The following is a 72,089-nucleotide window of genomic DNA, read 5'->3' on the forward strand; positions in this document are numbered from 1 at the left end:
GAAAGTTTACAGTTGCTGACCAGAGACAGCAGTCACCTGCAACAGATCACGAACACGAATCAAGCGCCACCGCCGCCACCACCACCAGAGCCCAAGCAGAAAGAACAAGAACCAGCTCAAGTACCGAAAGTAGCCCACCTCTCTTCTGGGAGTGTTCAATCTCCCCTCCCCCAAAAGGGGAGGTCCTTTAAAAAGCTGCCTTCATAATCTCAGGGTGGGCCAAGTGTGGCCCCTCCCAAATGAGTTAGCTAAAAACAGGAATATTAATCTTTACCCCAAATAATTTTTACCACATTCCCCCCTTTGTTTCTTTGGAAAACCCATATTTGTTTGTTCAATGAAACAGCTAAAAATACCAGAATATAATACCCTATGCTAGCAAACAATATAGAAAAGGGAGAGAGAAAAGTTTTGTCCTGAGTGGCGGTCCCTCATGAACTGACACTTTGACATTAGTCTTGCAGAGGGAGGGCCTCTGCAGAGAGTACATGTTACAGATGGTGTATATAATAACAGAAGGAAAAAACAACAAAATAGAACTGTTCATTTAAAGTCTCTGAGCTCTTGTCTTCTTGGAGTGGTAAGATGTCACCAGGAGAAAACTGGACTCTGGTTTGGAAAAGTGGACTCACTTCTTTAGCTGTTGAACTGCTGGATTTTTACTAATCCTTAGCATAGCATTGTCAATGATCAAATTAATACATTCCATTACAATGCCAAGGTTGAAAATCTGGGTAACTGGGAGAAAGAAGGTTTCTGAAACAGAAACAGAGAAGTTCAAAAAAGGTGGATTTGGGAACAAGGTCAGGAGTTCAGTTTTAGACATGTTGAATGTAAAAAGCTTATTAGAACAAGTTTGAAATGTGCAATAGGCAGTTGGTAATGTGAGAGAGGAGCTAAGGAGAGAAATGTAAGTGTGGATATGTCCATCTTGGAGTCATACGTACGCACAGAGGAACTTATTAAACCTGTATTCTAAATTCTGGTTATTTCTCTAGTGATTTAAGAAGATTCAGACATTGTTTTTTTGCTTGTTTTTTGAAGACCTCCCTGGTATCTTATACTAAAGAGCCTCTGCAAAAGTGCTGAGGATCCATAATGTGACTAACTATTGTTTTGGGGTTTTTTTGAAGAATCAGCCATGTCTATGGTAACCTTTGGGTAACTATGTGGTGTAATGGATAAAGAGCTGGGTCTGGAGTCAAGAAGATTTGTCTTCCTGAGTTCAAATCTGGCCCCAGACACTCACTAGCTGAGCTTGCGCAAGTCACAAGTCCTGTTTGCCTCAGTTTCCTCATCTATAAAATGAGCAAGAGAAGGAAATGGCAAGTATCTTTGCCAAGAAAATTGCAAATGGAGTAACAGAGTTGGGCATGACTGAAAATGATTGAACAAAAACAGACAAAAGTGGTAGCCTTTGTAAAACAAGCTTGCCAGCCCTGGGGTCAGTTATGATAGGAGGTCATCTGACAACTGAGTCAGTCTCTGGTAGTAGAGAAGAAAGCCAGCTATGGTGGAATAACCTAGCTCTTGAAAGGGAATCACTCTTCACTTTTTCCCTTGCTCCTCTTCTCAAATCAAATGGCAGGTGGGGGAATGATGGGTGGAATGAGGAAAGGGTAGGGTATTTTTTCTCTAGTCAATGGTATCTTGCAGCAGAACAACTTATTTGTAAATAAGTAAACATTGGGAGGAAGAGATCATTCAAAAATATCTTTATAGAATTCTGCAATCAAAAATGTTTGGAGTCTGCCAATCTGGAAAGAGAATCTAGACTTATTCTGTTTTGCCCTGGGGGATTTCAAGCAATGGATGGACCTTGCAATGATGTAAATTGAGTTTGCTCTAATGAAGGGCTGCCCCATATCAGGACCTATTCAGAAGTAGCCTACATTTACTCAGGAGATGGTGGATTACCCATCATCCTTAAGGGGAAGGTAGATGACTTATATTTTGTCCTTTGAGCTATCTTCCAATACTGGGATTCTAAGTTTCTGTGATTCTATTATCTAACTTCATGAGTTGCAGAGGTTCCTTCATTTATATGAGTTCTTTTTTCCTGTCTTCACATTTTCTTTCTACATTATTTGAGCAAATTTAGAGAGATCCCAGATTTCCAAGAAGAGACTAGCTTGTTTAATATTAATGTTGACAGGCCAGATATTGGGGAACTATCAGACATTAGAAAGAAAGACCTCTGATTATTTTTCAAATTGAAAAAGATTGTTTTGTTCCTATTCATGGAGTTCAGAAATGCCCAGGCTAATTTAGTTCAAACTTGCCATCAGAAGAATCATGTTTATGTTGAAATAATCCATGGAAGGTCTATGCTATGAAAGGGGAATTGTGATTGCTCAGAGGGGAGTAGGCTGGTGCTGTCATAGAGTGAACTTCATTCTGCAGTTATAGTTTTCCAGCATGACTTTGATAATGGAGTACATGTAACACTAAAATGGCAAATTTGTTTATAGAACTAGTCTCTGACCTAAACATAGTTTAAGGGTAAATTAGACAAAAAGTGCTTCTTGTTAGCAATATACAATGTTCCAGTGGTTCTATGATCTCCTTGATGTAGGCTTTCCTTAAAGTGATCCATATAGCAACCCAAAGAGCCCTGGGCTATTCTGTTTAACTATTCTTTGTGTCCATCAGTTCTCTCCTGAGTGTACACCCAACAGCCTAGGGTCCTTTCTTCATTTCTCTTGACATCCTGATACCAAGGGAGTCCATACAGGTGGCTATTTGTCAGTTATCCCTCCCTCTGCCACAAGACCCTCCATAGTAGTTGTTTTTTTTTCCTCATACATTTTGTAAAATACAATGATCCTTATACCTCATAGTCTTATTGTCATAGAAATAGGAGTTATGTAAATGATCATTTATCTTTTTTTGTTTATTTTTTCAGTTTGATAGTATTTTATCTTTTTCCAGATACATATAAAGATTGTTTTCAATATTTTTTGTAAGATTTTGAGTTTCAATGGCCAAAGGATTATAGGACCATGCATACTCTTTGACCTAGTAATACCACTACTAAGTCAGTACCCAAAAAGAGATAAAAAACAAAAAGGTGAATTCAAAATTGAGGAGATGCTCATCAATTGGGGAATGGCTGGACAAACTGTGGGATGAGATGATGATGGAACACTATTGTGCTATGAGAAATAATGAGCAAGATGCTATCAGAAAAACATGGAAAGACTTCATGAGATGATGCAAAGTGTAATGTACTGTATACATTATAATAGCAATATTGTAAGATGACCACCTGTGAACAACTTAGCTATTTTCAGGAATACAATGAACCAAGACAACTCTGAAGGACTTATGAAAAATGCAGTCCATTTCAAGAGAAATGACTGATTGTGTCTGAATACAGATTGAAGTGTATTTTTTTAGTTTCTTTTTCTTGTTTTTTTTTTGTCTGTTTTCTTTCACAACCTGACTAATGTGGAAGTGTTTTGCATGACTACACATTTATAACATATTGAATTGCTTGAGTTCTTAAGGGGGGAAAGGGAGGGAAGAAGAGAATTTGGAATACAAAGTTTTAAAAATCTATGTTAAATTGTTTTTACATGTAATATGGGAAAAATTAAATTCTAAATAAATGGGGGAAAAGATTTTGTGTTTCATATTTTTTCTCCTTCCCTCCCTTCCTTTCCCCCTCCCCAAGAGAGCAATCAATTTGATATAAATTATATAAATACAATCATGTTATACATATTTCTGTATTAATCATGGATAACAAGCATTTATGAAGCACCTCTTATGCTATGCTCTGGAGAAATAAAGACAAAATTTAAAAGGTCCCTCCCTTCAAGGAGCTTTCCCCAAATGATTAATCATTTGAAAATGTGTTAATATCTCACATTTGTATAACAATACTGTGAGGTAAAAAAAGAGATATTTCCATTTTTTTCAAATGGGGGAACTAAGGCAGGGGGATTCAATGACTTGCTCAGGGTTTCAGAACTGGGATTTTAAATCAGGTCTTCTGACTCTAATCTAGTTTTCTTTCCCCTATACCAAACATGGATGTCTATCATGATGGCATTTTAAATGACTTGTTATATGTTTTATGTGATTCACTTCAACTGGATTAGTATGACTAAGTGATATTTAGTCTATGAACAATTTCTGAAATACAGCTTGAGATTGTCTTGAATTTGAACTTAAACTAGCTTGAAGATCATAATGGTCAAAGAGAGTAGGTGTCATTATTTAGAGAGGACAACACCAAGGATTTATAATATTCATAAATCGTATTTAAATAGGAAGTTATTGCTGACAAAAATGTTTTATACACATTATCTCCTTTGAGGCTCATAATACATTTGTGATGTGCAAATATTGTTACCACCATTTTTATACGTTAGGAAATTGAGTCCTGGAAAAGTGAAATGATTTGCTGTGGATAAAATAAGCTAGAAAGCAACAGAGCTAATACTCAGATTTTTATCTTCAAACTCCAGATCTCCCACACCCTAGCTTCCTCAAACCAGATGTGTCAATGGAACCTACCTTCAATATGAACACCCAGAATGTCGACTACAAATCATACCATCTGGGTAAGCCATTTGTTTCTCAGGTAAAGTTGGAAGAATGCACATGCTACTCATTTGAAGCTCATTTCCAGGTGTCCTATTTTCTGAGAAGAATAGGGGGATGATGTAGGGGGAGGTAGGTTTGGATTGATCGGAATGTAAATTTATTTTTATTGAAGCTAGTAAAAGGAGGTCGACCACTTAGCTCCTATCAGCTACAGTCCCAAATCCCACACTATTCTGTTTTACTGATTCCATGACCAGATCTAATTTTGGTACAAATAAAATCACCCTTAGATTGATGGAATTGGATCTTCCAAGAAAATCCTTCTTATATAAATCATAGTATTACAGAATCTTAGACTTGAAATGACCTCTGGAATCACCTGGGCAGGAATCCTTTCTATAGGATTGCCAGAAATCATTCATCTAGGCTCTGCATGAAGACCTCCCAGGATGAAGACCCCACTACTTACAAAGGCAATCAGTCCATTCTTGAGAATAGTACTAATTATTAGGAAAATCTTCCTTATGTTGAGCTAAAATCTGCCTCCCTATTTCCACTCATTGTTCTCAGTTCTCCTGTTCAGGAGTCAAGTACAATCCTTCTAAACAAGTCTAATCTATCTAACCACCAAAGGATAATGCATTTAAAGTGGAAAGGGACCTCAAAGCCATTTAGTCTAATCTCTTCTTTAACACATAAGAAAATAGGTCCAGGGACATTAAATAACTTTTTCAAAATCACACCAAGAATAAGTAGGAAAACACCATTTGAATCTCAACTTCAGAACCTATATTCTTTCCACTCTACCACACAATGATAACTCATCAGATATGTGATAACAAAAAAATCACATTCTCTCTCATCCCCAACTCAAACTTTTTTTACATTAGATTAAACATCACCAGTTCTTTCAACTGATGATCATATATTGTGGTTTTGAATCTCCTAAGGGAAGTAGCATACTATATTGGAAGAATCATGAGTTTCAGGATAAAATAAATCCACATAAATCTTCAACATTTCAGTATATTAACAATAACAAAAAAGCAAGAAGGGCTAAAAGGAGAAATTCTATTTAAAATAAGTGCAGAACATATAAAATATTTGGCAACCTATCTGCCAAGACACACAAAGGAGCTATACAAATACAACTGCAAAACACTCTTTACAGAAATAAAGACATACATAAATAACTGGAGAAATATTAATTGTTCAAGGCTAGGCCAAGCCAATATAATAAAAATGGAAATACCACCAAAATTAAGTTTTTTATTCAGTACCATACCAATCAAACTACCAAAGGATTAGTTTTTAGAACTAGGGAAAAATAATGAAATTCATCTGGAGGAACAAAAGGTTAAGAATCTCAAGGGAAATAATGAAAAAAAAACTGGTTAGGAATGGGGTCTATCAGTACCAGATCTTAACCTATCATACAAAGAAGAAATAATCAGAAAGATTTCATATCCAGTTAAGAAATAAAGAAGTTAATTAGTAGGACAAATTAGACAAGCAATATATTGAAGCAAATGCACAAAGAAGTCCAAAGACCGCAGATACTGGGCTAAAACCTCACTGACAAAACTGTTGGGAAAATTGGGAAAGTTAGGAAGTTACTAAATACAGATCAGCATCCCACACCATATACAATGATTAGTTCCAAATGGATGCATAACTTAGCTTTTAAGAGTGACATCATAAACAAATAAGAGGAGCAAGAAGAAGTTACCTTTCAGTTTTGTGGCTAGGGAGAGGGTTAATGACCAACTAAGGGACAGAAAGTATCAAAGAAAATAAAATGGACAATTTTGATTGCACAGTTAAAAGTTTTTGCACAAACAAAATCAATTAAGCTAAAATTAGAAGTGAATTAGTTAACTTGTCCGGGAAGGGGGGGGAGGGCGCAGGATCTTTGCAGTGAATTTCCCTGATAATGTTCTCATTTCCAAGATACATAGGGAAGTGATGCAGATTTATAAGAATATAAAAATAAGAGTCATTCCCAATAAAGAAATGGTCAAAGGATATGAACAAATTTCTAAAGAATAAATGAAAACATTCAACAACCATATGAAAAAATGCTCCCAATAACTTAAATAATTAGAGAAATATAAATGAAAGGAACTCCAAAATTCCACCTCACACGCATCAGGAGGGGATATGGGAAAACATACCCTGTTAGTATAGCTGTGCATTTGTCTAGCTTTTCTGTAAAGGAATTAGGAACCATCCCTTAATAATCACTAAACTATTTATGCTTTTAGACCTAGAAATACCTCTACTAGGTTTATGTCACCAAGAAATCAAAGAAAGAGGAAAATGATTCATATATACAAAAATATTTATGGCAATTCTCATTTGGGGTACCAAAGAACTGAAAACTAAAGGGGTACCTAACAGTTGGAGAATAGCTGCATAAATTATTGTTATTAATGTAATATATTAATATTATGCTATAAGAATATATACACATATATGTACGTGTACATGTTTTTACAATGGTTTTGTTTTTCTTTTCTTTTTTTAAATAATAGATGGGAGGGAGAGAAAATAAATGCTTGTCAACTTTAAAAAAAAAAGAAGAGTACTGGTTTTGGAGTCAGAGGACCTGAATTTGAATCCTAGCTTTGATGCTTATTACTTGTATAAATCTGGCAAATTATTTTTTCTACTCTGTGCCTCAGTTTCCTCTTCTGTAAAATGAGAAGGTTGGACTAGATAGTCTCTGAGATCTCCACTAGTTCTAAAATCTGTGATTCTATGAGTCTCATCATTATAAGCTAACACCATAAAGATGTTTTGAAAACATTTCATTTCTCACAACAGCCCTGTGGGGAAGATTGTATTCATATTATTGTCCCTGTTTTACAGATAAGCAAATATGCCAGAAGAGATTAAATTCCAACAGCCACAAGGTCAGTAAATGACAGATTAAAGATTCCACCCCAGAGGTCCCCTGATTCCTAATCCAGAATTCTTTTCCCTACTTCTCATGGTGAAACAGCTCACACATTAATTAGAAGCCATTCATCTCAGTCACCCCACTTTGGGCATGTTGCAGGTGACCAATAAATACATCTCCTAAAAAGAAACTCCCAGGACTCAATGGCACCTTCCATGTGTGAGTTGTTTGATACAACGTACAGTGGGGCTATCTTCTTCCCTCTCTCTGGATACCATAATTCTTTTTGTTTAGCCTACAATCATACTGGTTCTTTGGGCCATCTCTTTCCAGATGGGAACTTGGAGGCTGCTTTTATGCTGAGCCTATTTCCAATATTTGAACAAAATTAGGAGGTCGTTGAATCTGGGATTCCTGATGGGCAATCAAAAGGCCTGAGGGAGTCCTCCCATAGATGATTATTTCTAATGCATTTTCATGATCCTGCTATATAGAGGTAGCCCCAACAGTCTGAAAAGAAAACCCAGTGGAAATGTGCTAGATGGCTTCCCATGGGGTGCTCTGAGTAAAGTTTATCTTGGAAAGATCCACCTCAAATAGGTCCTTTCCTGAGTTTTGATTGTATTAGAATGTTGTGTTTATGATGCTGTAGATAAGGCTGAGATGGTATAGCCATTCTAAGGCCCTTTCTTTTTTTATTACTATGGCACTAAAAAGCATTTTCCTTTAGGACTGAAATCTGGCTTTTATAATTTCAGCCTGAGAGTGCCAATCTAATCCTTCATTTGGAATGTGCTTCCCTTCCTCAAGTGAGAAGCCCTTCCTGGTGGCAGGGATTTTAGTTGAAAATCTCAGTTCTCTCCTTGAAGTCAGTTCCATTTGTCTTATTTCACTTTATTAAGCATGACCCAACACCTCATCCATTTGGGCTTTTCTCATTTCCCTAGTCAAAACAATAACACCAATGAATTAAAAAAGGAAATATAAAACAAACCTTTAACAATTCTTTATGAGACATACACAAACATAATTAACTGTGGTCTAATGGAAGAAATGCTGATGTTGGAGTCAGGGGAGAGACTTGAGTTCAAATCCTGCCTGCTACTTTCTACATGGGTAATCATCGGCTTAACCTCTCCTGACCTCGGTTCCTATTGGCTATGTAACCAGAACCGCTGGTACCTTCCAAGGGGCCTAAGTCAGCATGAGCTGTGGCTTTGCTGAGGGAGTGAGGCGATTACTTCAGTAATGGGCTTCAGGTAATAGAACTGTTCTGCAAGGTGAAGGCAATGGGGCCTTCCCTCCCTGAGGCCATATTGGCCTCCAAGACAAGTTGGGTTTGGGGCCTTTTTGTTTATTCTTTTCCCTTCATGGTGCACAGAGTGGAGTTTCCAAACTGGGCTGGCAGTGGAAGCAGGATCTAGGAGTCTAAGAATGAAGACCAGGTAGTGTAGCCAGCCCAGTATTGATGCCCTGAGGAGCATGTCAGGACTTCAGCCTTGCAGAATTCTGAGCAGATCCATTTTTGGAACTGAACTTTGTGGGATCATTGCTTTGTAAGGACTGAGCTAAATCATGAGCCTAATCCTGCCCAGAGATTGAGGTGTCATGGGGGTGGGGAGAGTATGCTCCTGTGTGTGCTGGAGCCAGATGGGCTTTTGAGAGCCAATTGTTAAATTTCCAGTGTCTAGAGAGAGGGGAGGAGATAGTCATGACATGCATTGCCTCTGACAGATGACATCTGGATTAGATCTGGAGATCAGATCACATCTGGAGGGTGGTGTGGAGTCTTGAGCACTGCCTTTTAGGGGAGGTATTATTGGTCACCTGGAACAGGTCCAAAGAAGGGTAACTGGGGTGAACAGCTCATGTGGTCTTCCACATAGAGTATAAGTTCCTCGAGGACAGGGACATTCATTTCTGTCTTTGGGTCTCTAGTGCCTTGCATAGTGGGTCCTTAATAAGGGCTTGCTGATTGATTGATTAATTCAAGGCTCAATTCAGGTACCACCTCTTTCTATCTTCATCCACCCAAGTACTGGTGATACTTTCCTTCCTTTCCTCTCAATTAAATCCAACCCAATTCAATAAATGTTCATTAACTTCCCATAATGGCTGAGTCTTGAAAGAAAATGAGGGCTCTTCTTGAAAAGAGAATAAATTCTAGGCATATGGGAGGCCTTGTGCAAATTCTTACAGGTGACCAATGGAATGCCAGGTTTGAGGGGTAGCTAGAAGACCAGTTAGACTAGAATGAAAGTATGTGTAAGGGCATAATATATGAAGTGAGGCTGGCCAGGTAACTCTTTGACCTCTCCCACAATATCTCATTCTAATTCTGGGATGCTTTTTTATTCACATCACAGGACTTTTTGACTACTGCGTTGAGTCCTCACCGCCTATGTCCCCCATTCCAGGAGCCCAGTTCCAGGATCCCATTTCCATTTAACTGCTTAACACTGATGGAAATGCACAAAGGGATGTTTACTTCACTGAAAGAACAAAAATATGTATATAAACATTGTCATTCTGGTGTTTCCAATGCCTAGCTCAAGGTACTACACATAGTATGTACTTGCTATAAGGACACCTGGACCATGTTATAATATACCCTTAAATCTACCCTTAGGAGCACTAGGCTCTTCCATCCACCCTGTATCTAAACCTTCCTGTATGCATGCATGAATGTATATGTGTATATACATGTGTATATATCATTTGTATATATGCATATATACATGTATCTGCAAACATGCATACATGCATATAGAGGCAGAGAAATGATAGAGATGATGAGATGAGAGAGAGAAAGAGAGAGATAGAGGTAGAGATAGAGATATATGGTCTCCTCCAATTAGAATGTGAGCTCCTTGACTAGGGGCTGTTTTGGTTCCTCAGTGCTTATCACAAACAAGCCTTGGCACATAGAAAACATTTTAAAGTACTGATTCATTTCATTCATTCATTCATTCATTCATTCATTCATTCATTCATTCATTCATAGTAGAGATAATGTTTGTTGTTATAAAACTAAATTCAGTATAAAAGCTTGGGAACCATGCCCAGAATAGATTTCTCAGGGTATGTGAGGACATTTCTAGGATTGTCCCTGGACTATCCTTTGAAATTGTAGCTTAAGGATTCAAAGTGTTTGCACATGTATTTGCCAGATGCCTCTTAGGGAATGGATAAGCTGGAGCCAAGATGTTTTCCCCCCACTCAAATCAGTAGATTGAGCTGCATTGTTCTGGCCACTCTTCCGAGAAAGGATTGGGATGATGAGGGTCAGACCTGAACTCTTTCCACACCATCCCCGTTCCCAGATAAGAACTCAGGATTTGGGGTACTGAACAATAGGATGTGTGGCTGACTGAACAAATGGAAACAACTTTACTTGAGAGACAGATGAGACACAGAGAGCGAGACAGAGAGCGAGACAGAGAGCGAGACAGAGAGCGAGACAGAGAGCGAGACAGAGAGCGAGACAGAGAGCGAGACAGAGAGCGAGACAGAGAGCGAGACAGAGAGCGAGACAGAGAGCGAGACAGAGAGCGAGACAGACGGAGACAGAGAGAATATTTAATAAAGATTTGAAAGCATATGGACTTTCAGGGACTTTATAGTTCAGTATTAATGTATCAAAAATGACCTGTATTGGGAGCAGCTAGGTGGCGTAGTGGATAAAGCACCAGCCCTGGATTCAGGAGCACCTGAGTTCAAATCTGGCCTCTGACACTTGACACTCTCTGGCTGTGTGACCCTGGGCAAGTCCCTTAACCCTCATTGCCCCACAAAAAAAAAAGAAAATGACCAGTATAGACTGAAGGTATAATTCTCAGTGATATTCCCCAAATATGCCAGATGAGAACAGAATTCATTTCTGTAAACAGAGCCATAATCAGGAATTTTCAGTGCCTGGGGTAAAACCCACAAACCATGACTGGAGCAAGGTGCATGAAGGGCATCCTGAGCTGGGAAGGTGGTTCCCCCTGCCTGTGATAGGGAAGCAAGGATGCCTGTATAAGGCTGCCCCCTGGAAGTGGAAGCAGCAGCCAAGCCCACTCCAGGTGCTACCTATTTTATCTTCTTCTGGCTAGCTTGGTGCTCAGCCCTACCTCTTCTATACTGCAGAAGGACTTCTATTGCCGGCAGCATCCCTCATTGCTACAAAATTCAGAACCTAAAGAATGAGTGCCAGTCCCCCTACCTCAATTTCAGCTCTGCCTATAACAGAGACAGAGCTAGATTATCAATCGTAACTCCTGGGGGGACTAGGATGAGAGAGAGACAGAGAGAGAGAGAGAGAGAGAGAGAGAGAGAGAGAGAGAGAGAGAGAGAAGCCATGTAGAGCTGTGAGAGTCCCTTCTCCCGGTCCCCTGCTACCAGGAAGTTAGTTAGAGAAGAGAAAAACTGTTCCCTCTCCATCTTCCAAAAGAGAGAGTGCTAAGGCCATCTGAGCAGTGACTGAAGCCTTGCCCACTTCTGCTCTGTCGGGACCTTCTTCCTGCTCCTGTTCCCATAGATAGCTCAGGGGAGCTTACCCTTTTTAGTGTCTTGGACTCCTTTTTCAGTGTGGGGAAGCCTTCTCAAATCATGTTTTAAGTTCATAAAATACATAGGAGTAGGAGCAGCTAGGTGGTGCAGTGGATAGAGCACTGGCCCTGGAGTCAGGAGGACCTGAGTTCAAATCTGGCCTTAGACACTCAACACTTACTAGCTGGGTGACCCTAGACAAGTCACTTAACCCCAATTGCCTCACCAAAAAAATAAATAAAATAAAATACAAAGGAACCCAATTATACTAAAATATAATTAGCAAAATATTAAAACAATAAGGCCTTGGACTTCAGATAAGGAAGCCCTTGCCTGTTCCTTGGACTTGAAAACAACCCCTTTCTCCACTTAAAGTTGTATGTCAGCTTTAAGTGCCAATGATGGTGATGCCCCCTGCATTGGGAAGAAATCAGCTTTGAATCAAGCAACAGAAAGCTATAAGTCACATGATTCAGTGGTACCCCACTTTCCTAAGATCTACAGTTCTAAATGGAATGGGGGAGGGGCCCAAGGGGGGGGTGGGCTGGAGCCAGCTCCTACTGGCTCAGAGAACTGATTGTTCAATTCTCGATTTATTTATTTATTTAAAGTGTTGTGTTCCAAATTCTATCCCTCTCTCATTTCCTCCCTCCCTCCCTACCCTCCTCCTTCCCTGAGGTGGTGAGCAATCAGATGTAGGTTATACATGTGCAATTATGTAAAACATTGCCATAATGACTGTTCAGTTTTCAGTGTGACTATTTACATCTCAGAAAAGTTCAAATTAAGGCTTGATTTATTATTTTCTTGATTACTGAAATTTAATAAAACAATGGAGAAAATGTTAGTAATTATATTAAAATTAGGGGCAGCTAGGTGGCACAGTGGATAAAGTACTGGCCCTAGATTCAGGAAGACCTGAGTTCAAATGCGGCCTCAGACACTTGACACTAGCTGTGTGACCTTGGGCAAGTCACTTAATCCTCATTGCTACACACACACACACACACAAAAAGGAAAAAAAATAAATGTGTATCATATCTATTTTTTCTAATAATTATTATTAAATATTTACCAGCACATCCTGAAGGGGCAAATGATCATACCCCTCAACCCTTCTAATTATATAATTGATAATCACTGTACCACCTAGGATAACCAAGAAAGGTAGACTTCTAATATAAGTACTATGCCTTTTAAGAGACTGCATTGACTTACAAAGGCTGGGGTAACCCATTTTGATGAGAATAAATGAAAATCTTGTTCACTTGTTGGAGAAAAGCTTAATGGTCCAATAACTTGATGCTTTAGTAGTTTATTGAGAAAGCTCCTTGCTTGCTTCACTCAAATAATACATGTGTTGACTTGGAAAATTGCTGCCCCCATTTTTACCCCCTTATAGATTTTGTTTTCCTTCCTATTTGGTCTTTATTCAGAGCAACATAAAAACAAAACCCTGCAATTGGAAAAGACCCTTGAGGAAAATCAGGGACAAAAGGTTACATGCTCTTTGTTATTCCTACTGGCACTGATGGAGGTTCAAGCAGGGTCAATATTAACCGCCTCTGTGGCGCCCAAGAAAAGACCAATGAGTCTCTTTGGGGGGGGAGATCTGAGGATATCTCTGATGGGAAAACCACAGGCCATCTGTGGTCAAAGGCAATGTGATGTACTGAACTGGAATGAATACTCAATTTGGAGATCAATAAGCTGGGTTCATAGCCCAACTGGGCCACTAACTACCTGTATGACCTTAGGCAAACCATTTACACTTCCTGGGTTTTATTTTTTCATGTATTAAAAATAATTCAGAAGAGAGTTTAACTGGATGATCCCTAAGAGCATTTCTAGCCCTGGATCTAGGATTGATAATTTCAGATGATCCAAAATGTTCCCATGCAATCTCAGGCTTGCTCAATGGCTCTAATTACCATATGTGAGCCCCCATATCTTATATAGCTGAGCCACTCCATTTAGGGACCAGTTACTCCAGGATTCTGAGAGGCAGGGGTTATGATGGCCAGTTCCAGTCATAATTCCAGTAAGAAAGATGGAAGCACTAAGACCAGAGCAAGCAAGCAATCCTGCCAGGTGAAGACACTGGCCATTTTCCCAATAAAATAGCAACAGTGTTCTTGAGTTTACTCTTGCTCTTGGATTTTCAGAAAGCCAAGAATATCTGGATTGGCTGGGCCAGAGCTGTTCCTTTAGAGTTACCTATGACTCTTCCTCTCCCTCTTCTCTCACATCCAGTCAATTGCCAAATTCTATTCATTGTACCTCCATGAAACCTCTGTCTCTCCTTTTTTTCTTTTCCTTCCTCTTCACTCACACTGACAGTATTCTGGTCCAAACCTTCATCTTCTCTCACCTAGATTACTAGCCTCCTAGCTGGTCTCCCTGCCTTTAGTCTGTCCCTCCATCACCAATCTATCCTATACTCAATTGCCAAAATTATCTTGCTATGGAATAGTTCTGACACTTCCCTGTCCAGAAATCTTCAGTGGTTTCTTTTTTGACTCTAGAATAAAATACAAACAACATATTTCAATGGATAAAGAATTGGACTAAGAGCCTGGGTTCAAATCCTGACTCAGACACTTACTATACTAGCTCTGTGGCCCTGAGCAACTCACTTAACCATTGAGACTGTTTCCTCATCATTAACAATGAAGGAGTTGTACTTGATGGCCTGTATGGGCCCTTCTGGTTCTAAAATGATAATCCTTCACTTCACATATGAAAAATTTCCAGATGCAGATTGCCTTTCTAGCCCCATTGCTTTTATACATTCTAGCTCATTGTACTTCCTAGGAATCCCCTGATCTTTATATGCCACCTCTTGCCTCTGTGCATTTGTTTGGCTGGCTCATACACCTGGAATTCATTCCCTCTACATCCTTGACTTTCTAGAATCACCATCTTCCTTTAAGTCTCAGATCAAGTGCTATCTCTTTTCTGTTGTTTCCAGAACCCACCCCAGTTGAAAGTGGCCTCTTCTGGAGGCAGCTAGGTGGCACAGTTGATAAAGCACTGGCTCTGGATCCAGAAGGACCTGAGTTCAAAGCCTCAGACACTTGACACTTACTAGCTGTGTGACCCTGGGCAAGTCACTTAACACTCATTGCCCTGCAAAACAAAAACAAACAAGTGTCCTCTTCCTCCCCAAATGTCCCTCTCTCCCACAGCCCCTTGATCTCCTCACCTCTTATGATCTTCTGCTCACACTGGGGTGTTCATATGGTAGACATGATCATCATTTGAAACTGCCCTAACCCCAACATCTGAGAGATCTGGAGATTTGCTCTCCAACCACAGTCTCTTTGCAGTTTCATCTATCCCATACTCTCATTCCTCCTGATCTCGGTACGCCCTCACACTCTTGTTCTCTTAGTACATTACCCCCATTTTGGCTTCACTTTCTAAAACCACCATTTTATGGAGGAAGAAAATTGAGCATAGACAGATTAAGTAGTTGCCCTAAGGTAACATGGTTCATGACTGAGGCAGGACAAGCACCATCTACAGACTCTGGTTCAGTGCTTTGTAAATGGTTATCTAGCTTTATGACTGCCAATGAAGGTACCAGACCAACTCCACTGGAAGCCATTCTCCTTTTGAACCCAAATCTGCCTCTCTGCAGCCTCTGCCCATTGCTTCAGTTCTGCCTTCCAAGACCAGACAGCACAGGTCTAAAGTCCTTTCTCATGACAGTCCTTCAAAAGCTTGAATGATCAAGTTCAACTATCATGTTCCCCTAAGTCAAGGGTTCTGAATCTGTGCTCTGTGAACTTTTTTTTTTGGTGAGGCAGCCGGGGTCACACAGCTAGCAAGTGTCAAGTGTCTGGGGTCGGATTTGAACTCAGGTCCTCCTGAATCCAGGGTCAGTGCTCCATCCATTGCACCACCCAGCTGCCCCTGTGAACTTTTTAAAAAAGTAATAACTATGGTTTGATATCACTGGTGTCCTTTCTATTCTTGGGTATTTTGTTTATGCGTTTAAAATATTGTTCTGAGAAAGGGTCTTTAGGCTTCACAAGACACTGTCCAAGGTTGTCCATGATACAAGAAAAAGTCAAGAGCCCCTGCCTCAAATCTTCTTCCCAGGTTAAACATCCTCCATTCCTTGAAATAAATTAGCCTTGTAGCAAATTCCCTCACCATCCCAACTGTCCTCCTCTGAACACACTCAAGTTTATTAATGTTCTTTCTACAGTGTGGCTCCTTGATCTGAATACGGCACTTCATGCAGGGTCTAAACATAAAGAACTCAACAAAACAAACGCCTCCTTATTCATGAGCATTATGTGATTATCCCCAAATTATAGTCATGGAAGCTAAGGCTTAGAGAATTATAACCATCACTAAGGATAGGAATGGGACCCAAGACTAGGGCTCCGTTCCCAACAACACAGCTGCCTCTTTGGAAATTTCACTCTTCAGGGAACGCCACAACCCTATTACATATTTTTAATGACCAAGCCTCTCCTGCTCCAATAGAAAATAATGGCCCTGATGGAGAGAAGTATTCATAATTGAGCATCTCAACTATCCACTCCTCATGCTCTTGGACAACAACTGGGAAAGTCCTAACTCTAGGCTTAGACATCCTAAATGTAAACCTCAGGGAACCATGGAGGGCCCATAAACATGGAGGTAACTGCTCTTGTGTGGCTTCTGCACCAGTGGTTACTCCCTCAGAAGATGCTATGAGAGATGATAAACTGAATGATCTTAGAAAGACATGGAAAGACTTGCACAAAGTAATGATGAGTGAAATGGGCAGAACCAAGAGAATATTGTGTACAGGACAGGGACAGCACTATTGTTTTAAGAACAACTTTGAGCAAATAAGTTCTCTTGACTATTATAAATACCCAAATTAACACTATGTGTCTTTATACATGAAGAAAGATGCTCTCTTCATCCAGAGAAAGAAGTGATAAACAGAAGTATGTAAGAATAATTTTACATATGTGTGTATGTACATATATATGCATAAATGTATGTGTGTGTATACACACATATACAAACATATACCTACTTGCATCTAATGGTGGCAGGGTGGGGGGAGGAGAGGACGGAAGAAAGAAAAGAAGTGTACATGATAACCATTGTATGGTGTGTTTTTTTTAAATAACAAGTTATTCATAGTAGATTTGCAGTTTCATTTGCAATCATCTTTTTATTATGCTATGTTATGGAAATACTTGGTTTATTTCTTAAATTAAAAATAAAATAAACATTTTCAAAAGAAAATGGCTAAATAGAAGTTCCCTTTTTCATAGCCCTTGGGGCTGAACCTCAGTTCAGGATCACAGAATCATAGTTTTGAAGATTGAGGAACTCAATGACTTGAGGGGATAGCTGAGGAAAATATTACCAATAGTTTTCTTTAGGTCTGGAAAGGAAGATAAATATTTCACTGATTTTTCCCAGATGATCAGGAATCCAACATATACTCCTGTCCTCAGGGAATTTGGGAAATTAAGGGGGAAGAGCAAAAAGAAAGCTGATTGGTGGGCGAAGCAAAATATCAAGACAACCCACTGGATTTGAGTTCAGAAAACCTTATTTCAAGTCCCTGATCTGTCTGTGCTACCTTTAGTAAGTCCCTTCCCCTCTATAGGCATCAGTTTCCTCATCCATAAAAAGAAGAGGTTGGCTAAGCTTATCTTTAAGGTCTCATCCATTTTAAACCTGTGGCATTGCTTTTTGGTGGTTTGTTTTTTTTTTCGTTTTTAGTGAGGCAATTGGGGTTAAGTGACTTGTCCAGGGTCACACAGCTAGTAGTAAGTGTTAAGTGTCTGAGGCCGGATTTGAACTCGGGTACTTCTGAATCCAGGGTCAGTGCTTTATCAACTGTGCCACCTGGCTGCCCCTGTGGCATTGCTTTTTTCTTTCTCTCTTGTTGTTTCTTCGGTTCTTTTCATCCTGTCTTACTCCTTCTCTTTCCTTCTTCCCTTCTTCCCTCCCAGCTGACATTTTTTCTCTTTCCTTCCTTCTTTGTTTTCCTCCTTCCTTTCTTTTTTCTTCCTCCATCCTTCTCTTCCTTCCTTCCTTCCTTTGTTCCTCCCTCCCTTTGTTCTTCCCTCCCTTCCTTCATTCATTCTTCATTCCTCCTTCACTCCTTCCCTCCCTTTCTTCCTTCTTCCTTCCTCCCTCCCTCCATCCATCCACCCCTCTTTCCCTCCATCTCTTTCTTTCCATCTTCCTTTCTCTTTCCCCAAAACAAAACACTGGGAAAATTGATGATTCATCCACATGCAGGTATTGTATAAGTAATTATAAGACTCATTCCTTAAACTCAGAATGAAATTCAATTCCTACTTTCAGCTGGATCTTGTTTTTAAAATGCCAGCTCAGTCTCTCACTTTACTCCATGTGTGATCCACCAGATGAAATTCAAATATGTATTAAAAAGGTTTCAAAGGCATATTTAAAAGCCCTCACCATATAGTAGCCCCATTACCCAGCCTGTTAACACTTTGAAAATTACTAATTCCATCATCTTCTTAGACTACATTTTAAACCCTCTGATAATTTGTTTTTTCAGAGGTGTTGGAATCTTTCGGGCAGTCATTCCCACTGGCAAGCGGAGAATCTGGAAAGAAATCTCATTTGTAATTCCCTCATGCGAGGAGTTTGGGTGATCGTGAAATGCTTTCATCAGAGCTTGTGTTTTCATTGCTGCTTGTTTGAAGGATAATCACTGTTAGAATATTTAATTACCCAAAAGGCATTTCTAAAAGCTCAAACTACATAGGAGTTAATTAAGGAAGTTACAAGAAGGGGGAGGTGGCACATTGGGTAAAGAAGAATGGAGTGTGCTGGAAGAGAAAGAGACATATGGAAATTCCTTTCCAAGTTTGACAGTCATCCAATCAGCAAAGATGTATTGAGCATCTATGATGCATAACGTATTGTGCAGGACGTCAAAGGAGGTACAAACATAAAGATGCTTACGAGATGAAACAGACACAAATAACAGCCCGATATTTCAGGGATCTGTGATTTTGTCCATGTGAGCATGGACACAGAACTCTCCTGACACAGAACACAGCCCCTCCATGACTTACTGAATGTTCTTTGAGAGTTGCTATAGCCAAAAAGCACATTACCCTGAACCCGCCATGGTAACAAGCTTCTTCTGAACTTAGCTAAACTGGTCCTCAGACAACAGACATACAGAACTTTTTCTGAAACTTTGACAGCTTAGTAACTCCTGTCAGGGGATAATGAAAAGAACAAGACAAATACATAGATGAGTTGTAAACCATAAGGAGATAGTGTGGGATTTTGGAACAAGGCTCTGGTCCGATGATTTGAATTCGGATTCTACCTCTGATGCATATCAAGTTACATAAGTCCCTGGGCCTCAGTTTGGTCGTCTGTAAAGTGAAGGGTTTGAACAAAGTGCTCCTGGCCCCTGAGGTCTCTTTTAGCTCAAGACAATCATAGGGTAGTGGAAAAAGTGGCATTTAGATGTTGGCTGAGATAGTGGGGCCATTTCAGATACATAGAATACAATGTGTTCAAAGGTATAGATAGGAAAAATCCAGACTCTCAGTTAAAAGGATAGCAAATTATTTCATTTGGAGTGGTGTGTGTGTGTGTGTGTGTGTGTGTGTGTGTGTGTGTGTGTGTGTGTGTGTGTGTGAGAGAGAGAGAGAGAGAGAGAGAGAGAGAGAGAGAGAGAGAGAGAGAGAGAGAGAGAGAGAGAGATAGAGTTTCTTAGACAAGAGGCCACCATTGATGAAGATTTTCAGGCAAGAAACTAAAATGATCAAAGCTGTGCTTTAGGAAAATTACTCTGAGAACAAGCAGGACGAAGGATGATGGTGAGGCAACTGCAATCAATATTCCAGGTAAGAGGAGATGAGGGTCTGAACTTGGGTGGTGGCAATGTCAATGACAAAGGAGACAAAGGATGGAAGGAATATAGCAATTGAGTCTATAGAATTTGGTGACTGAATATGAGGTATAAGGGAACTGAATAAAAAATGATTCCAAAGTTTTGAGCCTTGGTAATTGGGAGCACAGGACACATAATAGATGAAAAATAGATGTGTGTTGATTGATTGATTGATGATAGAGCCATTAAGAAAAGGTTTGGGCGGGGGGAGCTGATGATTTCAGTTAAGAACTTGTTGAGTTCATGGTACTGGCAAACCATTCCAGTGGAAATGTCCACTAGGCAATTGGAAATTTATATCTGGAGCTAGAGAGAATGGTTAGGGCTGGGATTTGAATTTCACAGTCATCCTTATTGAGGTCATAGTTAAAGATATGGGGGAGAAAGTCAAAGGAGAGAATGGAGAGTGAAAAGAGAAAGGAGCTAACAACTACATGTTAAAGAAGAAGATGGAGAAGGAGCCAACAAAAATGAGAGAGGAAGGAAACAGTCTGAAAGTTAGAAAGAAAACCAGAAAAGCATGTCACAGAAATCAAGAGAAGAGAGAATATGAAGAAGGGCACTAGTTTCAAATCATTTGACTTTGCCTGTGAGAGAGGATAATTTTCCAAGTCTGAATGAAGGAAAGCAGGGAGCTAATTGATGAAAGCCATAGGTCACAAGTCATATCTACAGCTAGAAATGACCATATAGAACATATAATCCAACATCCTCATTTTACAATACGGAAATGGAGCCTTCATTATCCCTGTGGTATCTCCTATGGGAATAGAGGGTGGAAGTGGAGGTGGGAGGGAAAGGAGAGAGTTGGGGGTTTGGGTTTTTTTCTTTTTGTTTTTCTTTTTGAAAGTTTTTTTTAAAGAATTTTTGCCAATAATCCCTTCAGGGAAATATGCAGCAGTTTACAATAACAAGACAAAAGGTTTCAAAGTTAAAAAGTCTTAAGGCTTAACTCTGACCTTCTCGACTTTAATCCTAGGTTTTAATCCTTCCTAATTTTCCCTCTCTTGTCTGACTGACTGAACCCTATCTTCCAGATCTTGTTCATGGAGTGAGAGATGCCAGGGTTGGGAGAAAGGTCAAACTTGAGATTTTCTAGCTCAGCTAAATATATGAATGAAGGAAGGCATTAGACCATTCTGTAAGAACTCATATTCATCCCCTTGATACAGGGACCATTTGATGCCCGTCAATTCCCTCCACTCCAACTACAGAGACAAAGACGATTTTCAATCAGGATTTCTTTAGGCCTTTTATGTGAACTTGGCAGTGGCCTTTTGTACCCCTGTCCCCTAAGATTATATTGCCTCTCAGCATAGACTGTCTTTTATTGTCCTTAATCCTCAATTGCAGCATGATGTAGAGAAAACCTTCAACTTGGAATCACACATTGGGATCTAGGCTCTAACTGTAGATTCTCTATTTTTACAATCCCTGTGACATTGGGCAAGTTGCAATCAGATGACCCAGGCTTGGATGTTGGCTTTCTACTGGCTTCCCTGGCTTCTTTCAGTGCCAGTTAAAATCCTACCTTCTACAAGAAGCCTTTCCCAAACCTTCTTAATTCTAGTGCCTTCCTTTTGTCACAATGATTTCCTATTTTTTCCTTTCTAGAGCTTCTTTGTACATATTTGTTTGCTTTTTATCTCCCCCATTAGATGGTGAGTTCCTCAAGGGTGAAGATTATCTTTTGACTTTTATTGTATCTCCAGAATTTACTGCAGTGCCCATCACAGTTATTGTTGTTGCTCAGTTATTTTTCAGGGGTGTCTGATTCTGTGACCCCAATTGGGGTTTTCTTGGCAGAGATACTGAAATGGTTTGCTATTTTATTCTCCAGATCATTTTGCAGATTAAAAAAAAAATGAGGAAAATGGTAAAGTGACTTACCCAGGGTCACACAGCTAGTAAGTGTCTGAGGCCAGATTTGAACTCAAGGAGATGAGTATTCTGCACTCCTGGCCTAGTGCTCCATCCAATGCACTACCCAATTTATCACATAATAGGCACTGAATAAACGATTTTTTAAAAAAATCTATCTATCCATCCATTTATTTATCTATTCATTCTTTTTATCTATTTATTTATTCATCCATCCATTATTTAATTATTTTTCCATTTATCTATTCATCGATCTATTATTTATATATGTATCTGTTCATTTATTTATTTGTTTATTTATCTATGTCTGTCCATCTATTTAGTTATACATTCATTCACTCATTTATTTATTTAATTGATTTATTTCATTTATCTACCTATTTATCTATCTATCATCTCTCTATTTGTGGGGTAATGAGGGTTAAGTGACTTGCCCAGGGTCACACAGCTAGTAAGTAGCAAGTATCTGAGGTCAGATTTGAACTCAGGTCCTTCTGAATCCAGGGCCAGTGCTCTATCTACTGCACCACCTAGCTGCCCCTGAATAAATGCTTATTAACTGATAACCTCTCCAATACTCAGTTGCTTCATCTGTAAAAAATGGGAAAGCTGAAGCTTGTATTTCCTACCTCGAAGGAGTATTTTAAGAAAAGTGCTATAGGAGCCAGCTGTGTTAAATGTGTGGCCTGTGATAGTCATTGCTTCTCTGATTTGGTTCAAGTCACATATTCGCCCTGACATTCAATTACCTCATCTCTAAAATGAGGAAATTGGGCTAGATGACCTATGAGACACCTTCTAACTCTAAAGCTATGAGCCAGTGACCACATACTCAATTTAGTTAAGCTCAATTCAGAGGAACATAAACACAGAGTTGAAAGGGATCTTAGAAGCCACCTGGTCCAACACTCTCATTTTACAGACAGGGAAAATGAGGCACAGAGAAGTTAAGTGATTTGCTCAAGGCCACACAGATAGTAAGTAAGAAAACCAACATCCAAGCCTGGGTCGTCTGATTGCAAACTCAGCTCTCTTTCCATTATACCATACTGCCTTTCAATTTTTTTTTAATGTTTTTGAAAGAATAGTTTAGGGAAGCTTAAAACACAAAGTGCTAAGGTTGGCAAAAAAATACAAGGACAACAAGGACTTTTAGAAAAACAAGGAACAGGCAGGATAATTACTTGGGAAAGATGAAATTCTAACAAAGCAACAAAATTATTTTGCTTTCATCTTCTCTACCAAGAAAAAAAAAATAGTTTCAAACCAGCAAGGATTTGAATTTGCTGCTAGGATAAATGAGGAAAAGTAAGGGAATACCTAGATTCCATAAATTCCAATCCTTTTTCAGGTGAAATCTATATCCTTTATAGTATGATTGCTGGACCAACATAGATGATCTGGAGAATGGGAGAGTTTACATAAGACTAGAGAAAGGCAAATGCTGCCCTGATTTTCAAGGTGGGGGTGGGAGGCAATTAAGAAAAGATGCACTTTCAATTAATTTAACTATCATTCAATTCATCTTATTTCATTTGAAATACCCAAAGAAGGAAGAACCAGGAACACAGTATTGACATTGAAAGAACCTAAATTTAGGGTAGATGTGTGCAGAGGCCCAGGGAGGTGAACTGATTTGCTCTGTAGGTCTCACAGCAAATATGTGGCAGGGTCAGAATTTGAACTCAGGTCCTCTGACACAAAATCCAGGAATTTTTCCATCACAAAACACTTCCTTACACTCTGCTCTCATGGGTCACTGAGATTCCACTTAGACATTCCAACTGATCTATTTACCAGAGTGTGAAATGAATCTGATCATGTCACGAGGACTTTCACTCCATCAATTTACTGATGACAGCTCCTTGGGAATCTTCCCAAGGAGACCAAACACCCTTTTGGACAAGAGACAGGAGGATATGGAGGCGAAAGGATGAAGTTGAATATTTAAGCAGCCTTTCTCATGGCACCAGAGAAATATAATTGGGAACAGTCCCTATTGAGTTTTCTAAAACTGGGATTCCTAGCTAGGGGAGATTTGTCATGGGGATGACACCCAGTAATTATTGTCCAGAGTATGCTTAAGACACTCAAAGGCAGCTGGGAATGTCAACTGTTGAATTAAATCCCACCCACCCCCAAATAGGTGGGCTGGTACAAGTCATTACTGGAGCTCTTCAGCATGATTTCATTTTAACAAATCCCTACAGTTCTTTTGAGTCACTGCACACACCACCAAGTTTCTGCAGCCCCCCAATCCATTTAAAAGTTATTTCTATTCATTTTGTTATCCCAATTACACATAAAAGATTTAACAATCATTTTTCAAGTTCTATATTCTCTCTTCTCCTCTTCCTTCACTGAAAAGACAAGCAATTTGATATCAAATATACAGCCATATCATCCATGTTGCAAAAGAAAACACAAACAAAATAAAATAAAAATAAAGAGAGCAAAAAAAGTCTCCTGCAATTTGCATTCAGAGTTCATCTGTTCTTTCTATGGAGGTGGATAGATTTTTTCCCTCTTAAGTATTTTGGGTTGTCTTGAGTAATAGTATTGATCAGAGTAGATAAGTCATTCACCATGAGTCATTCCCACATTATTATTGTTACCATGTAAAATGTTCTCCTGTTTCTACTCACTTCATTTTGCATGAATTGATATGTCATACCAGTTTTCCTGAAATCATCCTGCTCATCATTTCTTATAGCACAATGGTGTTCCATCACAATCACATACCACAACTTGTTCAGCCTTCCCAAAATGATGGGATCCTCTCTATTTCTAATTCTTTTTCATCACCATAAAAGAGTGGCTATACATATTTTTGTACAAATAAATCATTTTCCCTTTTCTTTCATCTCTTTGGAATACCAACCTAATGGTATTGCTGGGTCAAAGGATATGCAGAGTTTGATAGCCCTTTAGGCATAGTTCCAAATTGCTGTCCAGAATGGTTAGATCAGTTAACAACTCCACCAACAGTACATTAGTGTCCTAATTTTTCCACATCTCCTTCTATCATTTATCAATCTGATAAAAGTGAGGTGCCATGTCAGAGCTTTTTAAATTTGCATTGTTCTAATCAGTAATGATTTAGAGCATTTTTCGATGTGACTATTGAAATCTTTTATTTCTTCTGAAAATTACTTATTTGTATCTTTTGAAAATTTATCAACTGCATAATGACTTATTTTCAGAAATTTGGCTCAATTCCTTATGTATTCAAGAAATAAGGCCTTTATCAGAAAAACTTGATATAACCCCCCCCCCCCCAGTTTTCTGTTTTCCTTCTAATTTTGGTTGTATTAGTTTTGTTTGTTTTTTTGTTTTTTGGTTTTTTTTTGGTTGTATTAGTTTTAGTTTGAGTAAAAGCTTTTTAATTTAATGTAATCAAAATTATCCACTTTACATCCTATGATGCTCTTTATCTCTTGTTTAATCATGAACTCTTCCCTTTTCCATATTTCCTTTATTTCACATTTTCCCATGCTCTCCTAATTTACTTATGATATCACCCTTAATGTCGAAATCATTTGTCCATTTTGACCTTATCTTAGTATACAGTATGAGAGGGTGGTCTATGCCTAGTTTCTGCCAAACTGTTTTCTAATTTTCCCCAGAAAATTTTGTCAACTGTTAATTTCTTATCCCAAAAGCTTGGATCTTTGGATTTATCCAACACAAGATTACTATGGTCATTTACTACTGTGTATTATAAACCTAATCTATTCCATTGATCTGCTGCTTTATTTCTTAGCTAGAACCACATTGTTTTGATAATTACTGTTTTGTAACATAGTCTGAAATCTGGAACTGCTTAGGCCCCCACCCACCCAAACCCTCAGTGCAACTCCAGACCTGGAGAATACTTCCCCTCCTCCCCTTCTCCCCACCCTGAAAAAAAAAAAAACATTCAGAAAAAAACTAAAAAAATTCAGTTCCTATCTGCCATGTTCTCTTCACATTAGACCCTACCTTGAGAATAATTTCCAGGCTTGGAACATGATACAGTGTGTACATTATCTGGAATCATTTATCAACTCAGCAGACATTCTAATTATTGGGGTCCGGGGGCTGCAAAACTTAGTTTTGTGGGGGAAGTTAGCAGTGACAGGAGACCTGACAGTGCTGGGTAGATCAGAAAAGGGTGGAATCATTTTAAATCCTTTTAAATGTGTGTCAGAGGGACTGTAGGAGGTTGAGGCGGGGGGGGGGGGGGGGGGGAAGCATAGGTAGCTGCAGTAATTCATCATATAAAATATTCATACATAGTGATTTCAGGTTCACAATGGCATTTCCTCACAGTGCTTCCTTAGAGGAAATATGTGTTCTAATTTCACAGAAAACTGAGGTACAAAGATGTTAAGGGATCTGGTCCTATAATTAATAAGTGTCACAGTTAGGACTTGAATTCAGGTATTCTGGCTCTGAGATCAAGGTTATTTCCCTACACCTTGATCACATGGCTCCAAAAGCACAGGAACACGGGATTACCTATTGCTTCTAAGCTAATATACAAAAAAGGCATCTACACTTTGGCTTGAGTCTCTCTTTCCAGATTGATTCCACATCGCTCCTCCTCAAACATTTGACTTTCTAGCCTTACCTACTTGGCACGCCCCATACACACCATGGTCCATTATTCATCCTGTGTCTTTTGCACTGGCTGCTCCCCACAAAAAGATATTTTGTTTCTCCTTCCCTGGATAATCTCTAGGAGTCCCTAGTTCCCTCCAAGGTAGACTCAAATTCCATTCAGGATTGTAGATTTATAGCTAGAAAGGATCTTAAAAGACATTTAATCCAACCCCCTAAATTATAGATAAGGAAACTGAATCCCAGAGGAGTTAGATCACTTGCTCAAGACCATATGGATAATAAGTAGCAGAACCAGAATTCAAATTGGGTTTCTCAGACTAAATTATGCCTCTGCAAGTAACTTTCTCCCCAGCTCTGGGTAGTATTTATATGTTTTGTGCAGCCACCATATTACAGAGCAATGAGGTCTCACTTACCTGGGTTATACCCCAAAGTGAGCAACCTATTTAACAAACATTATTGTTAATAGTGTTGCTATGTATTTCCTTATACAGATTTCAGATTGTTCTCTATATTATATACAGTCTATAAATATTTGTTTATATATCTATAGATAAATACTTAGAAATATAATGTGTACATATATATATATATATTTACAGATCTATAAAGAAAAGTCAACAAATGAAACCACATGTACTATAGCATATATAGTACGCACTGAGCTTATAAAGGAAAGATAACAGGGTCATGTTTAAGAATCATAGATGTAGATCAGGTAAGAACTTTGGAGGATATCTGGTCCTATTCTTCATTTTACAAGTGTGATAACTGAACCCCTGAAAGGTAAGTGACCTGCCCAAGGTCATACATCTACTATGTGGAAGCCTTATGATTTCAAACTGGCTCCTCTGGTCCTAAACCTAATTTATTTTTTTTCTTTGTTTCATGTTTATCTTACATTCCCTTATATGTTTACATATTTTATGTGTATCTTATCTTGTCTATGTGTATACATATAATATGTATGTAAGATAAACATGAAACAAAGAAAAAATAAATTAGGTTTAGGACCAGAGGAGCCAGTTTCAAATCATAAGGATTAAACATAGTAGATTTATGACCTTGGGCAGGTCATGTGTAACCTCCTCCCAGTTGACTCTAAACTCCTCTGGACAGGCACTGTTTCCATTAGGCTTTTGTCTCCTCAGAGTAACATATAGCACCTCACATGCAGTAGGTAATTAGTAAATTCCTGTTGAATTGAGTGAAATTGAAGAATTAGGCTATAATTGACCATGAAAATCACATATAAGGGAACTGGGTCTGTATTTCATCATTCAGGAGCACTTTGGGGCCTTGAGGGGTCCATGTATCTTTAATTATCACAGATCAGCAATTATCATGGAACGGGATTGTCTTTAGAGGTCTAGGAGACACTGCTGAGTGTGTATTGCCCAAAGGACATAGCCCAGAAGTCATTTTTCTGGATGAATCACTAATATTGATTGACTTGTTTACTTGTAATTCATCTCTGCTCATGAAAGCAAGGAGCAGGAGGGAAATTTGAGCTAACAGAGCTTTCTGCCTGTTTGGCTTCTCTATAAACATGAATTCACTGCATAGCCCAGGGAGACTATGCCATAGCTAAGCCCTGACTTGCTCAGATGAAGGATGTGGTAGAAGAACCAAGTTTTCTTGGACTCCAGTCCCTGGACAATTTCTGCTCTTCTGATTTAGGGGCAGCATGGTCTCTGAGAAGATAGCCCCTTTGTAGAAGCCCACCCTCAAAGTCACAGCAACTTGCCTGTTGACAGACTCCCAGAGCAGAGATGTGGACTGCTGATGGGGTCCATTTTTACATCAGGACATTTTTGGCAGCTCCTTGCTTCACTCCCAGGAGTTCCCAAAGAAGCTTTAACTCTGCCGAGAGCTTGGCCAGATACAGGATAAGATGCAGGCCTTAGCAACCATCCCTCAGGGTGATGAACCAAGTGGCCCCAAGTCAAAACACAGAAGGTGATGTAATGCTAATTGTATCCTTCAGCACCAAGGGGAGTGAAAGGGAGGAAGGCAAGGAGCGAGGATAGAAAAAAAATGAGGAAGGAACGAGGGGGAAAGCCAAAAGCATCATTTTTTGTTTAATAGGATCTTCAACCCTACGGAAAAAGAAGGCAACATAGCTGGACAACTGTCTTAGGAAGATATCTTTGCTTTTTTTGTTGATAGAATGCTAAACGTGGAGCTAGGGAAACCCAAGTTCAACTCTGGCCTCAGGCATTAACTATGTAACCCTGGGTTTCTTAACTTCTGTCTGCCTCAGTTTCCTTATCCATAACATAAGAGAATAATAATAGGAACTATTAATAATAATTATCAATAATAGGTTATGAGGATAAAATGAAATAATATTTAAGTGCTTTTCAAACCTTACAGCTCTTTATAAATGCCAGTTGTAACTGAAATGTTTATGAATGAGTTATTATTCCTATTGTTTGAACATTGAACATGGAAGAAACTAGAGACGTATGGAACCGTAACCTAAAAAAGAAGGATTTGAAGTCCCTTCTATCACAAGGGACAACATGGCACTGAAGAAAAAGGATGGGACTAGATCTCTGATGCTCCCTCCAGTACCCGAAGTGTGGCCTTTGTATTGTTACCTAGGGACCTTTACAGATTTGCAAGGGAGGGTGACATCATGGGATCCATTTTTTAGGAATATAAGTTTGGTATTTGCATGAAGGATGCACTTCATAGGGAGACTAGAAGGTGAAGATCAATTTAGATGAGTTTTTTCATTCTCTCTGAAAAAGTATGATGAAGGCTTGAATGATTAAAGGCCTCTCCAAGCCTATGTCATCTTCAGAAAAAATAGGAGTGAGTTTCAGGGCTCAAATCTTCTTCCATATAATTCTGCTACTACACCTGTCACTCAACGCACAGAAAATGCATCCAAGTCACTGTAGCGAGTTGTTAAGCATTAAGTACCTACTACTATGCACTGCTAGGTGGTGCCACAGCACCAGTACCAGAACTGGAGTCATAAAGATCCAAGTTCAAATCCAACCTCAAACACTTACTAGCTGTGTGATCCTGAACAAGTAACTTAACCCCTATTTATCTCAGTCCCTCATCTGTAACATGGGGACACACTGGAGAAGAAAATACCAAATCACACCAATATCTTTTCTAAGAACACTTCACAGATGGACAAAGACCAAGATGGCCACATAGAGTCAGATGGGACTGAAAAACTCAACAACAACAACAACAGCATGTGCCTGGAATTGTGCTAAGCACGAGGGTACAAAGAAAAGTAAAAGGCAATCTCTGATCTCAAGGAGCTCACAAGTCTAACTGGGGAGACAACATGAAGACAACTAGCAACAGAGAAAATACACGCAAGCTTAATTGGAAATTACCAACAGAGGGAAAGGACTAGCAAATGCCTGATTATTCTGTGAGTTGTTCCAAACATCTCCTAAGGGGAATATATTTTTTTTAATTAGTTGCAACCTTAAAGAGGTGAGTTTTAAGTTTCTTGTTCAAAACATTTCTAAGAAAGGAGTTTTTAAAACACACCCTGATAGTAGAAGATTAAGTTAGCATTTTCTGAAATAATAAATGTTTTTGTTCTCCATTATAATCTTATAATTATAACCAGGTTGTTGTACCTTTGTTAAAAATATGTTATGGGTCCTTTTTTGGCTTCTGACTTAGAAGATGACCAAGAAGAGGGGGAACAACGGCTGTGCCCACTCACTGCACCAACTGTGCCCCCTGCGTGCCCAAGGACAAGGCCACTAAGAAGTTCTTCATCTGCAACATCGTGGAAGCCGCAGCCATTAGGGACATCTCTGAGGCCAGTGTTTTCAACTCTTATGTGCTCCCCAAACTGTATGTAAAACTGCATTACTGTGTGAGCTGCGTGATCCACAGAAAGGTAGTGAAGAATCGGTCTCGTGAGGCAGCTAGGGGGCACAGTGGATAAAGCACTGGCCCCAGATTCAAGAGGACCCGAGTTCAAATCTGCCCTCAGACACTTAACACTTACTAGCTGTGTGACCCTGGGCAAGTCACTTAACCCTCAAATGTTATTATGTCTTATTTTGCCACAACTTTCCCATATTCTCACAGCATCAAGTAAATTGCCCAAAGACAAGTAAAAGTACTTTTAATGGCATGATTGTGAAAATGAGTACAGGTGCTTTGCACTTTTGCAGTTTACTGATTGTTCACTGGAAGGATAGGTTCTTTAATTCTGGAGGAATGGTATCAGTACCATCCATTGCTTCTGAAAGGAGTTTTGTTGCCTTTAATTTGGGCCTTTCTTTATACTGGTACTTCCTTCTTCACTCTCTATTACTTCATACAACTCTTCCTCTTCATCAGTCCTTACTGTGAAGTAATAATTCATTCCATTCATGTCACAGTCCAACTGTCCCATAGTTACTATTCACATACTTTGTTTCTAGCTTGTTTGTAACCACAAATAAAGGTGCTATGAATATTTTTGTAATATGGATCTTTTCTTGCTGTAAATAACCTCTTCATGATATAATACCATTAGTAGGATGTCTTGGCCAAAATATATAAATTATTCTCTTTTCTTGCATAATTCCAAATCGCTTTCCTGATCAATTGAACCAATCCATAGCTTCACCATCATTAGATTAAAAGAGCTGTTTTCCCATAACTCTCTCCACTACCTAAAGAAAATTTTACCAGTACACTGCATTGATCCTTAGGGGATGATCTGTGGAAAAAAGACAAGGATCACAAAAGATGATCGAAATTTTGAGTCTGATAATCTGGGTTTGAATTCAGGCTCTGCCACTTACTAGCTGTCTAAATTCGAAGCAAATCACCTTTCCTGACTTAGACTCAGTTTCCTTATCTGTTAAATGAGGGGGTAAGGCTAAATGACCCCTTGATCATCCCTTCAAGCTCTTGAGTCTATAATCCCATGATTCTCTGACCCAAGAGCATATCATGACTATTATAGACTATATTTTCACAACACCTTTCCTCTGAGTTGTTTAAACAATACATATTCTAAGATCAAATCTCTGATAGGGCTTTTTTGTCTCAATAGTAAGGGAGGTATATTATAACATATGGCTCACTCCATTTCCTTCCTCTGGTAGTAAATATCTGGACTTTTATGGACATTATTTTCACTGGTTATAATTAGCTTATTTGCACTCTCCTGAGCAATGAAGTAATGCAGAGGGCTCTCTCATGACTCAGCTTCCTGTGTACCTGGATTCTCATCTGTTTCCTGGGGAGAGGTAGACTAGGGATGGCTCATTCTTTTCTCTGGACTCTTAATTCATTATATTGAACTTCATCACTAGACTGGGCCAATGGCTTTGCCTTGAACCTCAAGCTTCTCTTGCATTTCTATGCCCTTTAACCTCCAAATCTGACCTGTTATCACAAGGAACCAACCATGCTACTCCTGCAATGTCCATCATATCCATTTTGGGGGTGGGCAGGGCAATGGGGGTTAAGTGACTTTCCCAGGGTCACACAGCTAGTAAGTGTCAAGTGTCTGAGGCTGGATTTGAACTCAGGTACTCCTGAATCCAGGGCCAGTGCTTTATCCACTTCACCACCTAGCTGCCCCATCATCATATCCATTCTTTCAGCTCCAGCCCCACTAAAACCATTTGTTTTCAGGACCTTATTATGTCACTTACTGTGACTATTGTAATAACTTCCAAGAAGGTCAGTCAGTCTCTCTCTGTCTCTCTCTGTCTTTCTTTCTGTCTGTCTCTGTCTCTGTCTTTCTCATCTCTTCCTCCTCAAATCTGTCCTGCACATTTCTAATACATTAATCACACCATTTCACAACTCCAAAATCTTCAATGACTCCTCCATAATTATCTCAACCAGGTATTCAAAGACTTCTATGATCTGAACCTCATCTACCTTTATAGCCTTATCTCACCTAAGCTCCCCCTCTAAGTACTCAACACTTTAGCAAAACTGAACCATTCACCATTCTTTAAAAATATCCTATGAGTGTTCATACTGTTCTCTTCTAGAACGCTCTTCCCACTGGTTTCTGCCATAACCTCCTGCTCAAATTATCCAAAAGTCTTTTGGAATGCCACTTCCTTCATGAAGTCTTCTCTGATTTCCCTAGAGTTGATTTCTCAGATCTTAAAACTTCCATAGTATTGTGTTTGTATTTCTCTTATACCAGTTGCCATATTGAATTTCACATTATAGTTATTGGTATACACCTTATCTCCCCTACCAGACTATAAAAAACTGTGAGGCAAAAACTGTCTTATTTTTCTATCCCCTTGAGGATTTAGAACATTCCATTCAATTCAACAAACATTGTTATTGAGGACAACTTTTGCAAGGTACTCTGCTAGATTTGGGGAGTACACTCCCATTTAGCAAGCTCGTGGCAACAAAAATGAAACATGGTTCTTGCCCTCAAGGAGATTTTGTTCTACTGGTACACCATAAAACTTACACTCTACCATGCAGAGGCAGCAAGAAGACCTGGGTTCAAATGCTGCCACAATCATTTCTAGCTATGGGACTCAGTACAAGTCACTTAAACTAAGCTTCTGTTCACTTATAGGTGAAATGGGAATGATAATATCACCTACCTCAGGGTAGGCTGTGAAGATCAAATGAGATAAAGTACCTGAAGCATTTTGTAAGCCTTAAAGTGCTACATAAATATAGTCTATTTTTACTACTAATATATAATGGATTTTTCATTGGAACAGATAGTAGACATTCAATATATCAGCTGAGGTTGAATCTGCTGAACTAAACAATAATCAACAAATATCATTAAGCACTTACTATGTTGTGGTAAAATAATGGGATTTGGAAGATGCCCAGGGATCCCACCTGAGGAATGATTTGGAATTGATTGAATTGGGTGAGAACCTTCTTAAGGGTGATTGGATGGAGACCACACCTGGCTGGCCCTGAGTGATGAGTTGTTCTCGGAGGCTGTGGGCTACTGACATCAGCAGGAGACCACTCTCAACCAATTAGCTTGAAGGACCTCCCCTTTTGGGGAGGGAGAGAGGAACTAGGAAGCAGAGGTTAACTTGTTGGATCTTCCTCTTTTCGTGGAGGAACTGGCTTGATGGCGGCAGATGGAGGGTCCCCCCCTTTCAGGTCCAGACCTTGGCATGGTAGGGGACTTCATGTGGGCTTCTAGGAAAGGAAGTATTTTTTTTCTCTCTGGCTATACTGAATAGATCTAAACTAGGATTTTCCATGCTATAAGGAATCTGTTCTCAATCTCTCTCTCTCTCTCTCTCTCTCTCTCTCTCTCTCTCTCTCTCTCTCTCTCTCTCCCCACTAATTTCTTTCTTTCTTTTTTTTTAGTGAGGCAATTGGGGTTAAGTGAGTTGCCCAGGGTCACACAGCTAGTAAGTGTTAAGTGTCTGAGGCCGGATTTGAACTCAGGTACTCCCGACTCCAGGGCCAGTGCTCTATCCACTGCACCACCTAGCCGCCCCTCTCCACTAATTTCTATTACACTTTAATAAATACCTAAAAGCCTAAACTCTTGCTGAATTTATTGGTGATTTTAGCCAGCTTCCCCCCCCCCAAAAAAAAAAAAAACAACAAAGGGGTAGATTAGAACCCACATTTAGATTTTAAACATCACAATGTGCCAGGTTCTTTGGTAAGCATTGTGGATACAAAAAAAGGCAAAAGACAGTCCTTCCTTCAAGTAGCTCACAATCTAATGGAGGAGATAAGATACAGACAAATATCTGCAAAGCAAGCTATAACCAGGATAAATAGGAAATAAAAGAAAGAACCTCTAGAATAAAGAGGTGTAAAAGGTAGGATTTTAGTTGGGACTTAAAGGAAGCATAGGACATCGGTAGTCAGAAAGGAGGAAGGACATTATTTAGGCATGGGGAACAGCAAACAAGAAAGCCTGGAGCTGAGAGGTTTGGGAGCACCAGGAGGCCAGTGTCCTTGAATGGAAGAGTACATGTGTTAAGGGAGTAAGGTGTATAACGACTGACAAGGTAGGAGGGAGTTAGGATATGAAGGGCTTTGAATGTCACATAGAGCACTTTGTATTTGTTCCTGAAGCCATTAGGGAGTCAATGGAATTTATTGAGAAGGGGGAGGTAACATGATCAAACCTGGACTTGAGGAAAATCACTTTAGTGGTTGAATGGAGGATGGATTGGATGTTGAAGGAATGAATGAATGAGCACAGTAGATGATTACTAACTGGCCCTGATTCCACATCAGATGAAGATTGGTTGAAGGTTTGGAGGATGTTAAGCTTGGAGAAGAGAAGACTCAAGGGGACATGATAGTTAAGTTCCCCATCCTGGGGAAGAGGGATAAAATTTGTTCTGTTTGTCACTAGAAAGGACCCTAAAGATAGGATCTTTAGCTAGGTTCTAGGACTTTAAGAAACAAAGAATTCTGCTCCTGCTTCTGCACATGATTGTGAACTGGCCTCAGGGTATTAATACATCACTGAACATCTGTTGACAAAGGCAGCTCAGGGCAACTATAGCCTCAAGATTAGGGAAGCTTGACTGCACTAAGGACTAGCTGGCAGTACAAGTTAGGTACTGTGGCCTCTAGAGCAAGAGCTTCTTACCTGGGGTCCATGGATCATCAAGGAGACTGTAAATAAAATTTAGGAAGTATATGAACCTTCATGGGAAAGAAATTACATTCTTATTTTCATTTACCTCTAATTGAAATTGAGCCTTCTCTCCTATTATTTAAAGATATGATTCTCAGAAGTGGTCCATAAGCTTCACCAGACTGCCTGCCAAAGGCAGCTATCGCGCGCGCGCACACACACATTAAAAACCACTGCTCTGGGGCAGCTAGGTGGCTCAGTGGATAAAGCACTGGCCCTGTATTCAGGAGGACCTGAGTTCAAATCCGGCCTCAAACACCTGACACTTTTTAGCTCTGTGATCCTGGACAAGTCATTTAACCCTCATTGCACCACACAAACAAACAGAAACAAACAAAAACCTGCTCTAGTGGTTAGAGCAAAGAACACATTTGGAGTAGTTAATGGAATGATCAGGGCAGCTGTCACAGAAGAGGATCCCACAGATTGGGGTGGAGGTGGGATTCACCCCAGAAAGAAAAATTACCTTAACATACATTAAAATTTATCTATAAGCCTTGCCTATCTACCAACTGAAATTTGGACTCTGCTTCTGGAAAGATGACCTTAGGAAGATGGGCTTTCACTGCATCTTGTCCTGAACCAGACTCTCAAGCCACATCCTATTCCCATATCATACCATAGTTCACATTCTTCCCTCCTCCCGTTCCAGGTTCCCTTAATGAGTTGTCTTCCCCCATCAGCATGTAAGCCCCCCTAAAGTAAAAACTGTCTTGCTTACTTTTTTTGTAATCCCAGTGCCTAGCATCATTCCTAGAATAAAGTAAGCAGTAGATAAGTCATCTATCCTTTATCTATCATCTCTAGCTGTCATTTAACAGCCATCCATCTACTCATCTGTTTATTTATCCATCTATCATCCATTTACAATCAATCTGCCTACTTATCTCTCCACCTAAAAAATTGTCTGTCTCTGTCTCTCACTCCCTCTCCTTGCATGCTTAACAGCTCATAACAACCCCCTCCCTAATATAAGGGCAACATCTGGTGGGACAGCCAGGGTCAAGTTTCAAGGGCAAATCAGATTGGGGCAGTTTATAAAATTCCAGGACAGGTTTAACTTTACTCCCCTTTGAAGCATTGTCAACAGGCTGCTGGGTGTAGCTGGGTGGGATTTAAAGGGCTCTAAACCAAGAGAACTATATGAGGCCTGGTCAGTAGAAGTGTATGGAACAAGTTAATACATTGGTATTTCTGGCTAGAGAACTATTGAAAAGGAATTAATACAAAGCACTTTAGACAATTGTAAGAATTAGAAAGAAAACAACCCAAGAAACAGAAAGGTGTTTTAATTCAGCCCCAAATAGAATGTGGGATGACTAGTGCCAAATCACAGGCTAAAATTCTATTTTCTTATAACCAGGGAAATGATTTGTTGATTATTATCCCAAAGAGAGGAATCACACTTGAATTATGGACACATTGTTCCAGAATGACTTAGTGGTCATCTATGGTTTAAATCTTGCTTCTTTAAGTACAATCAGAGGGAAGAAACCAACTCTATGACAGTAGGAAATCTTTGGGTTGAGTTTGGCTGATGCAGATGTGATAGGTTCTGGATGTTAGCAGAACTCACCTCCAGCCAAGTGAATGTAGTAAGTTCAAAAATGATAGATGATGGGAACAGACCTGTCTTCCTTCAGAATATATGACACTTGTGGGCTTACCATGATCTGAAGAGGGTTGGAAGGAAGGCCTCAGAAAAAGAATGTCAGCGACTGCATCTCTATAGCCCACGATGACGGCTTTAAAATATTCTTTGGCATCAATAAAACTTGAGTGATGGCTTTTTCAAATTGTCCAAAATGAGAAGCAGACCCAAGAAGACATACTTTAGCCAATAGATCTTTTTTTTTTATAATTATCCCTAAAGCTTATTTGTAGTTATGGTGGCTTTTAACAGCCAAATGTTCTCTGGGGGGGTTTTGTCCTCTCAAACTTCTACCCCACAAACTTACACACACACACACACACACACACACACACACACACACACACACACACACACACATACACAAGTGATGGTGACCTCATAAGTTAGGGAAGGACTAGAGAAAGCAATGCTGACTTAGGGGGACAATTGAAGGGTTGGCTTAGAACAAACAGAAGGCAATGCTCACAGCAGATAAAACTTCTGCCAAAAATATGTGCTCAGCAGGACCCAATTCTCTGAGGGGGGTCAGGGTGGAGAGGAGGTTGTTCATCCATTGTGTTTGGATAAAAGAGGGCTGAATTGACCCAAAGGGACTTGCCTGCTAAAACAGTAAAACCATTTGCCTTTTTTTTTTTGACCATACAAACTTAGGTCTCCTAAATCTCTGAGATGAAAAGTGGAAAAAAAAGAAAAGAAAAGAAAGGGGAAAAAATAAGGTCCCATTGGACTGAGGAGGGAAATGTCAGCCAGGATTAGTACTCCCAGCCTGCAGAGCCATAACCCCCTGGTTACATAACAGCAAAGATTTCTAAATGAGGTTAAAGGTCAGTTTTAAACCCACCAAAATTGGAAACTCTAGGCTGGAAGGAAGCTGCTCCAGTTGGTGGGTGTTGTTTCTGAAGTAAGGAGGGTTTCCTTCCCTCTCAGAGTTTAAGGTCACATGGTTCAGAGTTCAAGGATTATTGTCTGGAAATCTATATTTCTCTAGTGCAGAAGGTGAAGAAAATAAATGTGAGCCATAACACTCTGGACCTCAGGAGGCCAGCTGGTACATGAAATACTGAACAGTCTTTTGCTGAGGTAACAACCAGATCATTAATTGAGCTCTGAACCTGTTGGTAATAATGGGTACTAGAAATTAATTGACATGATACATTGCATGATAGTAAAATACAGTCAAAGTGGAGGGAAACAAAGAAGCAAGAATACTTAATAAGGAATTGTTTCTCTCTTCCCCCCCCCTCCCTCTTCCTCCCCTCTTCCCCCCTTCCCCCCTCTCTCTCTTCCCCCCTCTCTCTTCCTCCCCCTCTCTCTCCCTCTCTCTCTCTCCCCCTCCCCTCCTTGTCCTCAATCCACTCCCCATTTCTTTCTTTTGTTCTTCTTGATTTCATAGAATTTGAGAGTTTAGATGGAGCTCAATAGCTATCTAGTACAATGATAAATGAAAGAAACCCCCATTATAATATGTGACAAGTGGTCACCTAGGACCAAAAGCATCAAGGAAAGGAAACCCACCAGTTCTGAAATCAACCTTTTCCACCTAATTATTAGATGATTTGTCCTGGCCTCAAGCCAAAATGTGAATCTTTGCAACCTCCATCCCTTGCTCCTACTTTTTTTTTTTTTACTGTATACCACTTGCTGTTTATTTTTTCTTTTAGTCCAGACTTTCAATTTCATCTATGTGATGAATTCCTGATGCAGAAGAAAGAAAGGGCTCTCATCTGTACCATCTTATATCAGGCTTCTGAGGCACTGAAATGGTATGTCTTATCCATAATCACACTACCAGTACATGTCAGAGGGAGGACTTATATCCAGTTTTTTCTCACTTCAAGACTCTCCTCTCAGTTATGTTTTATATGAGTTCAATTCCAAGCTTGATCAATATCAGGGACAAATCTATTTCCTCATTTTTCCTCATCTTATCCCAAGTCCAAGAAAGGTCTTAATATTGGAAACCATCTCTCTCTCTCTCTCTCTCTCTCTCTCTCTCTCTCTCTTTCTCTCTCTCTCTCTCTCTCTCTCTCTCTCCCTCCCTCCCTCCCTCCCTCCCCCTTGCTGACTTTCTATCAAGTTTTATATTGGGAGCCATAATAGCATTAGTTATTTTTAAACTTTTTTAAATTTTATTTTGAACTTAAGAAATAAAACAAGTATTTCTAAGACAGTAGAATAGAAAAAATGATTTCATATGAAACTGAAAATATATTATATACAACTTGGTATTCTTTTTAAATATATAATAAGGTTATCATGTAAATCTCCTTTTTTTTCTCCCCTCTCAGAGATGGCTAACATTAGACACAAAAAAGTACACATACACACACACACAATCATTCTATACACACTTCTATTTATTAGCTCCTTCTCTGGATGCAGATAGCATCTTTCATAGGAACTACCATACGTTATAAATAATGTGCTTTAAAATCTTAACACCCAAATACACTTCTGAATACTTCAGTTGATGTAAAGTTCTACATATGTGTGAGTTATTGTCATTTTAAGTTGTCAGGTCTTATCCTAAGTCTAACATTCAAAATATGGGCATTCTTTTTCCATAGCGTAATAGAAGGAGTCAGGAAGACCAAAGTTCTGGTCCTGCCTCTGATGCATGCCAGCTGCAAGTTCATGGACAAACCACTTAACCAATCAATATCAGCCAATTTTTTGAAATATTAAGTAACAGATGTGTTAACAGCTTATATAGATGAAGGGAGTTTCCACACCAGGAGTCCTCTACATTAATGAAATCACCATTCTAGGCCACACCCACCTCCCCTTCAGTAAAGCAGAGGGCAAAACGTTGACATTACTGGATAAAACCTCTTTCAAATTTGAAGGAAAAAATGTAAATGAATGAATAAAGTAGTTGTTAAGTGCAAAGCACTCTGTTGGGCTCTGGAAAAAAATTAGAAAGAGTTTTTGTTCTCAAAGAGCTCATATTGCAAGGGGAGAGACAATACACATTAGTTTCATTTGCAAGTCAGATGAAAAGGTCCATGGTCCTTGGGGCTCAGCAGCAAAGCTGATGGCCATGGTTTTTCTTTAATGTTATCTCCACTCATACAAATCACATCATGTATGCAAAATAAAGAACTATCTTGTTGGAAATACATCCACTTTTCTAATATTTCCATTGTTTACTTAAGTTCATTTCCCTTCCTTCACCATTTGGCTATAAATATAGCTTGCTCTTACACACACACAATGCATATCTCTCTCTCTCTCTCTCTCTCTCTCTCTCTCTCTCTCACACACACACACACACACACACACACACACACACACACACACACACACACACGATGCATGAGGTAATCCAATGTGGTCATTCTTTGGAGAGGTGAGAATCCAAATCAGATGCTATTATTCACCTAGAGGTCAGCTCTAGTTTAGACTCTCTGACCTAATCTCTACCCCTTGGGTTGTCCCCTTCTGCCCTTGATACCGAGTTTAAACTAGACATTTGGTTATAGGTGAACCCATACATCCGATAAAGAAAAAATGGAAAGCAAGACATGAGAAGCTGATCAGATGTTTATTCTATTGGTACTGTAGTTTTTTTTTTAAATCACTTTAATCCCAATAGAGATTTTAAACCTTACTGTTATTACTATTGTTAATGTCCCTCTGAATGGAAGAATTTAAACTTGTTTCCAAATACACAGGTCAAAAATTCTTATTAGAAAAAAAAAGTGAATACTAAAATTCACAGAAGTCAATTCATTCATTCACTGTGAAGAGCTTATAGCTAATGGCTTTAGGGAAGGGGAAAATGAGAACAATGGACTGCATATTTAAATAGAAACACTTTCCTCATATTAAGGATCTCTGGAAGATCTTATTATTATTCCATAAATAGAGGCTAAAAGAGTTTCACAAACAGTATTTCACTGGTCTCCATGTCATTCAGCTGAGTTGGATGTTCTAGAAAGATTAACGAGTACTAAAGAAAGGTATCAGGATCAGCAAGTGCCAACCCAGAACCATATTCCATAAAATCAGTCCTAACCTGCCAGAGATAGCTGGTAAAAATCAATAAATTAATTAACTGTGATTTATTAAATCTATTTGTTGTTGTTCAGTCATTTTGATTGTCTGACTCTTCATGACTCCATTTGGGGTTTTCTTGACACAGATACTGTAGTAGTTTGTCATTTCCATCTCCAGGTCATTTTATAGATGAAGAAACTAAGGCAAACAGGATCAAGTGACTTGTCCAGGGTCACACAAGTAGTAAGTGCCAAAGGCCAGATTTGAACTCAGGAAGGTGAGTTTTCCTGACTCCAGACCTGGTGCTCTATCCACCTATTTGTGCCCCCTTAAATTTTTACTATGAGCCAAAGAACTGTGGTGGGTGGTGAGGAGTTTATATTCTACTAGGGGAATATATAATGCACACAGATGAGGTGATAGGACATACACTTCAAAATAGAAGTAATGACTGGGGTAATCAGGAAAGACCTTCTGAAGAAAATGGAACTTAAGGGAAGGCTTAAAGGAAGCTAAGGGTTCAAAGAATTGGGATGAGTAGTAGAAAATGATTTGTAATTGGAATCAGGAAAGATGTAGTTTTTTTTTCTTTTGTACATTTTAAAATTCACTTTAAACTTAAATACAAATTGAGAAAAGAAAAAAATGCCATGTACACTTCAGAAGAAGAGAGGATATAATACAAAACAATAAGTTCCCATTTCAAGAAAAATTATATAATAAATACCGTACATTGTTTTCAAAGCTCCCCAGCTTTTCTTTGCTTCTTTGTAAGTTTTCTTTTGTTCTCTGCTATGCACATTTTTTTTACTTTATTTTTGTCCTCTCTCCCCCACACCTTGGTAAAGAAAGCTACAATCAATTGTGTGTGTGTGTGTGTGTGTGTGTGTGTGTGTGTAGGTGGTGATCATTCCTTGAGGAGTTCCAAATCCTGATGTTTCTAGTAATTTTTCCAAATTAAAAAAAATGTACCAAATAAAGGTCCTCAAAAAGTACAAGGAACTTTGTATCTAGGTAGAGACTTTGACATAACTACTATACTTGTTATGTTAAACCCTTGTATGTTTTCCTATAGCAATAAAGAGTCATTGGAAATCCGAGGAGGGATTTTATATATGAAGAATATATATGAAGAATATATATGAAGAATCTGAAACTGAGAATGGTGAAATGACTTCTCCCAAGGTCACATCAGAAATAAGAGATCCCAGATTTCAATCCAGGGGTTCCTTGAGACTTCTTTCTTCTGAACCAGGCTGGTAGGTGAAATAGCATATCAGCAAAAGGTTGAAGACATCCCTATACTTCCGTAGATCTAAATTATAAGATTGCAGATTAGTTTGTTTTGTTTTTGTTTTTGCAGGACAATGAGGGTTAAGTGACTTGCCCAGGGTCACACAGCTAGTAAGCGTCAAGTGTCTGAAACCGGATTTGAACTCAGGTCCTCCTGGATCCAGGGCCGGTGCTTTATCCACTGTGCCACCTAGCTGGCCCATGATTACAGATTTAGAATTGGCAAGGACATTAGTTATCTAGTCCAGTCTCTTAATTTACAAATGAAGAAGCCATGTGCCAGAGGAGTGTATGGCATAGTGAATAGAGGTCTAGAAATAGTCAGCAAGCATTTATTAAGCACCCACTATGTTCAAGGCACTGTACTAAGCATTAGAACTATGTTTTGATTCCACCTCCAGATAGCTAGTCATGTAACCTCTCTCAGACAAACCTCAGTTTCTTCATATGCAAAATGGTGATGATAATATGCTTCCTACCTCATGAGGACAATGTGAGGAAAACACTTTACGTGCATTGGTGTAAAAAGCATAAATTATCATTACACCTGTCCAAAGTCCCTGGAATCATCTCATATTCATTTTAAATATAGCTTGTATATACTAAGAGGTGGCCAGCTAGGTGATGTAATGGATAGAGTGTTGAGCTTGCAGTCAAGAAGTCCTGAGTTCAAATTCAGCCTCAGACTCTTACTAGCTATGTGACCATGGGCAAGTCACTTAATCCTGTTTGCCTCAGTTTCCTCACCTATAAAATGAACTTGAGAAGGAAATGGCAGTCCAGTATCTTTGTCAAGAAAGCCCCAAATGGGGTCATAAAAAGTCAGACATGACCAAAAAGACTAAACAACAATGAATGTATACATCAAGTTTCCCCTGTTAGAATGTAAGCTCAGAATTGGAATTGTTTCAATTGTATGTTTGTATTCCCAGTGCCTATTACAGTGCATGGCAAACAGTACGTATTTAATAAATGCTTATCAATCAAAAGCTATAAAAGTATTATGTGGCAGAATCATGGTTCAAGCTAAGGCCTTCTGATTTCATGGCCAGTGCTGGACTGCACACCATATTGCCACCTCTTTGCATATGAGGACCCCAGGACCTCAAAAATAGTAGTACCAGGAATAAAATAAAGGGAAACAGTCGGGCAGTCCTCAGCTTACAGTAGAGGAAGGTGGGGAACAGAGAGGGAGCCAGAGACCAAGAGATGGATCTGGTAGTTTAAGGCAGAAGCGCTGCCTGGTTTAGTCAGGACCAGATGAACCCCCATTGAAGGACCAACAGCAAGACAAAGCCTTGGTCTCTTGTAGGGGTTCAGAGGGCTAAGGAATGAGACAAGAAAATGGTGTAAGGGAACAGGAGGCCAAAGATAAGCTTAGCTACTTGACAATCCGGCCAGGGGCAGGACAAACTTCCCCACTCACACCAATGGCGATGTCAACTGATCATTCCAATGGAGGCTTATTACACTTATGATGTAATGACAATAAACAACCCCAGAAAGCCTTTCTTGATAAAGCCCAGTTCTGCAGGGCACATGTGTTTTCTTGGATGGGGAGAGCAAAAAAAAATGAGGAAAGTCAGACAGGGAAACATTACAGGTCGGGAGCATGTGGGTCACTGGAAAGAACTGATGTTTTCAATTTTCCATTCATATGCTTGGCATATGTTTATGTCTTTACACCATTTGCTTTTTATAACTTTGGGGTAGTTTATCTCGCCCTTTTTTATAGCAGAGAAGTCAATTGATCAGCCAAAGAACTACACACACACACACACACACACACACACACACAAACACAAACACACACACACACACACACAAACACACACACAAACACAAACACACACACGCACGCATAAATAACTGTTCATGTCCCCATTAAATGCTCCTAATACTGATAGAGAAATCCAAGGCCTAAGGCAACACTGAGACCAGCCCTAGCCATTTCAAGGTTCAGCAGCTGCTAATAGCATATATCTTGTACAATGTACTCATAGTACCAGGGGAGACCACCCATGTTCTATTGTATGTACAGGTTGACTCCACACCACATTATTTGGAGAAAGGCTAATAAATTTTCCCTAGCTTCCCTGTGGTTGGATTAACAGTGCAAAACTCAATAATAACATTTGGGATGTGCACCTCATCTGTCATCAGAGGAACGCAGCAGCCTTTTGTTAGTATTATTTCATTCATCTTCATTGCCATTGTGAGATAGAGAGGAGACAATGTGTTATCTATCCAAGAAAAGCGATAAGGTGCAGTGGAAAAGAGACTGTTGGGTCAGGAACCAGTGGACACCTAGGTTCAAATCCTACAGCATTCCCTTGGCTACATGACTATGGGCAAGTCATCTTTCTGAACCTAAGTTTCAGAGTCTGTAAAATGGAGGTGATAATTCACAAATGAAAATATAGTGGCTGGTTTCCAAGACCGGAAGTCAGAAAGATTGAGGTTGGAATCCTACCCCTAACACGAACTAGCAGTGGAGCCTTAACTCTTCTGAACATCATTTCTCCTTTATAAAACTGGGATAATAATAGCCCATATTTCAAAGGGTTGATACAAGGATCCAATGAGATAATGAATGCATTTTGTAGCTATTTCTCTCTCACACACACACACACACACACACACACACACACAAACATATCTTTCCTTGTGGGACATTCTTATATATATACATTTGTATATGTGTGTGTGTGTGTATGTTGTGTATATATGTATATGTAGAATGTAACTTCTTATAACAAGAGGTTATAGAATGTAGATCCTTATTATAAGTCCCTCCTTGAGGAATGAGATTGTTTCATTTCTATCTTTGTATCCCAAATACCCATCACAGCAGCTTCCACATAGTAGTCATTTAATAAATGCTTATTGATTAACTGATATGTAAAGGGATTTTTAAAAAAATGTCAACTACAAATATTATCATCAGGTGACTCCTTTGTCTCATCTCCTGCCTCATTCCCCTCCCCCTCCCCTCCCCTCCCCTCCCCCTGACATAAATCTTTTTCTTCCCTTCCAGCGCCATCTTACTGCCTAGCCTTGGAGAAACCTCCTCTTTAGACCCCTTCAATTCAACGAACAATTGTTTAGCACTTCCTAGATGCAAAGCTTTCTTCTAGGGGCTATGAATACACAAAGAGAAAACTGGAAAAGTCCCTGTCTTCAAGAAGCTTACATTCTACTAGAGAGAAGTAAAGCCAAGGTGATTTGAGGATGGAGAAAATACTATCAGCTGGAGGCATGAAGAAATGCTTGCCCAGGAAGGTAGAATGTGAACAGAGCCCTAAAGGAAATCGAGGATAGTGTGAAGCAGACCCGAGCTCGAGTGTATTCCAAGAATGGTCAATGGCTTGTGTGAATATACTGAGTCAGGAACTGCAAAGTCAATTTCAGGTAACAGCCATGAGTACAGTTAGGTTGGGATTTGGAGTTGGGGGAGGGAAGAGGTATGCCGCACTTCTAGAAACCCCTTGAGTTTTCTTGGAGTTGTGAGCCTCCTAGGTGGTTCTCACTGAACTCTGTGGCCCTCCTCACTTCTCTAAATTGCCATGTCAATTGACCATTCAGATGCTGCATTATTATGCCTATGATGTAATGGCCATAAACAAGCTCAGAAATCCCTTCTTGATAAAGCCCAGCTCTGCAGGGCACATGTGTTTGCTATATATACAAAATGTAGCACTGCCATGATAGTGAACCCTGATGACCCCCCCCCACCAAAGAGACACAGATCTGGGATCCCATGAGATCCAATGGAAACCTGGAATGTGTGGACTGACAGTTGAGACTTTTATTGCAGGGTCTGGTGTCTGGCACAACTTTGTGGTTTCACAGAATTTTAGAATCTCGTAGCTGGAAGGGACCATTGAGCCACAATTTATCCAGTCCAGCCCTTACTGGCCCAAGAATCCCTTCTACAAAATCCCCAACAATATTCCCCCATCCAGCATTGTTTGGAAATCTCTAATGAAGTTGAAACCACACCAATAACGGCATCCCCTTTCACTTTTGTCCAGCCCCAGTTCTTCAGGTTTTCCTTTTATTCAGCCAAAACTGGCCTCTCTGACACTTTCAGTCATTGCTATAAGTTCTGCCAGTAGGCGGAATACTATATTTGGAGGCAAAGGACTTGAGTTCAAATGACACCTTTGCTATTTCCTTCCCGTGTGAATACTAGTCAAGTTGGATCTCTTTGTTGAGCCTCATTTTCCTCATGTGTACAATAAGAATGGTGGATTAAATGGCCTCAGGTCTCTTCAGGCTCAAAATCTGTCCTTTAAGTACTTGAAGACTCTTTTCATGGTTTACGCTGTGCCACCCCCCCCAACCTCATCAGTTCTTTTTTCTTAAATATGAACATCAAGGGCAGCTAGGTGGCGCAGTGGATAAAGCACCAGCCCTGAATTCAGGAGGACCCGAGTTCAAATCTGCCCTCAGACACTTGACACTTACTAACTGTGTGACCCTGGGCAAGTCACTTAATCCTCATTGCCCCACAAAAACCAACAACAACAAAACAAAACATGAACATTCCCATTTCTTTTAACTAGTTATCACTCATCCCAGTTTCAAAGCCCTTCACCTTCCTCTTTGTCCTCTTCTAGTCTGACAATGTCTTTCTCATTCTTTGGCATTCCCCTAAGGAGTGGGCAGAGCTCTGACAATCTCACAACTAACTATTGCCTAGCTCTCCTTGTAACTGCAGACAGAGACATTTCTAACACCTACACATCAGAAAACCAAGAGTGGAGCACTTGACAGAGAGAACCACTGACAGACTATCTTAATCATTTTCAGTTATCCATGATTTATCCTTTTCAATTGGACAGTATTTGCTAAGTGCTGCTAAGTACTTTGTACTTCAGGCAAAAGACACCCTGTCTCATATGCCTCTTGCTGAGGCTCACGCTGAAACAACAGCTTCTGACAAATTTCCAGGGGTGTCTGTTTTGAAGAGAGATAAGTGGATGGGTTGTTAAATTCTTGAAATGCCCTGAGCTGACTAACTTTGTTTCTGACTTGAAGGGTCAGAGAGGTTACTAAACATATCCAGCCTCATCCAACAAGCTGGCAAATTTGGGTTCTGATGTTGAACTCAAGGACTCCTTTTCTGTGCCCAATTTGCTGAGCTTCTATTCCAAAGACATCTTTGCATAAAGAGTTCAGAGGCACATTTTTTTCCCTAAGAGGAAGTATTCTGGTCTTGCTACCTAAAAGATCTTCTACTGTCAATTAAAGCAGGCTTACTGGCTTGTCACTGTTGTGTATCAATCAAGTGATTAACAAATATTTCAGTGACTACTGTCTGGCAGGCATTGTTGCATGCTGGGAATTCAAAATTGAAAAAGCTCCTACCCTCAAGGAATTTACATCCTAACAGGGGAGGCAACATGTTCACATACATATGTATGTACATACACATCTGTGTGTGTAAATATGCATAGATACATATAATTACAAGGTAATGTCAGAGAGGAGCAGACACCAACAGCTGGGGAGAGATAGTGAAGGGAAACAAGGACTAGGAACAATCCCCCTGCAGAAAATGGAGTTCAAGATGATTTTTGAAGGAAAGTGAGTGAGTTCATTCCAAGTATGGGGGACAACCAAAGATGAGAGATGGAGTGTATGGTGTGAAGAAGAGAAAAAATGCTACTTTTCCTGGATTATATAGTCCTTGGAGGGAATGTTGTTGCTCATTCAGTTATTTCAGTCATGCCTGACTCTCTGTGACACCATTTAAGGTTTTCTTGGCAAAGATACCAGAGTAGTTTGCCATTTCCTTCTCCAGCTCATTTTATAGATGAGGAAACTGAAGCAAACAGGGTTAAGTGAGGGTGGATTTGAACTCAAGTCTTCCTGACTCCAGGTCCATTGCTCTATCCATTGAGCCACCTCACTGCTTAGCAAAGTGTAAAAAGTCTGGAAAGAATGAAACCAAAATGTGAAAAGTTGTAAATACCAAATAGATGAAAGAAAAAAATCAATTATTACATGCCTACTATGTGCCAGATACTGAGCTAAGATTTTATAAATATTACCTCATTTGATCCTCACAACAGCTCTGGGAGGTAGATGCAATTATTATCCTCAATGTACACTTGAGGAACCTGCGGCATACAGAAGTTAAATGACTTGTTCAGGGTCAAATAGCTAGAAAATATCTGAGGCTGGATTTGAATTCAAGTCTTCCCTGACTCTAAGCTTGCCCCTCCATCCATTGCTCCACCTAGATGTCTTTTGGGATTTATCTGTGATCCTAGATGTAATAGGAAGCCCATAGGGTTTATCAATAGGGGTGTTGTTGGAGAGCGGACAAGAGGGTAAATAGTCAGACTTGTACTTTAATGAAATCAGCCTGGTAGCCATTTGGATGTTGGAAAGGGATAAGAGGCAGTAAGATCAAAAAGGACACAATTGGCAATTAAAATCATCAAGGAGAGGTGATAAGGACCTGAACCTGGGTAATGGCTACGTGAGTGGAGGGCAAAGACCAGGCATATAGATCAAAACAAAATGAACCCCCCCAAAAAGATTTTGACAACTGGCTGGAAAAACGGGACGATTGAAAGTGAGGAGCTGATGACGATGTCATTGTTGCAAACATGAACATTGTTGCCCTTGACAAAAGTAAAGAACATCAGAAAAAGAATATGTTTGGGGAAAGGTAATGGATTGAACACAGGAGTGAGAGAAAACTGGGTTCAAATCCTGGGTCTACTGCTTCCTAGCTGTGAGTTGAAAGCTGTTAATCTGCCTAAGCATCAGCTTCCTAATGGAGGCAATGTAGATAATCACACTCACAGGACTAATTGTAAAGAAAGCCCTTTGTTCATTATAAAGGTTTATACAAATGAGCCCTACTATGATTGACAGCTCTCCCTCAACTGCTTTATCCCTCCTTCCTCTACCTTAAAAAGCAAAAACAAACAAAAACAACCTACCAAAAAACAAAAATCTGGAATTATTGACTGTCAGGCTTGTGGATGCCTACTTATCCAAGGCTCTGACGCTTGATAGTAAAAGCAGCACGTAAGGACTAAGGAAGTTGTATTTTTAAAGTTCTGAGGTGAAAAATCTAAAGAACCTTTGTCTTCAGGGCACTGTTTGGGAATCCGATCCATAGCAGACCATAGAAATGTGATGACATACTAAAAGTCTATGATTAATTTGGGCTGGTCCCCAACTGTCTGCCCCTTGGTGCCACATATTGAAGCTGTTACCTCCGCATTGCTCCTGTCACATTAATTGAGATGTTTCTGAGTGCATAGGCTTAAATCTAGTAGCGGATTCCAAGTATCTCTTTTCTCTTTTCCCACATCAGGATTTCTTTGCATTAACAGCTCTGTCTACCAGTGAGTGATATTCTTTAAATATGAGATACTTTTTTTTTTAAAGTCAACCTGTGTAATATGGGATTCTAAATTCCCCTTCCTGCTTTTCTACTAGAATGTTTTTTTTTCCATACAAGTAGCAAGAGATGAAGGTAGCAAGAAAGGGTAGGTCTCTAGAGCAGAAGCAATTGAGATAAAAAACAAAAAAGAGTTCCTCTAATACCATTTAAATGTCATGAGATGTGTAAGCAACCAGAGGAGAAAACTTTGAACTTCAAGGTTGCATGTTGTATCAGAACTATAAATCCCAAGTTCTTGCCAAACCACACTTATTAAAAGTATTTTTAAATTGTTTTAAAATTAATTCCATTTCCCTTAGTTTGAAAATCACATTTTTAAAACCCTTCCTAGTTCACAAAATGTTCTCCGCACAATAGACCTGGGAAGGGGTACTGCAAAATCATCTCCATTTCACAGATAAGGATACAGAGTCTGAGAAGGAAAGAAATCAGAACAGGCAGAGCACCTGAGCTAGTACAGGTCAGAATTGAGTCTCAAACACAGTTCTCCTGGTCCTGGGGGAAAATTGATTTAATTTTAAAATACTTTTAATAAGTTTGGCTTGACAAAAAAATTGAGCTTACATGCCAATTCTTCAAATCAACCTTCTTATAATTTAGATTCTAGGTCTTTCACCAACCTGGTTGCCTTCCTTTGGACACTCAGCTTCTGGCCTATCAACGTCCTTCAGTACTTCTGAATTATGGCTAATAAGGGCAGAGCACACTCAACTATGCCATCTTCCTGGGAGTCAGGCCTCTCTTTATATAAACTGGGATTGCTTAGGATTTTTTTTTTCTTTTTCCACTCCCAAATCATACTGCTGATTTCTATTGAGCTAAGTCCTCAGAACTTTGTGTTTTTCCAATCTTGTGGTACCAGCCCTGATTCCCATAAGCATTATCACCTGATCACTGACAGTGGCTCAACCATCACCTTTGCCAGTTCCTTTCAAACTAGATGTCGTTCATCTGGACCAGTGGATGTGAATTCTTTAAGGTGTAAAGAATTAATTGTGATTTGAGGGTTTTATGACCCTATCTTTTGACTAGAATTAAAAACAAAAACGGGATGTGCAATGGCCCGGGGCTCAGGTTCCCCGACTCCAAACCAGCAAGGTGCTCCACCCACTGGCTGTAGCCATTGCCATGGTGCTGGCAGCTCTCGTCATCACCACTCACAGGTGAGCCTACATGAGCCTGGCAAAATTATAATGACTGGAAGCCCAGTGAGGGCAGTCATGTGACTGTCAGTCAGGGCTGCCAGCCAATTAGCTTGGGGCTGTGTGTGGACAGCCTGGTGTCTGCTGGGAAAGAGAAGGGAGGAGATTCACCAGTCTGGTATTAGAGTTGGAAAGAGATGGGAAGCAGCTGCGTTTCCTGCTGAGCCAAAGGCAGTGGTGTGATTCAGGTAATATTATTTTCTTTTCCCCATTCCCTTTTTTCCTTTCCCTTAATTCTACTAATCTTGTGTTTATAAATTCATTCTTGTTAATAAACCCTGTTCTGTTTTTGAAAGAGACTGTTAATCTCCTTCCTTACCCCAATATTGGGCGAGCCGCCTAACTAACACAACCTGATGAAAATTTGACCTCTACAAAGGGCAGCTGGGGGCTCTCTTACAATGTACTGGTTCATCTTGGGTAGCCACTTCTTTGTCAGTTATTTTTGTTTGGACATTTCTCAGAGAGAGGTCATTTCTTTGAACTGAGCAGGTTTGCCTTCTCTATTTTCAATAATCCTACCCCCCCTTTTCTCTCAGTATAGCAACAAATAAATAAACAAATGAATGAATTAATGGATAAACAAATAAATAAATAGATATATAAAAAACAAACAAATTAATTAATTTATACAAAAGCCTCCTTTTTGTTGTCCTTAGCTTACCTTGCCAGCCACAGTACATTTTGGTCTTTAACATTCCTGATAATCTCATTCATTCTCCTTCTCTCTCTCTGTTTCTCTATCTTGCTCTGTCTCTCTGTCTCTGTTTCTGACTGTCTCTGTCTCTCTATCTCTCTTTGTCTCTGTCTCTCTGTATTTCTCTCTCTCACTGTGTCTCTCTGTCTCTGTCTCTGTCTCTCTCTCTCTCTCCCTATATTGCCTGAGCTGGAAATTCAGGAGCTACTCACAGATGTGTTCCACTCTTATCATTCCAGAATCTTTGACCTGCTCCATTTTATATTTCAGCCCTCCTTAGGAAGCCTGGACTTCACTCCCTCTCAATACACACACACACACACACACACACACACACACACACACACACCATTTCAGGAGGCTCACTGTATTAATGCTGAACAGTGCAGACATCCAATCAGCTTAGCCCACTGTAGCTCGGAACTCCCACACCCCATGGATCCTCCAGCCTCAGCCTCCCTGATAGCAGAGATTCCTGCTTCGTGCCACAATGCAGATTGCCTAACACTCTTTCTCAGGGCTGTGCCACACTCTCATATTGATCTCCTGTTGCCCAACCTTGCATCCATCTTCTGAGTATTCATTTACTTTTTAAATCTAAGTTAGTTGGTTAGTTCCCACAGCACCCACATCAGGTTTTTGTTGTTTTTTTTCCAGATAAATCCTATTTTTACCATTCATTGGAATGATTTCCCTCTGAGTCTTCAGAAATTTATTCTTGAGCATTTCCCATCTTTCCTGAGTTGATGTTGCCTATAGCATTTTAGCTCCAGCTTTCCTCTGAACCATTTGAAATCTGCTTTCTCGAATGTAGGATGTATATCAGACTGACTGGATTGGTCTGACCAGGGGAGAGCACAGTGTGACCATCCTTACCCTCATACTGGACCCTCTGCTTCTGTAATGGAGCCTACCAACAATCCTAAGATTGTTATGTCAAAGATAATGTGCCTGAAAAAATGGATCCTATGATGTTAGATCGAGAATGCACCTTAGAGGCCATCAAGTCCAACCCCCTCATTTTATAGACAAAAACCAACCAACCAAATCAATAAATGAATACATAAATAAGTAAGTAAATAAATAGATAGATAGATAAATGAAACAGAAGCACCAAGAGCTTAAGTAATGTGCCCAGGGTCACCCAGTTAGGAAGCATCTGAGGCAGAATTTGAAACCAGGTCTTACTGACTCCAAGTCCAGTTCGTTACACCAAAAGTGTCAAAGATGCTGCCCCCAAGACTCCCCAGTGTAGCCCGAGCTAGATTAATTGGCAAAGTTTAACAAAACAAACAAAAACACAACAAAATGTTGATAACGTTAATATATGGTTGTCTAAGACAATAAACAGTCCATGGGGAATCCTTAAGTATGATTTAGTGGACTTGTTTCTATTTGAGTTTGAAAGCTCTGCACTATACCAGGTCATGGGCACAAAGGTAGATCCATAACTGGCCATGTCATGCCAATATCACTTTTTCCCCCGCAAGCTTCTGGTTTATTTGTATTGTGATAAAATAAATTGTTTTTTAGTCCGTGAACAAAGGTTCTAGAGTTCAAATGTGAATGAACTCTCAAAGATTTCAGGGGGAGCTTTGGGATAGAATTTTTTTGTTGTTTTTTTTTTCCAAAAGATGATTTAAAAGTTTGTATTCCTGCCCCCTAAATCCTAATTTCTATGTTCTTTCTATGGGCTACAAAGCTGAGCTGCTAATACTGTGGGACCACTGACCATCAATTTAAAGCTATAAATCAAGGCCAGGTTAGGTTAGGAATGGAAGAACTGAACATGGTTTTTTATGATACATAGCTCAATGACTTGGCCCGGCTTCTTTTTGGCTAAGTTAATTTGGAAGAATGTACAAACATATTTTTGGAGTGGGAGCTCTTAGAATAACAAAATAAATATCTCCAATAAGCCTGATCACCAGCCCTTTCCTATGGCCACAGTCAAAAGGCAGGATTGTTATAAGCAGGGCCTTCTCTACTCCTTAATTCAATTAAATGTTCCAAATATTTATTAATTACTCACAAAGTTGAGTTCTGAAGATATGAAGACAAACATGAAGCAGTTACTGCCTTCAGGAAGACTCTATTCTACTGGGGCATGTAAATTGTATACACATAAGCATGGATATAAAACCATCTGAGGGATATTACAATACTGGCCAATCTGCAATTCCTTGAATATGATGTTCTATTTCTCATCACTGTCATCTCTCAGTTCTGGGAATTTGTACAGGCTGTTCTGCATATCTGGAATGTCCTGACTCCTTAGCTCTGACACTAGGCTTTCTCGGCTTCCTTCAGGACTGAACTCAAGGGGCAACTAGGTGGTACAGTGGATAAAGCACTGGCCCTGGATTCAGGAGGACCTGAGTTCAAATCTGACCTCAGACACTTGACACTGGCTGTGTGACCCTGGGCAAGTCACTTAACCCATTATTGCCCCCAACACACAAAAAAAGACTGAACTCAAAATCCCCCTTCTCAATCTCCCCACTTACAAATGTCACCACCTCTCAGATTGCTTCCCATCTACTTGGATGTACCTAGTTATTTATATGATGTTTTTCCATTAGAATGTGAGCTCCTTGAGGACAGAGACTGTTGATACATTCTTTGGTTTGGTTTAAAATATTTTTTGAATTGAAGGACCAACCAAGATGGTAGAGTAAATGGCAGAAGTATAATCCAGCTCTCTCCCAACAACTCCCTCCACAAGGATACAGAAAATGAGCTAGACTGAATCTTGATCAAGAAATCTAAGAAAAAATCCTGAAGGAGTAATTTTTCAGCCCTGTTCAGAATAGGAAGACAGAAATGTCTGTAGATATTGGGGATAGGGTCTAGCCAGAAAGAGTCAGGAGCCTTCCCACCTGGTAGCTGAAGAAGGGCCTTATTACAATAGTACACTGGGGAATAAAGAGATCCCTCAGCTTCCTTGTGCAGGGATCAGAGGCAGATGCCAACAGGCAGTTCTATTCCCCTCACCCCAGAGCTGAGTCACAGACCCAAGTAAGACTGAGAAGTGGATATGCACCTGGGTGATGGTGAGGGCAGGTGTGGGATGAGTGGGTATGGTCCAAGGCAAAAAATGGTATGAAATATTCATAGCAGCTTTTTTTTCTAGTGTAACAAACTGGAAACTAAAGGAGTGCCCATCAGTTGGGGAATGACTGAACAAATTGTTTATGAATATAATGGAACACCATTGCACCAAAAAAAAAAAATGAAGGGGTGATTTCAAAGGAACCTGAAAAGACTTACCTGAACTGACATGGAGTGAAGCAAGCAGAACCAAGAGAACAATTGATACAAAAAGAACATTGAAAAACTTAAGAGAACTGATTGATACAACACCCAGCTAAAATTCTACAGGTAGCTAGGTGGTGCTACAGTGGATAGAGCACTGGAACCTGGAGTCAGCAAAAGCTGAATGCAAATCCTGTCCCCAGACAGTTACTAAGTTCTATGACCCTAGGCAACTCATTTAAAATTATATCTGTCTTAGTTTCCTCATCTGTAAAATAGGGAAAATAATAGCACTGATTTCCCAGGGTGGTTGTGAGGATATAATGAGGTAATATTTATAAACCTTAAAGCACTGCAGAAATGTTGTTGTTGTTATCACTCATGATGAAACTTTCTACCTATTTTCTTTCTTTTTTTAGCCTCTGCTCTACTTTATTTTGTATGCCAAGGATAGACTTTCCTGTTATTCCAAGTATTTTTTGATATCATACTTTAACATTTTCTTTTAATTAATTAATTAATTAATTTTAGTTTTCAACATTTGTTTAGATAAGATTTTCAATTTCAAGTTTTTCTCCCTCCCCCTCCCCTAGACAGCAGGTAATCTGATATAGGTTATACACACACACACACACACACATATACATATAATAACATGAAACATATTTCTGCATTAGTCATGTTATATGAGAAGAATCAGAGCAAAAAGAAAAAAACTCAAAAAAGAAAAACAACAGTACCAAAAACAAAAGAAATCATATGGTCCAATCAGCGTCCATATTCCACAGTTCCTTTTTTTTTTTTTTTCTGGATTTGGAGAGCCTTTTCCATCACGAATCCTTTGGAACTTTCTTGTACCATTGGATTGGTGAGAAGAATCTAGTCAATCACAGTTAATCAGCACACAATGTTGAGGATACCGTGGCAATGTTCTCCTGGTTCTGCTCATCTCACTCATCATCAATCCATGCAAGTCCCTCCAGGTTTCTCTGAACACCTCCTGCTCATCGTTTCTTACAGCACAATAGTATTCCATTACATTCATATACCACAACTTGTCCAGCCATTCCCCAATTGATGGGCATCCACTCAGCTTCCAATTCCTTGCCACCACAAAAAGAGCAGCTATACATATTTTTGTACATGTGGGTCCTTTTCCCTTTTCCATGATCTATTTGAGAAAAAGACCCAAAAGTTCTACCTACTTTCTAACATAGAGATGATGGACTTAAGATGCAAAATGAAACAAATATTTTTAGCAGATGTAGGAATTTTGTTTTGATTGACTATGCATGTTTCTTATTCTTTTTCTTTTTTCAACATAAGTAGGGGATAAAATAAATACATGCTAATCAAAAATATATTTTTTAAAAATTAAAAATAATTTTATTGCTAATTTTTGTTGTCATAACAACCAAACTCTACCCTCCTCAAACATCCTCACTGCCCTTTATCCATTTATTTTTGCCCTCCTTTGTATGCTAAAATGCACAATGCCTGGCATGTAGTAAGTATTTAATAAAATGCTTGTTAACTGACAGACAGACATTAACTACCTGGGGAGAGAGGAGAGAAAGAGTTGGCGATCAGAATGCCATGAGCTTCACTTTATTGAGAGAGTCGCAGGGAAAGCACCTTATCTGAGCCCCATCCTGTACCCCCAGATTAGCCAAATAAATAACACTAAGGACCTCCAACTAGATTTATATCACCCAAACCCAGGGAATATGAAATATGCCTGCCAAATATGGATTAATAAATCCCAAACATCTCATGAGTTTTCATCACATAGCCTGAAAAATGAGAGTGACGGTGTTTTTCCTGGCCTAATAGGGCTGCGTGAGATTAGATTTTGAGCTATTCCAGGAGATCAAGCATTTCACTTCCAGCATGAAATACTACCACTTAGACCTAAGAGGAATTAAGGAGAATGTGAGGTGGACAAGGGGGGCATCTATAGGCAATTTAATAATGCTTGGACTTTGGCATTTGAAATCTTCTCTTGGCAGCTAGGAACCCTCTTCGGGTTTTATCTTTAGGATTTTTTTTCCTCCTCTGGTCCCAGGATATTGGAGCTTCCCATCTATTGACTTTGTTTCCTTTCAAGGAAATGTGTGACAGGAGATGTGCTAGGGGACATGCAGGACAACAGAGATGGGGGGCTGTTGGATAATTTCAAGAAGCTTCTAGTGAACTTGGAGAGATAAGCTAAACATAAGCAATTAGAGAAAAATTACACTGCACCTCAAGCCAGGATTCTTAACCTCAGGTTCATGAACTTATTTTAAATATTTTGACAACTGTATTTCAAAAAATTGGTTTCCTTTATAATCCTATGGATTTCATTTTATGGATTTAAAAATATTTTTCTGAGAAAGTATCCGTAAATTTCACCAGGCTGCCAAAGGGGTCCATGACACAGAGAACCCTAGCACTAGAGAATTAAGGGTGAAATAATATTGCATTGGATGTATACCTGAAGGAATATTTGCCAAAGCACTCTCCTAGGTGCTGGTGGTAGAAGTACAAAGAATGAAACAATCCCTACTTGCAAGGAGAAACAAGAAACAAACAAATAAATGAATAAATAAATAGATAAATGAGTAAACAAACAATTAGATAAGCAAATAAATAAATGAATTAATGAATGGATGGATAAATAAATGAATGAATGGATATATATATATAAAGTCAATAAATACATTCATATATGTATAGACATATATACATCCATACATGCCTACATATATGCATGCATACATACATACACATGTGTGTACAAACACACCCCCAAAGTAGTTTGAGAGGGAGGACACTAGCAGTTGGGGAAATCAACTAAGGCTTCATGGGGAAGATGATGCTTCCTAACTGTCTCTCTGCCTCCAGTGACTCTCCTTTTCAATCTGTCCATAGCTTTGCTATCAAAGTTATCTTCCTATTGTACAATTCTGATCGTGGCATTTTATTAAAAGTCTGGCCTCAGCCATAATTGACAATATCATGAAGATCATCAAATATTGTTAGCTCCTTTTGAGAATAAAGGGCATAATTATTCAATTTTTGCCTCTACTTGGCTCCTTTCTTAAACAAATAGGTCCCCAACAAGTCAGTTTGACTGGATTAAGGGTACAGCTTTCCTGATTTTAATAGGGTAGGACTGCCTTAATAATAATAATAAATGAATATCCCTTGAAAAGGGAAAGAATAATGTTTGCAGTCACTTTGCACCCTCACAGGTTAGTGGTGAGAACCCTATTAATCCCTACAGCACTGCTGAAATGTGAGTTACAATGAATCTAGAATGGATAGGTGGCAGTGCAATCAGGTGAACTGCAAGTTAAAATCTGATTTACTTCTTCAATATTTGAAATATTGGTGATTTTATATATATGGCCATTCTCCATTGGAGTGGGTTATCATCTCCATCTACCTTAATAAATATTCTTTTTTTGTTTGTTTTGTTTAGTTTTTGTTTTTTGCAGGGTAATGGGGGTTAAGTGACTTGCCGAGGGTCACACAGCTAGTAAGTGTCAAGTGTCTGAGGCTGGATTTGAACTCAGGTACTCCTGAATCCAGGGCTGGTGCTTTATCCACTGTGCCACCTAGCTGCCCCTCATTAGATATTCTTCATAAGTTCATTTAATCAAAAAAGTTATCACCTATTTATCAGTATTCTTATGAAGAGCCTGAACCAGATAGGCTGGTCCTTGGATAAGAATTTTCAATATATCACAAGGTAATTATTCTAAAAGCTCTACAGGACCTACTAGAGTTTACTCTGTATTAGCATAACCTTATCACTATAACCCATCAAAAGAGGATTTTTAGTGAAAGGATTTAATTCTATTGAGTGGAGAAAAACTATAAGGGTTGAATGTAAATGTATTGTTAATTTTTTTAAATTACTAAGTTGTCAAAAAATAGAGAATGAGGTGAAGGTGATACAAAAGATGTTCATGCATCATACCCAGATAAGGAAAAGAAAACTATCAAGACTAAATTTGGTTCTGACTCCCATCCAATTGGGGATAAGGACATTGTATGCAAAACTTTTTTAAAAAAGATAGATATTTCAAATGGAATGGGAGTGGTAGTTGTGAATGACTGAATACCAATACCTATTGACCCTTCTAGTGATAAAAGGACCTCATGAAATATCATTCTTCAGGAGGAGGTAGATTTCAACATAATCAGAACTGCAGCTGCCAAATCCTCCACAGACCCCGCATGTCTCCATGATCTCACCAACATCCACCCTCTCACTTTCCCCACCCTATTATGTAAACTCATTGCAGGTAACTATGAACTGTGGGTATGAACTGTGTTTGTACAAATGGATGAATGCATCCATGTGTGTCTGAGTGTCTCTGTGTATGTGGATGGTTGGATTGGTTTGTGGGAGCATGTGTATGCTAAGATTGATTAAGCGTCTTTGATAAAAGTCTATTTCCTATAGATAATAAATCTTTGAAAATAGGAATTCCATGTCCATTGGTGATTTCTCCTAATTGCTCCCTTCTTTGGTCTCAAAGCATTGCCTAATTTGGGGCATGAATGTCTGACACAGGCACATGAAATAAACATTTCATAAAAATCTGGAAGCACGTTTTAGTATCCCTAACCCTGACAATTGAGCATCCTAGGCCTGTGCAAATAGATACCACGTCACAGAGCACAACATTGAGTATAGTACTCCCCCTGAAAAGTGACCACATGGCCCCTAACCAATAGTGGCTCTAACTAATAGTAGTATGAAACTCATTTCAATCTGTTCCAAAGCAGATTTTTTTTATTGAAAAGTTATTTAGATTGGCCCTATGAAAGCTTCTGTTTTAGTAATAAGTTTAGATTTCTTTCAAAGGAAATTTGCAAAAGTTGTTGATGAGTTGCCATCATTGCTAGGGATCGTGAATTAGCCATATCGAGAGGGTCAGGGAAAGGTAGTTCACTTTTTTGGTGGATGGGAGTAAAGTAGCAGGTAGTAAAGAACAAAATCTGAGTAAATTGTGAAAAATAAAATTCTAGAAACCACTGCTGGGAAATCTAACACAAAGGTCCAACCCCTGCCTTCAGATGGGAGAGATATTGTTGCCTCTATTTTAAGGTTAAAGAAAGTGATGCCCAAAATCAACCATCATATATTTACTACATGCCTACTGTGTGCTGGATACTGTGCAAGGCACTAAGGGTACAAATACAAAGGAAACAATTGCTATTTATGAGAAACTTACATTCTAATGGGGGTGGGGACCAACACGTTTATATAAATTATGTACAGCATCAATATGAAGTTAATAAATACAAATATATGCAACGTAGTTAAATACAAGTTAGTTTAGGAGGGAGGGCACTACAGTTGGGGGAGCTCAAGAAAGGCTTCTTGTAGAAGGTGCTTAACCTGCATTTGAAAGGAAAAGAGGGACTCCAGGAGGTACAATAGTACCAGTCTCTTCATGCTCCACCCTGTCTTCCCTAAACCTCTGTCAGTGTAATTTCCACCACGCTGGAGTAGAAAGAAAATCAAACTTGAAGTCAATGAGCCTGAGTTTGAATCTTCTCTGCTGCTTACTAACTGTGTAACTTTAGATAGTTTTAATGGTCCCGTGATAGAAGATCCTAACACACAGTTACAAGGCTCACTCTCTTATTGTCTTCCTGTTCCCTATGAAAGAGAACCAAAGAGCAGAGGATGGAGAGGGAATATTAGGAACCTTCCGGGCCAAAATTTCAAAATAAGGCAGTTCTTGAAATTAGTTCTGAAAGTCAAAACAGGGTGAGTAGACCCCTGAGATGGAGATGAAGAGAATGAAAAGGGAAAAAAGGTTCAATGATGTTTTGATTTCAAGTGAGCCTGAAACACAGGAAGCCTTTCCAAGGCCAGGATTAGTTACAATGGGTAGAATCAGAGGAAAAGAAAAAAGTTTGAAAAATTAGTTTGTATGAATAAAAATTATTCAAAATTACTAAAAAATGAATTATACTTGTTTAATCTTACTTTATATTTGCTTCTTTTTTCTGTTTAGCTCTTTTAAGAAAGAATTATGGTTTTATTATATATATATATGATATAGTATGATTAGCATACCATGGAAATAAAACTGTATTATAAGTCCAAGGATCAAGGTTCAAATCCCAGTTTTGCAATTTACTGCCTGTTAAACCTTGGACTTTACGTCCCTGGACTTCAGTTTTCTCATTTGTAAACTAATGGGGTTCACTAGATGATCTCTGACATCTCTTCCTGCTCCAGATCTATGTTCCCATGACAAGAACTTCAGGATTTATTATCTAGATCTCCTATAATTCATATCTTTTTTAATTTAGATCATGTGATTCAAGAAACTTTTGTCTGCCTGGTGGTGGTGTACCCTAATTCCTAGGGGGAGGGGGCAGGGAGAGGTATAAGGAGAAAAAAGATCAAAGCCACATTATGAACCATAAAATTTAAAAAAAAACACTAAAGTCTACAATGCCAGAGAGTGTATCAGTTTGGGTGGTATATGGCAAAGGAGTAGAGAGACAGGACATTTTGGATTTCGTTTAGGGTGACAAAACCTATCAACAACATGCAGAGACTTACAGACTGAGAAAACATATTTGGGTTTTATTTTCCAACTGAATGCCTTTCCAACAGAGAATGACTCTGTTAATAGACAGTCTCTCCATCTTAAGTCTTTTTCTTCATTATTAAGTCTCTTGAGAGTGAGGGCTGAGGAGAGAGGAGACATTGTAACAGCTGGGAGCATTTTATCAATTTATTCCCAGAATGATGATTACTGGACTTATTTGGCACACAGTTTTCCACCCGCTGGATCTTAATAAGTATTTGTGGATTATAGTTGTCCTTCTGTATGAGAACATACCACGAATAAAATTACAGAATCTCAGAGTTGGAAAGGATCTAGAAGGTCATCGAGCGAAATCCCTACCTCAACAAGAATCTTTGCTACACTATCCTGGACAAATAGTCATCCAGACCCTGCTTGAAGACCTACATTGACGGGAAAGTCATGACTTACCAAGTCAGCCCATCCAACTTTTGGGGATGAACTCTAAATATTGGTGATTTTTTTCTTCTGCTGCTGTTACTTCTGCCCATTGCTTCTAAGACAGATGAATGGCAAATAGATATGCAGATAGATTGGAAAAAACCCTGAGGATCTTCCCCTCCCAGATGTTTTTTAGCAGGCAAAAAAGGTCATTTTTGGCCTCTTTTCCTATCTAGCCTTAATCACTGAACTGATATTTCCTCAGACAAACTGAGAACTGAGAACTGGGAAAGTCATGACTTACCAAGTCAGCCCATCCCACTTTTGGGGATGAACTCTAAATATTGGTGATTTTTTCTTCTGCTGCTGCTATTTCTACCCATTGCTTCTAAGATAGATGAATGACAAATAGATAGCCAGATAGATTGGAAAAAAACCTGAGGATCTTCCCCCTCCCAGATTTTTTTAGCAGGCAAAAAAGGCCATTTTTCACCTCTCTTCCTATCTAGCCATAATCACTGAATTGATATTTCCTCAGACAAACTGAGAACTGGAAAAAACCTTAGCTTAAAAAAGCCAGGGTCTCCCACTGCATCCAGAGCCATCTCCCGTCATTCTGATCTATATCTTGCTATTGGACCCAGATGGCTCCAGAGAAGAGAGTGAGGCTGATGACTTTACACAGCCCTTCCTCACTTAAATCCAATTCACTTGCAAGTCAAGACATCACCTTCCTGATATCCTTGGTCCTCTTCAAGAAAGAAGGACAAACAACTAACAAGGTGGATAGATAGGAAGGAAGGGGGAGAGAGAGAAGGGGAGAAGGAGGGAGGGAGAAGAAAGGGAGCATTTATAAAGCACTTGCTATAAGCTACACACTGTACATAGTGCTGGGGACAAAGGAAAAGACAGTCCCTTTCCTCAAGGAACTAATGTTCAAAAGAGCGGAAAGGACACTTAAAGGAGAACTGGAAAATGGAAGGAGTAAGATGAAAACCCTTCAGTTTAGAAATCAAGAATGATGTAGATAAAGTAGAAATTAATTCCAACACACTAGGACTGGGGAGCAACTTCATGGTTCTAATAAAGAGCTAGATTTAGGATAAACAAAAGGTATAGTAACATCATAACTCATTTATTACGATCATATTTCACCTTCCTCTTTCCAAAATTGCTACATTCTCAGAAACAAGAGAAAAATCCTCTGAGATGTTCTGTGAAAAACAGAGTCCCCAAAGTACTGGAGAGCTAAGAACCAGTGATGGTACAAAATGATCTGTTCACTCATGAGCCAGAAAGAAAAGGGAGCTCTCCATTATTGCCCAGAGATATCTATAACGACCAATCCCAGTGTAGAAATATTTTGATGATTGGGCCTAATTTTGGGGGGGACTAATTTGTGGATGACTAATCTGGGGGCTTTTGACTATTTGGCTATCTGACTGCTATTAATTTAATATGGGCCGGTTATAAAGTTCCACCGCACTGCTCCCGAATTGATAAACTAAAGATTAAGAAGGCCCTTATCTAAATAATCAAAGCAGAGTTTATTTATGAGATACTTTTTAAAATTAAGAATACAGGGAGGGGCAGCTAGGTGGTGCAGTGGATAGAGCACTGGCTCTGGAGTCAGGAGTACCTGAGTTCAAATACAGCCTCAGATACTTAACACTTACTAGCTGTGTGACCCTGGGCAGGTCACTTAACCCCAACTGCCTCACTAAAAAAAAGAAAGAAAGAAAGAATACAGGGAAATAAAATGTACAACCTGACTGCTTTCCTGAGGGTCTCTTTCCACTGTGTCTCTTTGGAACTCCTTGAATACAATAGGGGCCTTAGCTGCTACTTGCTTAGGGCAAGTTACACTTTCCCTTGTTTGTAATAAGGCCTGTAACCTTTTTAATACAATAAGGGCCTTAGGCCTCAAAGCACTCAGGTCCTTTATTCTAACTCGAAGCCCCTTTCACGTTGTAAATCCCCCTACTTCTAACTTTCCTCTCCTTACTGCCACCACTGAACTCCTGTGTTTTTCTCTCGCCTACCTTCTGTCTGTCTGTCTGTTCCGTCAGTCTGCCTCTCTTTTCTCTGCTCCTAGTCCTTCTCGTCTTCTCCTGCATCCTAGTAGCCCCATCTCTAGTCTCTAATCTTTGCCATCTCCTCAGCTGCCTCTTGACCTCTTCTTGTCCCTCCGAACCTCTTCTCAGCCTCTCTCATCCGCCCCGTCTGACCGAAGCCCCTTGCTGTCTAACTCCCAGGTCTATATATACCTTTCTTATCTCCACTCAAATCTCGGGGCTTTTTGCACCCCCACAGACCAAGCTAATCCGCCAGCCAGGGCTGCAGCTGGTGGTGTGGGTGTATGTGTGTGTGTGTGTGTGTGTGTGTGTGTGTGTGTGTGTGTGTGTGTGCTTTCGAGCCTCATGCACCCCAACACAGGCGACGCCAGAGCCCAGCATCTCTCAGATACCTCCGCTCAGGTCAGAGGGAGCTGGGGGCTTTTTTCCCCCCAGCTGTCTGACCTGGCATCTTGTACAGCGCACAGGGCTTGAAAAGGTGGCCCCAAATCAAAATAAATTTCCACACCAGCATGGGTTAAGGTTTTAAAAAATGCAGAATTATTAAGAGAAGGAGAGTGAAAAGATAAGAAGGATGAGAGAAAAACAAGCAAAACAACAGAGATGTCTATAAGGAGGTGTGGGGCAAAGCCCCTTCCAGACTTTGATCAGGAGGTATTTACATATGGGACTGAGGAAAAAGCAGAGCCAGTGACCCTGGCCCTTGCGTTTCTTTTCCTGCTCATGGGGCCAACAAGGTTTAGGGCTTGAAAAGGTGGGGAATTCTGAACTCCAGAGTTTTTTGGTCATTGCTAGTTTGTAGTTTATCTGAAAATTATGGCATTTACAGAATACTCACCATAAGGTAGGCTCTCTCATGAGGAAGAAGAGTCTCAGATCCAAAGTATTAAGTAGCCAGAGAAACCCGGTCTTTACTCTAAAGAGATTAGCATTGGGGGTTGAGAAGCTCCCGCATTAGGAGATGAGACATCTCATCAACCAAGTGACTGAGAATACAGGAAGGATAGGGCTTATTGCTATTCCCGGGACAAGCATAAGATGTTTTCTGTCTTTTCTAAAACAAAAGCCAGGCTTTGACTTATGAGAGCATGGCGAGAGACAGTGGACATGACAATTAAACAGCCCCCACAAAGACTACATGTCGAAAAGAACAGCATCCAGTAGCTCTATTGGAACAGTGAATGATGGGGAAAAAACTATGAAGCCAGCAGGGGAGGAGACCTGTCCATAAAATCCTGGGAGGCCAGTGTCAGCAGGAACAGCATGATGACAGTGCTTGATGACACTAGAAACCCATTTGTGCTAGAGGAGTGTGTTGCCCCTCCATGTGTGTGCCTCGAGCAGATGTGTTCCTTAGCATCTTAAAATTTTAAACATCTGTTACTTACCACCAGTGAGACCTTAGACATGTCCCTTAACCTCCTTTGGGCTCACTTTCCCCATATGTTAGGTGAGGGAGTTGGAGCACATGGTCTCTGAAGGCTCTTCCAGCTCTTGGTCTACATGTGTGCCATGATCACACTCATTCCTTTGTTCACAACTGCTTTTTGGTTGGGGGACCACACAAGTCAGTGGCCTCTGGTTGAACAATTTTGCCATGCCATTGTACTATTCAGTTACAACTTTATTACATTCACTCCCCTCCACAAATCTAGACCTACTGGCTTTCTTGATGTTCTTCACACTCAGTGCTCCACTTCCCATCCATGTGCTTTTTCACTGGTCTCATACATTGTTGTCGATGTTGTTGTTTAGTCATGTCTGACTCTTCATCATCCCCTGTGGATTTTTAGGGGGGTGAGTGGAATCAGGGATAAGTGACTAGTCTAGGGTCACACAGGTAGTAAGTATCTGAGGGCAGATTTGAACTCAGGTCCTCCTGACTCCAGGGACAGTGCTCTTTCCAATGCACTACTTAGCTCTCCCTCCCCCATTTTTTCCCTTGTGAGGTTTTCTTAGCAAAGATACTGGAGTTTTCCATTTCCTTCTCCAGTTCATTTTACTGATGAGGAAACTGAGGCAAAAATGGTTCAGTGACCTGCCCAGGATCACACAGCTAGTGTCTGAGGCCAGATTTGAATTCAGGAAGATGAGTCTTCCTGACTTCAAGCCCAACATTCTATCCCCTGTGCCACCTAGCTGCCCTAATATAACTATACGTATGAATATCATTCCCCCTTCCCCCCACCCCCATTAGAATGCAAGTTTCTAAAGGGTAGGGATTGTTTTGCTTTTGCTTTCATATTCCAAGGGCTCACCACAGTTGCTGGCACATAGTAGGTGCTTAATAAAAGGTTGTTGATTCATTGGAGGCTATGGCAACACCTTATCCATCTTTTCAAAAGTTGTGCTTTCACTGTACCCATTTCTTGACACAGTTGATGCAATGCTTGTGGATGGTAAGGCTAGCATGACAAAGTCAGCTGAGTGAACTCTTCATGCAAGGCCAATCAAAGACTCCATTTGCCAAATAGAGTATTTGAATATTGCAAACACAGAAACAGCTAATTGAATGTGACAATTGTCTCATGAATCTCAAATCCAGTTAATTTACCTCTTTGGTAGATCATCTGCATCTCATCCCTAAACGATTTCCAAATCACAGATTTGGATGGGTTTCTCCTGGCTAGGATTCATCCGTCCTCTGTACATTCATTGTTATTCCTTCAGTCAGAGATGGGCAGATGTAGTAATCTTACCTATAGGTTCTTAGCTACACCTTCTTTTTCTGGGTCCATAGCCAAATATTTAATTACGCTATGATATTGGAAGTGATACATTTGACAGATATTTTTCCAGCAGTTGTTGGCAAGACAGCAGCCTCATGTCCAAGCAGCATAAAAACAGGTTGGCTCTTCTTTCTAAGAATGGAATTTGGCAAGCATCCCCTAAATAAACAAATTCTCTAATGGGAGCTGCGAGACAGGTAGAACAGGCAGACACTAAGGTAAAACTGGTCATAAGATAATGCATGGTTAGGCAAGTCAGAAGTTGACACCAAGATTCTAGAGGTTAAGTTGATGAGGCAGAACTGGTTTGTGAATGACAGGAGCTAGGAAAAATGATGATAATCATGACTGGGATACTGAAAGATCTCAGAAGGCTAGAATGAAGAGCTTTATCTAGAAATGTGAAATGTAATAAGGGTAAATGTAAACTTCTGTTTAGAGCCAAGAAATCAATGAAATATAGAATTAGGGGTTATAGTTAGGCATATGAAAAGAACCCAGAAATTTTATTGGACTTTAAGCTTGATTAGTCAGTCAATATACACGTAGACTTTGAGAATCCATTGTTATCTCTGTGCTTAGGTAATTTTTGGACTGGACCTATGATTCCATGGATATGTGGAGCTCCCAGGGAAGAAACTCTCAATATCAATGTAGATTGGCATCTGTTCTGCCATTTGGGGTCTTTGAGAACTGTCTGAGGCTTCTAGAAGTTAAATGACTTGCCCATGCTCATAAAGCCAGTGTGTCAGAGATAAGGTTCAAAGCCTTATGTCTCTGACTCTGAGGCTGCCTCTCATTGTAATCATAATTAAAGGATTTCAATACAACTTGAAGTTTTAACAAACAAAATCTTGTTTGATTCTCAAACTGCAACTTTAAAGTAGGTATTGGAGGTATTATGATACCCTTTGTACATATGAAAAATTGGGGCACAGAAAGACTAAGCATATTATCCATCGTCATTTGGGAGAATAGGGAATAAGCATTTGTTTATTTACTTATTTACTTATTTATTTATCTATTCATTTTATTTTGTGGGGCAATGGGGGTTAAGTGACTTGCCCAGGGTCACACAGCTAGTAAGTGTCAAGTGTCCGAGGTCAGATTTGAACTCAGGTGCTCCTGAATCCAGGGCTGGTGCTTTATCCACTGTGCCACCTAGCTGCCCCATGGGAATAAGCATTTATATAGCATCCACTATGTGTGCTGCATTGTGCTAAGTGCTTTTACAATTATTATCTCATTTGATTCTCACAACAACCCTAGGAGGTAAGTGCTATTATTATCCACATTTTCTGGGTGAGGAAACTGAATCAAATAGAGGTTGTGTTTTGCCCAGAATCACACAACTAGTAAGTGTCTGAGGGCAAATTTGAACTCAGGTCTTCTTGACTCCAAGCCCAGTGCCACCAGCTGCCTCTATATGAATAATAAGAGTTAGAGGCAGGATTTGAACTCAACATTTTCCTGATTTTAAGTTCTCTGATCTCTCTACTGCACCACATTACTTCTGTGAGGCACAAGAGGATGACCTGAGTGGATAATCTGTTGCCACTGGCTTTTCGGAATTCCATGGCATCTTTAGTTGACCCATCTTTGCTGGATTAGGAAATAGGACAGCACCTTTTTTTGCTTTCTTCACTTATGTTACATGGTAAACAAATCTGAACATCAGTCTCAAACATTCTCTTCCCTGGTATTTGATAGGATCAGGCCACACTTGCCACCCCAGATCAATTCCCAAACAAAGTAAGTCCACTGGTGCCCTGGTCAAGGAGCCACATGACTTTTCTCCCTCAGGCATGTTTTTCTTTATTTGCATTCTTAAGGCTTCAGCACACAAGCCTGCTTCAGTTCTTGCTAATTTTATCATCCTGTAGCACTTTCAGCCACTGTGGCCCCCACTGATAAATCAGAAGGAGAAAGAGACTGCTCCAAATCCGGGTAATGGAGTTAATATCCCTTCCAAACCCAAATGCGAGCCAGATGTTTTCCATCCAGCAACATTTGCTTCTTCTGTTAGACGTGCTGCCCCTTCCTCAGAGCTGTCCAGCTCTCATGGCTAATGAATATGAAGCATCACTGAAGCTAGTTTAGTGTTTGCATTAAACTAATTCCGCGGTGACTTTCTGTGGTGAGAATCCTATTTTTCTTTATTCAGTTGGCTTTTGGATAGGTTTTGAGTCCAGAATGAGGAAGTATATTGTGAGGAGAGAAGGATTTTATTTGACCAAAAGAAGGCTTAGAGAGAGAGATAAATGAACTCCTCTGCCCTTTGCCATTGGCCAACAATGGAAACTCCTGTCGTCATGATGGACTGCCAAGTTTTGTATTTGCTTTTCTCAGATACATTTCTACAGCCAAACTTTGCCCTAAAATGGTACAGAGATCTTCTTGTGAACTCCCATTGGAGCATGACCTGAGTCAGCAAGGGTAGAGCTTGGTCTGAGGACCACAGAAATAGAAAGACGAAGGAGAGAACCTTAAAAACTTCCTGGGGTTGAGATTCTGTCCGTAGAAACTCTATATCCAACTTCACTTAGCATCATAGGATTCAGAGAAGGGCAGAATCTCTGAGATTGTCTAGTCCATAGTCAGCAAACTATGGCTCATAGGTGAAATCTAGCCCACTGCTTGTTCGTGTATGTTTAATCTCCCAAGAGCTAAGAACAGTTGGGGGATTTTTTAATATTTTAAAATTGTTTTATTATAGTCTAGTCTTATTCTTCCCCTCCATATTATTGAAGGGGAAACTAAGGCCACAAAAACTGCAATTACTTATCCAGAGTCATGAGTGCGTGTACACACACACACACACACACACACACACACACACACACACACTCATATGGTATCTTCCTTAAAAGATGGAAAGAGGATTCTAAGATTATCACTCTAGCACATTCCTCCTTAATCTCCACTCACCAGGTAGACATTCAATGATTTTTCTTTCATATTTTTAGGTAGCAGTTGGCCCCTTCACTACTTCCCAGGTCCATTGTGCTGTTTGGTTCATTACCTATTCAAGACTTCAACCTGAGTCCCCAACAATATCACTGTTTGTCAAACCATGTAAAAAGATACATGAATCAAAAGCAAAAATCCTTTAATGTGGACTAGGAAAATAAATAGTAAAGACATAATTGAGATATTGGACATTCTCTGTGCCCATGTGCTGAATAGCTACCAGATCTTATACCTGCAGGAGAGTTTTACTCAAATTTCCCTTTAATCCTATTCTCCCACCTACCATAGTGGCATAGACTCATCGAACTGCCGGTGAGTTTTAGGATTCAATCTGTCTCCTGTGTTTCTTCCAGCTTCAGTGGTACAGGCTAGAAAATGCTTGATGCCACAGGAAAATACAATGGGAATAATGCTGGGTTTTGAATTCTATGGCCTGGTTTGAAATCTATGGCCTGCCACTTATTACCTCTGTGACTTTGGTCAAGTAATTGAACCTCTCTGTGCCTCAGTTTCCTCATGGGTAAATGAAACCATTGAAATAAACATTTTCTTTCTTGTTTTGAGGCAATTGGGGTTAAGTGACTTGCCCAGGGTCATACAGCTAGTAAGTATTAAGTGTCTGAGGCCAAATTTGAACTCAGGTCCTCCTAACTCCAGGGCTGGTGCTCTATCCACTGCACCACCTAGCTGTCCCTGGAAATAAATGTTTTCTAAGGCCATTGCTAACTTTATTTTTAGGATCCCATGACTTTGTAACTCTGGAATGATCATGCCATGGCCAAGCCATGCTTCCTGTTCTTCTCCTGTGTACTTTGTGGTCCTTGAAGTGCCTCTGCTGGCTTATTTCATCCACTTGCACCCATGGCTCTCATGCCCTTTTTCCCTCTGATCCTCTTCATTCTTTTCACAGGATTAGCATCTTCTAAATGAAGTGTGATGCAAGGGAAAGGACACTAGCTTTGGTATTGCAAAACCTAGGTTCTAATTCTAGCTCTACTACTTGTGACCTTGGGCAAATTACTTAACCTCTCTAGTCCTCAGTTTCTCAATCTGTAAAATGAAGGGGTTGGACTTGAATATCTTTAATATCCCTTTCTGCTCTAAATCTATGATCCTATGCTTTCTACAAGTTTTATAAGTCTATACCCTCCACTCATTAATCACTGTGCCACAAGACTACTCTATCCTTCTTTCAAGTCTATACTGCCTCCTCTTTCCTCACGTGTCTGCTATTTCCTTCCCATCTCCTGCTCATCCCACATAATGTCATATCCATACACAAGGTATCTCTGAAGTCTTGTATCCCACAGCTTTCTCTGGTCAATAGCAACTTCATCCATGTTAGAGCCATAACCAAGCTTAGAGCATGGTTCACTTGTCCCTGGAAGAATTGCCACTGGAAACCCCAAAGTTGTGCTGAAAAGCATCCATTAAAGATGGAGGCACTCTCTGGCCTTTATTATGGATAGTTTGTGGATTTGGAGCCTGGGAGGCCCAAATGTAATTCCCACATTATGGACTAAGCCTCTCTCTTGAGCTGTTTTACGAAATGTTTCTGAATGGGCAAAACCCCAAGAGCATTCAGTCCAAGCCCTTTGCTGCCATGATTGCTGAAGCCACAAACATTTTCAGAGGAATGTTCCCTGAGTGATTATGATTCATTTACTCTTAACTCATCACATTGTTGCTAGAGAGCTCTGGACTGGCTAACCAATCATTCAGGAAGTGTTTTTAATGAACCTTTGAAAACCCTTGTTCCTACAAACAGGCCTTCCCATTTGCCCAAGGGTGAACCCTTTTCCACATCAAATGTCTCCCACTGAGTTTGGTATTTCCAATTCTGGTCCCAGATTTCAACCCAGAATTGTATATAACTTTGAGAATCAAAAAATAATGCAGTTATCTAGGTGAGTTTAGCAGACTTATTATTACTGAGCAATGGACCTCATTAAACCACTTAATGATCTAGCATTGTTTGACTTTCTTGGCATAGTGGAAAGAGTTCAGAACTTGGAATCCCAAAGACGTGGTGATGGTGATGGTGATAATGATAATAACTAACATTTGCATAGAGATTTAATGTATGCAAAGTACTTTACCTGTTTAACATTATTTTATCCTCATATCAGTATGGATAAAGTAGCTGCTGTTATTATTCTCATTTCACAGATGAAGAAACTGAGGGTTAGGCTAAGTGATTGTTCCTAGGTCACATAGTTGATAAACACCAGAGGCAGAATTTGAACTTAGGTCTTCTTGACTCCAAAATCCGATCTCTATCCATTGTGCTCCCTATCTGCCTCCATTCAGAGTTTGAATCTGCCCCAGATAGTATTATGTGATCCTAGGCAAGTCACCATGCCACAGTTTCTTTATCTGAAAAATGAAGAAGAAAATAATACAGTTGCTTTAAGGATAAAGTGAAATAATATATGAAAAACACTATATAAATGTTAGCTATCATTACTTTAATCAAACCATTTCTTGTTGTTATTGTCCTAAAAACAGTAATTCCACTCTGATGGTGATGTATTTAGTCCTCTTTTGATACCCAATCAAGGTGTAGAGATGAGCATGGGTTTTCAAAGGCTATTTGGGTACAGCACAAACTCTGAGAGATCTTGCCAGGCTGGGAAATCTCTGGGCATGGCTTTTGTAATAAACTGTATATCACACCTCTGAGAACCAGCCTCAATGTCAGGTTCACCAAAAAGTGACAAATGCTTGGTCCCCTTAAGTTGGGCCCATCTACTAAGTTGTACAGGGTTCTCACCTGCATTGGGAGAAGGA

This window comes from Dromiciops gliroides, chromosome 2 (assembly GCF_019393635.1).
Source record: "Dromiciops gliroides isolate mDroGli1 chromosome 2, mDroGli1.pri, whole genome shotgun sequence".
NCBI classification, from domain to species: Eukaryota; Metazoa; Chordata; class Mammalia; order Microbiotheria; family Microbiotheriidae; genus Dromiciops; species Dromiciops gliroides.